Genomic DNA, 72,089 nt, shown 5'->3' with positions numbered 1-72,089 from the left:
CCTTTCATATAAGTTCATATAAGAAGGAACCACACTTTCTTTCTTTTCACAAATTCCTACAACTTGACCACATAACATTTTGCTTAGAGTTTTTCTGTAATTCAGGGAAAGATTCAATATGTGGTTGGTGCCCATTTTAATTTGTATTTCCCTAATTACTAGTAATTCAGACAATGTCTTCATATGCTTATTGATCATTTGGGATTCTTCTTGAAAATGACAATTTACATTCTTTTATCCATTTTTAAATAGGATTGCTTGCCTTCTCCTTGTTTATTTGTAGGACTTAGTTACATATTCTGTACAGGCGTCCTTTATCGATCGGTTCAGTATGTTGCAGATTTTGTTGGAAGGCAATGCTCCCTGGATTTCTCAGTGTTCCCTGCACTGTCCAGACCTTTTGGAGTAGCAAATATTGACATGCTATAAACGTACAAATGGTCTCCTTTCTCCCCAAACCCATTGTTCTCTTCATTTTCTAAAGGTGATAAACCCAGAGCCATTTGTTTACATTCCAAATGGTTGTAAAAACCCAGAGAACTTCCTCTCCTCTCCCCAGAGTGGAGTGGTTTAGGTTAGAGAGCAAAGGTCTCTCCCTCTCCCTCCAGAGTGCAAGGGAGGGATAGATATGCCGGCAGCATCTGTACCGGCTCTGAGAGCCATCATTCTCCAGCTCTTCCCTGTGTTACAAGCCCCTGGACCTGCAGGACACATCTGCCCTCACTGTGTTGCCTGATGGGAATTGGCAGTAAGACTGATAATGTCAGCAAATCATTGGTCTCTTCTCTGTCCAGAAACCTCATGCTTCCAGTCAGGATACTAAATGAATAAAAGATGTAAAAACTTAACTGGTATCCTCTTCTGGTCTGAAGCTTATCTTTTCCCTTTGTTTATGTCTTTTTTTTTTCATTGTAGTAAAATATACATACATAAAATTCACCACTTTAACCATTTTTTAGTGTAGGTTTCATTGGCATCAATAAAGTCACAATGTTATGCAACTGTCAACCCTATGTATTTCTAGAAATGTTTCATCTTCCAAAACTGAAACTCTGTACCCACTGAACACCAACTCCCTCCCCATCCCTCCTCCCCAAGCCCCCCTTCTACTTTCTGTCTCCATGAATTTGGCTACTCTGGGACCTCATATAAGTGGAATCATACAGTATTTGTCCTTCTGTGACTGGCTTATTTCACTCAGCATAATGTCTTCAAGGTTCACCCATGTTGAGGCATATGTCAGAATCTCCTTCCTTTCTTTTTTTAAAATTGTGGTAAAATACACATAATAGGGAATTTACCATCTTAACCCTTTTAAAGTGTATAATTGAATGAAACTAAGTAGATTCACATTGTTGCATAACTATCACCACCATCCATCCCAGAACTCTTCATTTTGCAAAACTGAAACTCTGTATATCCATTAAACAATAACTCCTCATTCCTCCCTTTTAAGGCTGAATAATATTATACCCATAGTATGTACACAACACATTTTGTTTATCCATGTATCTGTCAGTGGACACTGGGGTTGTTTCCACATTTTCCCTATTGTGAATAATACTGCTATGAACATGGGTGTACAAGTATCTGAGTCCCTGCTTTGTTTATGCTTTTGATGAAAAAAATTATTTTTTTTATTTTTTTAAGATTTTTTGTTTGTTTGTTTATTTTGATGTGGACCATTTTAAAAGCCTTTATTGAATTTGTTACAATATGGCTCCTGTTTTATGGCTACAAGGCATGTGGGATCTTAGCTCCCCAACCAGGGATCAAACCTACACCCCCTGCATTAGAAGGCAAAGTCTTAACCACTGGACCGCCAAGGAAGTCCCTTAAGTTTCAACTCATTCACTTTTTTCACCCTTTCCTTTATGGTCTGAGGGTTTTGTTGTTGTTGTTGTTGTTTTGTTTTTTATATCCCATGAAACATCATTTTTTGAGTATATTATGCTTGCTACAGCAGCCTGCCTGTTTCTGGTTCCTGTTGCCCTGAAATCAGAATGCTGAGGCTGTTCATCCCCAACCCAGGCTCTAGGCCAACGCTGCCCAAATCAAAGTAGACAGAGCTTGCTGTCTGGTTTCACACAAACCCGATTCCCTGGACCTACTCATCGGGCTCTTCTGTCTGCTCTCCTTACGCCCAACCCCAGGCTCGGGGCTCCAGCCTCACGTCTGGCTCCTCTTGGCTGAGTCCTGTCCACTCTCATTGGTTCTTTTAATGAATAATCTTGTGCCTGAACTTAATCCCGGAGTCTGGGGCCTTGTTGTGTCCTGTGCCTGGTCCCCCAAACTCCCCCCGAGATCATCTGGTTGCCTGAGTTCCACTCTGCTGCTTGCTCCGGAGATCTTTCGTAACCCTCACCCCAGGCCAGGGAAGTCTTAGACGGCCAGGGTCTTGGGTCACTGCCTTTCCTCCCTCGCTGTTTAGACTACAACCAGAGATACTTAACATTCTTCATGAAACCACACTGACCATTATTCATTCTGCCTTTTTTTAATGTGAAAATTAAATTAATACAAGGAAAGCTCACTAAAATGGACTCGGGAGGCCAGAAGGGGGTGGTCGTCTCACTACCGTACCACCCTGCATCATTACAGATCCCAACGGGAAGAAACTTCCCCCCCCCTTTTTTTTTTTTTTTTAACCATGCTGCATGGCTTGCGGGCTCTTAGTTCCCCCACCAGGGATTAGGGATCGAACACGGGCCCCAGCAGTGAAAGTGCTGAGTCCTAACCACTGGACTTTGACGGAATTCTCCGGAAGAGACTTACCTTGCATCTCCGGCAGGAAGCGACACTTCTTTACTACCCAGCAGGAAGAGGAAAGATTTCTCCTCGCCTGGCAACAGCCCAGCCAATGAGAGACTGCCACAACTCAGCCAATGGAAAGCCACTATACTTCGAACTCCCAGTTTCTTCCAGAACTGGAGGGCTCCTCATTACAGCGTCCAGCTCTGTTACCTCCAGGGCACTGATGGTGTGGTCTGGTCCAGGAGCCCCTCATCTCCACATGGACCTCCTGGAATCTCTCCATTGTACGCCTTGGCAGAGCTGCTGTGGCCATTCCCACTGTCAAGAACTCACTCAACAGAAACTTTTTTTTTTTTTTTTTGCGGTACGCGGGCCTCTCACTGCTGTGGCCTCTCCCGTTGTGGAGCACAGGCTCCGGACGCACAGGCTCAGCGGCCATGGCTCACGGGCCCAGCCGCTCCGCGGCATGTGGGATCTTCCCGGACCAGGTCCCGAACCCATGTCCCCTGCATCGGCAGGCAGACTCTCAACCACCGCACCACCAGGGAAGCCCAAGAAACATTTTTTTAGGGTTTTTTGTTGTTGTTGTTGTTGTTGTTTGGCCGGGCCATGCGGCTTTTAAGATATAAGTTCCCTGACCAGGGATCAAACCCGTACCCGCTGCAGTGGAAGCACGGAGCCCTAACCACTGGACCGCCAGGGAATTTCCCTTCAACAAGATTTTAAACAAGTATTTATTGAGGCACTAACAGGTGGCCAGTCCTGAAGATGCAAAAGTAAATAAACAAAATAATTGAAATCAAGTGCTCAAAGGGTTCTTTGTTCACCTATGTTCACAGCAGCACTGTTCACAAAAGCCAAAAGGTGGAAGTAATCCAAGTGTCCATCAATGGATGAATGGATAAACAAAATGTGGTCTATACACACAACGGGAAATTATTCGGCCTTAAAAAGGAAAATCTTGCATATTTTGCAAAATGGATGAACTGGAAGAAAGTATGCCAAGTGAAATACGCCAGTCACAAAAGGACAAATACTATATAATTCCGCTTAAGTGAGGTGTCTCAAATTCATCGAGACAGAGGTAGAATGGTGGTTGTCAGGGATTGTGGAGAGGGAGGATGCAGATTTAGTGTCTGATGGGGACAGGGGTTCGGTTTGGGGAGATGGATGGTGGTGATGGTTGTACAGCAACGTGAATGCACTTAATGCCACTGACCTGTGAGAACTGCAAATACTCTCCACGTGAGACTCCATTCAAACCCCTCACTAAGCGACCCGACCAAACTCTAGTACGGCTTCTGGCAGCCTCAGCCCCCATCCCTGGAAAGCCCGCACGCCTCCCACGTCAGTGTTCTTCTCTGGAAAAACACAAAGCTGCCAAAAGAAATTTACCATTTGTTCCAGCCAACCCCTTACTGATAGGCCCCTGACCTCCCTTTCTTGGAGCGTTTGCTGAAAAAAAAAAACCCCAAAACTTTACAATTGTAAATCTTTCCTCTGTCCTTTTGAGATGTGTGTGTTTCTGCTACAACCCAGGACGATTTTTCTCAAAGACCTCAAAGCCATTCCTTTCTTTCTTTTTTTAAAAATTTTATTTATTTTTTTTATATAGCAGGTTCAAAGCCATTCCTTTTAAGTGTCATCATCAAGAAGGACAGGGCCACTGGCTCCCATTTGCTGTAGGAGGGCAGAAGCCTCACTGAGAAATGCCGATTAGTGGACACAGCTGGCCTAATGGTGTTTACACTGACTCACCCTCTCTTTTTTTTTTTTTTTTTTTTTGCGGTACGCGGGCCTCTCACTGTTGCGGCCTCTCCTGCTGCGGAGCACAGGCTCCGGACGCGCAGGCTCAGCGGCCACGGCTCACGGGCCCAGCCGCTCTGCGGCACGTGGGATCTTCCCGGACCGGGGCACGAACCCGTGTCCCCTGCATCGGCAGGCGGACTCTCAACCACGGCGCCACCAGGGAAGCCCTCACCAGCTTTTTGTAACGTTTCGCTGCCCTGACTCTGCTTGAGCCCAGCCTGCCGCTCCTCCCCACTCCCGTTCTCCCTTGACAAGGCCCGGTCATCCCTGGCAGGTCGAAAGGAGCTCAGCTGTTTCCCCTTGATGTGGGAAAGCGTTCAACCAGATACGCTGTCTAGTGAGAGAAGCCAGGCGCAGAGCTGCGGAATACCATCATTTGTCTAAAGGGGGGAGGGTCAGGTTTTATATACATATTTGCCTGTGTGCACAAAATCTGTGAAAGTCACACAGGAAGGTACTATTGCTTTTAAAGTTTACGTTTGGAGAGAGGAATTGAGTAGCTGGGGGGATGAGGGGGAGTGAGATATCCTTTCAGGTCTTTTGAATCTTGAAACATGTGACTAATCATACTATTTCCAGGGGGGAAAAGTTTAAATAGAAACAAAACAAAATGAGTAAGGCCGAAATTGAGAAGTGAAGTCACAGAAATGCAAAATTCTTTTATCTTTTTAATTGAGATATAACTCACATATCTTGAAATTCACCATTTTAAAGTGTACAATTCAGTGACTTTTAGTACACACAGAAAGTTGTGCAACCATCACCACTGTCTAATTCTGGAACTTTTTCATCACTCCAGAGGGAAACCCCTTATCTGTTAGCAGTCACTCCCCATGTCCCCTCCCCCGAGTCCTTGGTAACCGTTAACCTGCTTTCTGTCTCTTTGGATCTGCCACCTATGGACATGTCAGGTAAATGGGATCATTCGATATGTGGTTCTTTTCGACTGGCTTCTTTTAACTCAGCAAAATGTCTTCAAGGTTCATCCATGTGGTAGCATGTGTCAGAATTTCATTCCTTTTTATTGCTGAAAAATATTCCATGGTACGGACATACCTATTTTGTTTACCCGCTGATGGACAGCTGGGTTGTTTCCACTTTGGGGCTATCATGAATAATGCTGCAGAAATGCAAAATCTGATCCATACTAAGTCCAAGATTTCCTAATACTCGATATAAAAGCTGGGCAGCGTGTCCAGCTACAAAGTAGATGTTTTCTGTACGCATTTTAATACACATTTAAAATACATTCTGGTGCAACTGTGAAAAGGTCAAAATTTCATTTAAGTCAAATCTTCCCTTTCCCGTCCCTTGCATTCTCACCCACCTGCCTTGTTTCTTCCGTCCTTTCCTTCCCTCCTCTGTCTTCTGTTACCCTCTCTCTCTCTCTCCGAATTCCCAGTCCCACACTGTTCTCCCTCCCAAATAACTAACCTTTCTTCCTTTACCGGGCATTTTTTCATTCCCCCTCTTTGCCAACATGTACAATCATCGTTTACCAAATTAATTCAACCTGGAAAAACAATCTAAAAGCTGGCACCCGGGAGCTTTCTTTGAATAGTCACATTTGCAATTAGCTCTTTACCTGCAGGCCAAGAGGTTTGCTGAAACCCACCCTGATCCCACAAGTGTGAACTGTGGTCTTTTTAAGCCCAGGTTTACTGAGCCCCAGAGACTGTCTTAACAGAGATTAGGATCAGTGGCAACTGGACAGTGTTTAGCTGCAGATAAGATCTGGAGAAGCAGGAGGGAGCGCACACACACACACACACACACACACACACACACACACACACACGCAGGAGGGAGCGCGCGCACACACACACACACACACACACACACACACACACACACACACACACACACACACACACACACACACACACACACACACACACACACACACACACACACACACACACACACACACACACACACCCTCCAGAGCAACCTCTGTGCCTGGAGTCTTGCCTGGGAGTCAGAGTAAACAGCAAAGATAAGGGCTCAGACTCTTCTGCCACCATCTCTGTCCCTCCGGCCTCCAGAAAGAATTCCTAGGAAGACAGGCCTTGTTTACCAGAGAGGCGTCCTTGGGGGTCAAAGATCAGAGCTTCAGGTCAATCCTTGCTCAGAAGCTTAGGTCCTTCTGGTACAGCCTGGATAAAACTTGTTTGGATTTTTAAATTATGTCATTGTCCCCTCAGTGGCTAAAATGCTCTTTAGGGGAACACAGACACATATCTCTTTAAACTGTATCCTTGCCTCTGTATTCGCCCTGTGGCAGCGGCCAGCATCCTAGCCCCCGGACTCCTGTCACAGTGCTCACTGCTCTCTGCTCCCTCCCCTCGCCCTGTCCCCTCATCCCACACAGCGACCCAGGCTGACCTCTGCCCCACATCTCCCTGTCAGTTCCCCTCCCCGCCCCCCCCCCCACCCCGACTCTAAACCGTTCCGTGTCTCCCTGGTACGAGCAGGACAACATCGGATCCTCAGCCTGATGCACGGACATGTAGGACGTGCCCCAGGGGGGTCCGCATCTGCCCACCACTGTTCTCTCCCCCAACGCCCTCTACCCCAGCCAGGCAGGTTGACTCTCTCTCTCCTCTGAGCACCCCAAGCGCTTTTCAGTCTCTGCTCAGGCCACACTCTACTCTCTGTCCACAATGCTCTTTATTTCCTCATTCAACAAATATTTACAAAGTCCCCACGATGTGCCACGGTGGGATGTCACGGTGACACAGCCAGTGAGGGTGGCAGCCAAGGATGCAGGCTGTTGCAAACGCAGTGTGAGCCGGGGTTTGGGTGGGGGACGACAGGGAAGAACATCAGGCACACGTAACTTCGTGCTTTCAACAGCTGTTAGGGAGACAGGGTTACACCCGTTCCAGAGCAGAGGAGGGCGAGGGCTAGCTCACAGCAGAGGCCACTCTGCTGTATCTCGCTCCCAGGCCGTCTTCTCCAGCAGCCTCTCCAGGACAGACAGACCTAACAACAGAAGCTCCTACCTTCTGCCTTTCGTTTTGACAGCAATGGCCTAAGCCTTATCTTGGCAGCGTTTTAAAACTTGGTGCGTATGGCACATCACGTCTCCCCGGCTGGCTGTGTCCCTGCGGGCAGGGCCGAGTTTCATATACACGATTATGTACAGAGTAGGCAGCTAATAAATATCTGCTGAATGAATAAGTGAGTGAATGTACTCCTAGCACCTGATTATCTATCCAAAATCATCTGTCCAAAAAAATAGCTCCACAAAACGGAGAGGATTGCTCTTCCCTACTTTACAGGGAGTGCTGAATAGATTAATTCCTTTGTGTCCCTAATGAGGCCTGAAATCTTCAGATCAAAAATACTAAATCTTTAGCAGACTCACAGATATAGAACACAAACTGGTGATTACAAGTGGGGAGAAGGAAGGGGGGAGGGGCAAGATAGGGGTAGGAGTGTAAGAGGTACAAACTATTAGGTATAAAATAAGCTACAAGGATATATTGTACAACATGGGGAATATAGCCAATAGTTTATAATAACTATAAATCTATAAATCCTTAAAACTGTGAAGCACTAAAAAAATTGTGAATCACTATATTCTACACCTGTAACTTATATAATATTGTACAGCAACTGTACTTCAATAAATATATATATATATATATATATATGATTAAGAAACGCCCCCCCCCCACTAAATCTTGGTGGCTGAAAAAAAAGCTTAAAAAATAAAATATATTTTATCTCCTAATAGGGGTCCTTGATTACCCTTCATTAATAACCATAAAGAACCATTTAAACTGAAAGCTCAAAGAGCGGAGAGCATAGGATATGGGGAAAAAATGTATTTTTTCCCTTTAAGTGTCATTTCTCTTTTTCGCAGTGTCTAGAATGATTACTGAGCCCTGGGCGTATCCTGCCAAAATCAGAAGCAATGTACACGGCAATGCACTGCTCAGAGCTAGCCTCTTCCCAGAGGCTGGAAAGCCCAGTTCCTTTAAAGCCAGGACACCAAAGCTTTGCAGGAGCTTCTCACTCAGCAAAAGGCTGAGGGAGCTCCACCCAGACCCCAAGCATCTGCCAGCTTTTGTCTCTGGGAGAAAACGCTGCTGAGTCCTGACAGAATCTGCAAGGAGATTAAAAGTAATTGAGGGAGATCCCCAGCTCTTCCCTTCCCCTCTGGGCACGTGGCCACCCGCTCCCAGGGGGCCTCGGGGGAGAGCGGGGCTCGGCTGAACACACCCTTCTTCTTCCAGGCTGTCCTCATCTGCTTGGGGGACACTTAACCCTTCATCTTCCTCCCGTCCCCCTGGTTGCTCCTGTTTGCCACGGTTCCTGAGTCCTCCACCTTCTTCCACCCCACGTGCACTGTCCTGCCTGCCTTCAATGTTGAAAGCAATGTTCTCTTCCCGCGTCTGCCCCTCACACCCACTTATTCCTATCATGTCAAACCCTCCTCTTCGCCCCTCCCCCAAGTGGCAGCTCCCACATCACCGCATCGACTTACGCACTTGCAAACTCATTATTCCCCCGAGGTATCGTGTTCCGTCTCCCCAAACCTGATCGTGTCCTGATTACCCACCTCGGTGGCTTGTACCGCTGTCTCCCCTGGCGCCACCAGGGCCGCAAACCTGGGAGTCAGTGAGTTGCTCTCCTCCCGTCCCTACGGCTGCTTCTTCACGGGCTGTCAAGTCGAATCCTCGCCAGCCCGAGGACCACTGCCTCTGAAAGGCCGACTTTCTCGTTAGCCTCCAAAGTGGCTTTTCTGTCTCCAGTCTCTTGCCCAGTCCAACTTCCACATTGCGGCCAAAGGGATATTTCTAAAATGCCAATCTGTTATGTTCTCTTTCTCCTTAACATTCCTTCAGGGGGACTGCACTGCCTAGAGCAATGGTTTCTAAACCTGGTTAATAGACCTGAGAGCTTTTTTAAAAATGGAGACTCAGAGGACCCAAGAAAGGCCAAGTCAGGATCTCCAATGAGTGGTAAGAGGGTAGCCCTGCCATGGACCTGATTTTGAAATCCACTTGCCTAAAAAATCAATTTAAATCCTTTTGAAGCACCTTGGCCCCCAAACTCACCCTACTCTTCAGCATCCTTAATGATTTCATTTCCCACCAGGACACCCCTTCTCTGTCCGAGCTAGTCTACTATCTGGACACCCTCTCCAGCCGAAGGCCTCCTGTGCCCCCAGGCAAAATCAATACCATCCTTCTCTGGGCCTCCTATGGACTGTGTAGTTGGGAAAACCCCTACTATATCACGTTTCACATGGTACCTCTAGTGCATTTTTTAAGAAGACGTCTCTCTCTCCAGCTGGACTCCAGACTAACTCCCTGAGACAAGTCTTAAATAGCCTTGCATCCCTCAAGTCCCAGCACAGGGCTGGCACACAATTTGTTCTCAATAAATATGTATTAAATGCATGACTAAATGGAGAAGAATATGAGGAAACACATTCTTTCCACGTTCAGAATTTTATAGAGATGAAATAATATGAAGAACCGCCAACAATTTTTAGTTTCTGAAGTTTTAAAATTTCTGAAAGCCCAGAAACTTGCCATTTTCTGCCTGAAGTCTCAAATCTCCACATCATCACTACAAGTCTCTTTTCCCAGGATCCTCAACCAGAACCTCCAAGCAGTGGTGTCCTAGGAGAGGGAGACATTATTGAGGGTACAGACAATAAGGGATGGGTTTGCCTGCAAAGAATTTAACGACAATAATAGCCAATTAAAACTCCCTCTGCTTTTTATTACCACCATGTGCTGGCAATTCTAAGCAATGTGACTGATAAAATTCTGCTGGTCTTTTGCCCACCAAGTAACCCTGTCCTCTTGTGATCCTTTTTTTCCATTGTCATAAGTGAAAATATGTATGATCTTTAAAGTTTTATCAATTAAAAAGAGAGAGAGAGACCTGAAATCTGTCCATAATGAATTAATACTACCTCTCCTTGACCTTCCTTGGCCTGCTTTGAAAAGATCCTTAAGATAAAATAGAGATAAAAGAATTATGCATTCATCGAAATGTAATTGTGTGTGTGTGTTGGGGGGGGTACGCGGGCCTCTCACTGCTGTGGCCTCTCCCGTTGCGGAGCACAGGATCCAGACGCGCAGGCTCAGCATTCATGGCTCACGGGCCCAGCCGCTCCGCGGCATATGGGATCCTCCCAGACCGGGGCACGAACCCGTATCCCCTGCATCGGCAGGCGGACTCTCAACCACTGCGCCACCAGGGAGGCCCCCGAAATGTAATTTTTTATTTCCTTTTCTAGTAGGGTCTCACACCAAAGAAAAAAAAGATCTCCAGGCCATCTCTGCTGTTTGTATATCCTTCATTAAGCAAACAGTTCTGTTAGAATCTGAGATGCAGTTCTGGGTAAAGATACATGATGAGCACACACAACTCATTTCATTCCTCCTGAAGTGCTAAAAACCAAAGAAACAAAACCGGCACATGGCCAGGGAGAATGAGAGAGGAGACAAAATAAAACCTTGGAAGCTGGAAAACAGATGGACAGTGGTAAGTGACTTTGCTGACCTGAAAAGACTGAGTAATCAACGGGGGAAGCTGAGAACAGCTTGACTTACAGCCCAGGATCCTTAAACGATGCGGGGAATGGCAGTACCGGGGGTCCCAGGAACCAGCAGTAAAGGAGGTGTGACTTTCCTCCTCGGGAGGGGGAGGATGAAAGCTGTTTAAGAAGCAGTTAGATCCACGGATCCCCTCCCCCACTCCACGACTGCACCTCCCCCATGGCAACAGCGGGGAGGTCTATTGCCAGGGGAAGCTGAAGGAGAGGCTCTCTGGACCGGGGGACACCAGGCACAGTTAGGGGTCAGGAGACTGTACTGAGGGCAGAGGATGGCTTGAACGTTCACACACTGAGGGGTGAAGCGATCAAAGCTCCCCGCTTGCGCGAGGCTTCCGGATGCTGGCAGCCAGTGTGTGTGTTTTATTCCATAAGAAAGCAGTAACATTAAGGGCAGTAGCTATAGTATACATCTTGTATATCTCTCAATAGCATATTATCAGTAGGTTTAGAATAATATTCAATTCAGAAAAAAAAAAGAGGGAGAGAGAGAATGAACTACATGGTTAGTGTTGATTTTCACTGACTTTCTATTTATTTGCAGGGAGATTCGTTTGATGGGGGCATGGATGTCAGAAAGAGAATCCAAGGTATGCAAATCTCTGTTTATTGTAAAAATGTATTGCCCGCTGTCAAACCTCTGTTGGGACCTCAGACTGGACTTTGTGTGGTCAAGGCCTCCCCAAGAATGGAGCTTGAAAGATCGTAAACCAGAGCAAGGAGGGCTCTGGATGGTGTTTCATTCAGCTGTTTACATTTCCTACTTCAAAAACCCAACCACCACACAACCCAGAACAGACGCACAGATGCCTAAGAGGCCTGTGAGCAGCTGCGTGGCCTGCGGAGGCTGGGAAGTAGCCCCAGAGCAGCCCAGACACTCATGTGGGAGGGACAGTCAAGCTGCCGCAGCCGGACTGTCGTCCTCAGAACCAGAGCAGGGCTGACCGTCACATCCAGAACTTTCCTCCTTCCTCTGGTCTTCTTGGAATTGTGTGTGGCAGAGAGCATCTAAAACCCCTCCAAGAAAGATCCTTACGGGCCATGGGAAAGTGGATCCTGTTTCTACATCCAGGTTACAGAGTCTATGACAGCCCCGCCGCCCGGAGCTGGGGATGACAAAATGGGCCTCCGCCAGGAGGGGCCTCAAAGCTCTTCCCACTGCCTGGTCCCCCTCATCTTTCTTGCCTGCTTCAAGGAGATGGTCTGAAGGAGGGGAGCTCCACCACGAAGAGCAGCCGGAGAGGACAGACAACCAAATCCCAGACGGCCTGATCCTCACCCACCTCCATCCACCTAGCCGGCAACCCTAGCTATGTCGGGCTGGCTTCTGTCTGCAGGTTCTGCTACTGGGAACGTCCACAGACACTGGCCTCGCACATTCCTAAAAGGCCAGATGGATCCTGCGCCACCCCCGTCCACGAGCACTGGGTGACCTTCTTCATTGTCCTCTATCTTCTGGGGACACATGGGTTTCCATCACGTGCAGGCAATGCTCACGCTGCCTCAATGTGATGCAGCTCTGGCCAGCATCCAGCTCCAGTGGCCTCAGGCAGCCTCACCCACACCCAGCCTCGAACAGCTGTATCCAAAGCACCCCTACTGTGTCTACTCGGATTCTTCTCCCCCTCAATCCTCATGGTCTGGACAACAGACTCCTCTGCATGCTGGGATGCTGATACTGGCTGGCAACGTGCCTAGCATAAGGTGGTTGGACCAGGACAGCCCACTGAGGCTGGGTGGGGCCTCCCTTGGGCTTGAAGGTAGAAGCAGCTGAAATTTCATACCCCAAATACAACCATCCGGAGATCTCTTCTGTTACTTGCCTTCTTGTAGGGACTTGCCCTTTCTTTGTTACAAAAATGTTTTCCCATTGTTAAGATCTTTGAAGGATTGTTTTCTTTTTTTCCTGGACTCCTAACAAGCCCATTCAAGTCAAGAGAGCTAGATTTCCGTCTCTGTGACACCTTGAGAAACTGCCTCATCCTGGAGAACTGTCCCCAGAGAACCTGCTCTCTGTTTCCTGAGCCCAGACTCCAGAGGCAGGAGGATTTCAGCCCCCTCTGGGTCATCCCAGGGCCTCAGAACCATGCCCCGAGGTCAAAGGTATTTCAGAGAGATGCTGGGAGAGTGAATCCAGCTAATGGCCAAGACTGCTCACTGCTTTTCTGGCGAGCACAGGCTAAAAGCAGCAAACAAAGCAGACTCGTTCATAAACTGGGGAAGAAGCAGCAAAGCTCCTGCAGGAGGGGACAGAGAAATCCTAACCAGAGTGGGCTTCCGGGTGAAAGCAAGGGCCACCGGCTTTCCACTTTCCACTAAGTGGGGTAACTAGATGCTCCATAGGCTGCCATGAAGCTACAACCAACCAAACCAAACAAAAAGCAGCCAAAAAGCAAAACCAGAAAAACGACCATCCCCCAAATCAACCCACGGCTCTACGGCAGAAAATCCTAATTACAACATGGCCAGCCTGCCCAGAGACACTCGGGTCCCAGGGGGCGGGGAGTCCAGCGCTCAGCTGATCTCACAGCCTCAGCCCCAGCCCTGCCCCTGGGGTGAGCACGCACCCCTTCACCTAGCTGGGAAGGCCGGCCTCTCCTGCTCAGGTGCTAGGGTGGGTGCCAAACCAGCACCACCTGAGCCTCCCAAGCATCAGGCAGAGATCCCAGGCCCCAAAACAGGGAGCGGTTTTCTACCAGGATGAGGCCGACTCCGCCCACCCTTTTAAGCTAGGGCGGGGGCTGGCACAAGTGAAACTGCCCAGTCTGGGAGTTTGGCTTTCGGACTCCTCCACCCTCCCCTTTCTACCCATCTCTGCACTTCCCACCTCACCCCTCCGGCAGTCCCCTGCCCTCTGCCCCGTTGAGGCTCCTTCCATGGAAATCCACCATGTACGTTTGGTCCTCATCTGCTCCTTGTCCAGTAATTTGCTTCTAACTAGATTCCCCTCCCGCATCCCCCGCCCTCTGGCTGGCCAGGGATCGAACCCGTGCCCCCTGCAGTGAAGGGCGGAGTCCTAACCACTGGACCACCAGGGAATGCCCACCCCTCATCTGCTCCTAAAACCCTATTCCAGAAGCAACCTGTTGGTGGTGAAGGTCATTTTCTCCTCACTTCTCCAAGGGCTGTCCATGGACTTAGACCACTCGCTCTGGAATTCTCCGTTCTTAAGTTCCCAGTTACCCTGTTGGTAAAATAAAACGTATTCCTTCTGGAAGAGAGAAACGGAGCAAGAAAGTGACACTGCGAGGGAACCTGCCTTAGCATTTCCTCGAATTCTTAGGGGAAACCAATATTAATTGAGTACCAGGCTCGTTTCAGATGAAGGAGCGAGTTCAGAAAGTTTGGTTTGACCAAGTTTGTCCAGCTAGCAAATAGTGGAGGTGGAATTTGAAACTAGGCTGACTTCAAATGCCAACAGGTGGAATGTGAAGTCAGGCTGTCTGGCCAGTTCAGTGCTTAGGCCTTAGCAGTCACCCTCGTTAAGGAGATGAGACACAAGGGCTTATGTCAAATGACTTTTCCATGCCCAGCACACGAGGAAATTCAGCCAGGCAACAAGTGTATCAGCCTATAGGTTGTTGCTGTATTCACGTCTCCCTTCCTCCAAACGGCTTTGTTCATTTTAGCGATAGTATTGAATATGCTGTTTACTAAAGACCATTTACCAGTTCTTCATAGACAGGGTTAAGTTATAAATAAAAAGGAGTAGCAGATCCTGGACTAAATTTCAGGATTTCTTCATTCAAATCTGGGACTTTCTCAGTTAGGACACACGGGCTCCTACTAACACCTGCACACATATGAACAAAACTGTAAATGAAACCGGTATCCCACTGGTATAATGGCAGTCCTGATACAATGTTATAACTTGATGTGAGCCATCCCAGTACAGTCAGCATTCTCTAAGAAAAAGTCTTTAGCCTCTGTCCTTCATTTTATGTGGAACGGCCCCTATTAGGAACCAAAGGAGAATAATAGCCAATACTTATATTTTAGAAACATTTAGTGTGTGCTAAATGACCTGTCTGCATTAAATCTCATTTAATCCTTACTGCAATATAATGGACACTGTTATTCTGCAATTTACAAGCAAGAATCCTGCTACACTATCCTCACTAGCAACTGACTTTAAAATAAAATATGATTATGATGGTCCTGATGTGGACCAAGGAAACCTCGGGTTATACGTGAGGCACCACTTCTTAGAGCATCGATATTACTTGATGATAATTTAAAACTTTTCCCCAAAGTTCTTAACAGAAATTTATGATGAATGCAAAACTCACATGGATTTTGTCTTTTAAGCTAAAATCTCTTAAGCTTTAAGACATTCAAAAAAAAAGGCCTGCCTGGAAGTGGAGTGGAAGGCATCCTGGGGCCATGTTCTTCTGTCTCGGTGAATCCCTCTCGGTAGGAAAGTTTGAGGAGCAAACCAACAAGCGCACAAAATTCTGTGGGGAAAAAACAAGTATTTAACGTCTCCTTTTAAAAATTAATTAATTAATTAATTAAATTTTGGCTGTGTTGTGTCTTCGTTGCTGCGCACGGGCTTTCTCTAGTTGCGGCGAGTGGGGGCTGCTCTTTGATGTGGTGCACGGGCTTCTCGTTGCAGTGGCTTCTCTTGTTGTGGAGCACGGGCTCTAGGCACATGGGCTTCAGTAGTTGTGGCGCGGGCTCAGTAGCTGTGGCTCGCAGCCTCTAGAGCTCAGGCTCCATAGTTGTGGCGCACGGGCTTAGTTGCTCCGTGGCCATGTGGGATCTTCCCGGACCAGGGCTCAAACCCGTGTCCCCTGCATTGGCAGGTGGATTCTTAACCACTGCACCACCAGGGAAGTCCTAATGTCTCCTTTTACTTGTTTATTTTTAAAAAGACCTATTGTCCCTCATACACCGTATATACGATCTGTATTTAAGCCAATTAGAATGGCAATTTTGCCCTCAGAAATATATTTTTGAATGTGAAATATTAAAACTCTCTTGTAGAAGATGGGTTGAGATAGATTCTGGGGAAAATCTTGCTCATTCCTTCCTTTGTATGTTGCTCTGTCCTATACACCACATATTCACATGTCATTTAAAATTGTCTACCCCACAAGAAAAGTAAACATAGGTGAAATTAATTCTAATTTACTTTATTTGACCCAATACATGCAGAATATTATTATTCCAACAAGAAATCAATATGAAAAAATTACAAAGTTACTTTATATATATATATATTATTTTCATACTAAGTCTTCAAAATCCGGTGTGTATTTTACACTCTCAGTCCAGACTAGCACCATTGCAAAAACTTGACTGTCACATGTGGCCCGTGGATACCATGTGGAGAGTGCAGCTCAAGAACGATCACAGGCTTCATCTCCCCAATGTCATCGTTTCACAGATGAGGAAACTGAGGCCCAGAAAGATGAAGTGAGCGTCACAAGTTAATAACAGATCAAATTTCCAGTCTAAGGCTTTTCAGGAGTCTTTTTGTGTGTGGTTGATATTCTTTGCTTCAAGTATGTGTCTAATTTCAAAGTAAAACGAACAACTCCTGATTAAATGAATTACAACTTCTAGGAAATGTTATTGAGGAGCTTTTTCTTCAGGAGCTCTTGCAAAGGATTAATTTAAACATCAACCACCAAACATGCACCTGCTGTCATAAGGATCCATTCATTTAATCCTTTAAGGAGAAGGTAAAGACATGAACTTGACTAGTCTTATGCCTCCTGTGCAATCAATAGTCCACGGGCCATTCCTGCAGCTCACAGGACATTAATGATAAGAACTTAGGCAAATATCTCCCTCCAGAGGAGCAAAGATTATTGCAGGACAATGAACAGAATTCCCATCATTAAATTCAAATGGCACACGGTAAAAAAAAAAAAATTGCCTTATGAGACTATGATACAGGTGAAAAGCAAACCTGGCCTGTGGGATATAATTGGCACCTTAAACCCACTTATTGTATTTTAATAAACAAACTGTTTTAAGAGATGTAATTCTAACCTGGTCCTTTGGCCGCTGAAGGGCCTTTTCTAAATCATTGATATGCTTTTTTTTTTCACTCTGTCAGTTGCTTTATTAATTTTATATAAAGCCAGAAATCATAATCAGAAATAGATAACACACAGTGTGCAGTATCCATGAGAAAAACATGAAACTTCTTTGAGCACGAAATTTGAGGCCTTTGGTCATCCATAAAACTACAGCACTTTGTTTAGCAATATCCAGGACTCCTGTAAAACACAATTTCTTTTCTTTTCTTTTTAACAATCAATGGCTGTTATTTATTTGCCCTCACACGTGCTTTATTTTTCATTCTGTATTCCTCTTCAAGCCTTCATCTGAGACCCCTTTCCTTCTCTCTGAAAATGTTTTTTTTTTCGTTTTTTCATGCCACGCCTCGCAGCTTGCGGGATGTCAGTTCCCCGACCAGGGATTAAACCCAGGCTCTGGCAGAGAAAGCGCCAAGTCCCAACCACAGGATGGCCAGGGAAGTCCCAAAAATACCTACTGGCAACTCCTTTCAATAAGAGTCATCTGTGCTACACTTTTTTTTAAAATTTATTATTTTTTATATTTATTTTTGGCTGCATTGGGTCTTCGTTGCTGCGTGTGGGCTTTTCTCTAGTTGTGGTGAGCGGGGGCTACTCTTCGTTGCGGTGCGCGGGCTTCTCATTGCAGTGGCTTCTCCCGTTGCGGAGCATGGGCTCCAGGCACACAGGCTTCAGTAGTTGTGGCATACAGGCTCAGTAGTTGTGGCTCGCAGGCTCCAGAGCACAGGCTCAGCAGTTGTGGCGCACGGGCTTAGTTGCTCCGCGGCATGTGGGATCCTCCCGGACCAGGGCTCGAACCCGTGTCTCCTGCATTGGCAGGCGGATTCTTAACCACTGAGCCACCAGGGAAGTCCATGCTACATGTTTAAAGATAATAGAATTGTAAAGGAGGAATTTGATGGCTATCTGGTCCAATTCCCGCAATCCACAGACGAGAAATCTTCCCCCAACGGAAAGTGCCTTATCCATTCCTGCAACTTGCCCCGGCTAGCCTTGACCACATTCACATGCCCAGCAGCAGGAGGGAGGCTCCCAACATCACCGCCAATATTGGTATCATTTACTGAAAAACCATGTTGGGCCAGACCAGGCACCTACTGACAATCATGCCCACCCCTGGGGCTGGGGTCCTGTTTTATGCCCTGTTGACGGTGCTTCACTGTGGGAGTTGGTCAGCTTCTCAAGGAAGCAGAGGCCTAGTTCAAACTCAGAACCATCCCTTGAGGAGGTCAAGATGGCAGAGTAGGAAGTGGAGCCCACCTCCCCCCACAAATACATCAAAAATACATCTGTATCTGGAACAGTTCTCACAGACCACCACCAGAACCATCTCTTAAGATCAACTTATTTTCAAAACTTTCAGTCCATATTTGGGAAGAGTTGGCAAAATGTGTGACTATAAGCCTAGGCTTATATCAGGTCTCCCATTCTCCTACATTATGGTGATTTGGGATTGAATAACTCATCAGTCGATCCATTGTTGCCCAAGCACTTTGGATAACAGTCAAATGGTCTCACGTGGTCAAAGTCAAAACAACAATCCAGTTTAAAATGCACCTGTTCCATTGGCTGGAGAGCTGTGCTGATGCCGAGGGTCTGAGGACAGAAGACTGTGCAGTGGCAGCGCTGTAGTCCCCAGGCGTAGGTCAGTCACCTTACAGTGGGCACCCCTGGTCACTGAAGGGAAGGCTAGAGGGCACAAGTCAATGCACATCAACCCCTAGTCTTCATATTTATCATCATGGGGGGGTGGTGGGGTGTGTATCCAATTGATGTCACAGCTCCACCTTTAAGAAACACAACGTATTATTCCCTTAAATATTTATTGAGCATTTACGGTATTTTAGACACAATTCTAGGTGCTGGGATACAAAACTGAACAAAGATAAAAATCCCTGCCCCTGTGGAGCTTACATTCTAGGAAGAGGTTGGGAGGTGAGGGAAGACACACAATACGTATGAGAAAATTCAGCATGTAAGTACAGGCAGAGCTCGGACATACTGTGGGCTCGGCTACAGACCACCAAATAAAGCGAGTAGCGCAATAAAGCAAGTCACGTGGATTTTTTGGTTTCCCAGTGCATAAAAAAGTGATGTTTATACTAGACTGTAGTCTGTAAGTGTGCAATAGCATTGTGTCTAAAACAAGTGATTAAAAAAGCCCTTATTGCTAAAAAAAGTTAACCATCATCTGAGTTGTCAGCGAGATGTAATCTTTCTGCTGGTAGAGGGTTTCAAAGATTCTGAGAACTATCAAAATATGTAACAGAGTCACAAAGTGAGCAAATGCTGTTGGAAAAATGGCACAGACAGACGTGCTCAACAGAGGGTTGCCACAAACCTTCAATCTGTAAAAACCGCAATTATCTGTGAAGTGCAATAAAACGAGGTCTACCTGTAAGTTAGTTAGAGGAGCTTTAGAAAAACGATGCAGAGCAAAGGTAATAAGGTGTGTAGGGGCCTTAGTTAAGGGGGCAGACTGCAAATCCAGACAGAGTGGTTAGGACAGGTCACCGAGAAGGTGACATATGTTAAAACAAGGGTCAGGCTTGGCAGCACTAAAACTTCTGTCAGCATTTGTTCAATATACAAGCTCTCGAACTGCCTACAAAAGGCATTTCAAGTGACATTGCCGAGCTGGGCCAGTACCAGAAGCCATCACAGTTCTACCTAGAGCTACTTCTTTGGCCCAGATGATTAAACCTTGATGCCTGGGCAAAAAAAGTTTCTTAAGAATAACGAGTAGGGCTTCCCGGGTGGCGCAGTGGTTGAGAGACCGCCTGCCGATGCAGGGGACACGGGTTCGTGCCCCGGTCCGGGAAGATCCCACATGCCGCCGAGCGGCTGGGCCTGTGAGCCATGGCCGCTGAGCCTGCGCATCCGGAGCCTGTGCTCCGCATCGGGAGAGGCCACAACAGTGAGAGGGCCGCGTACCGCAAAAACAAACAAACAAACAAAAGAATAACGAATAAAATAAAAATATAGATACTTGCGTAACACAGTCCTACTATGTGACAAGCCCTGTTTTAAATACTTAATATATTTACTTCGACTCAGTAAAAAAAAACACCCTTTTTTCTTACAGAAATTGTTACAGAGAGAGAAGAGTAAAATAAATCCCTACATACCCATTACTCTGCTTTAGCAACTACTGACCTCCTGCTATTTCTGCTTCATCCACCACTTTCCTTTAGGAGTCGGTCAAGGATGGAGAATTTTGAAACAATCGCAGGCATTCTATCCATCTCACCCATAAAGACTTCAGTCCACACTCTGAGAGAACCATTTTTAAAAATACCACTATCACACCCAGTAAAATTAACAATCCCTTACTATCATCTAACACCTCCTCCATTTTTAGTTTTCCCTATTTGTCTAAAAAGAAACCCCCAAACAGTCCATCGTTTTACAGTTGGTTTGATCTAATCAGGATCCAAGTGAAATCCACAGCATTGGGAAATGTCTCCTGGACCTCTTTATCATAGCTCTCCCTCTTCTTCCCCCGCCCGCCACCTTATTCTGAATTCGGTTGACTGTATCCTCCCAGCATCATTTATCCTGTTCCTGTGAGCTGTATACTTTGTAAACTGCTGATTACAGCTGGCGGCTACATGGGTTGAGGTTCACCATTTCTGGGGGGAGGCAAGATACTTTCTAGGTTCTGTGAACCTCTTCTCACATCACTGCAGGAACACCAAGGGGTCGGACTGCTCCATCTTGAATGACTGAGTCCAGGTTCACCAGCCTGATCCAGCCCTTGCCAAGCTCCCTGTGGCTCTCCTGTGTCCTTCACAAGAAGTCCATGAGGCAGGCACTACTCTTTATCTCCATGTGCTTGTGACATCTGCCTCCTTAATGGGGTCAGGTCCTCAGACCCAGAAGCATCCAACCCCACAACGGGGCTTTTCCTACTCTTCTCCATCCCAAAACACTCCCCGCAGTGCCGTCGGGAACCCAGGTGGGGTCAGACACCAGCAAAAAGCCTCGTATCCTCAGCGTCTCCTCTGAGGGTTCCCCTCTCCTTGCCCCATTTAAACCCTGGCTCTCTGGAGGGCACTGACGTCATCCGACACCACTCACCTCCCCCCAACATTACAGGCGTCCACGTCACCCCTCTCCCAGCCCACTGAAGATTCAGGCATGTCACTCACTGACACTCTAAAACTAGGCCCTGTCCCAACACAGATGGTCCTTCCAAAACCCTGGCCTCAGTTCCTTGACCTAAGCCTCTGATGCTCCCCTATGCAGCCACTCACGCCCACGGCTGTAGCACAGATGCTACCCTCAAGGGCAACCCCCATGCGTACTTTCAACAGCCCATCCTCTGCCTGCCCGCCTCTCCAGCTGCTGCACTTGGACCCCAAGGACCCACCACTTTTTCACTGACAAGTTTATGACTCCAAGACAGCTATGCAGAAAATGTGTAAAGGTTAAAGTTTCACCCCGAGATGATTAAGTTGCTCGGCCTTAAAGTTATTCAGGTGCATTGATAAGAGGGTAGAAAGCTCTCAGAGAGCTAGAAATAGCTGCGCTCACACACGGATGATGCCCTTGCCATTCTGGGAAAGAAGGAGAGAGAAAGGATTTTGTGGGTGTGTGGCTATTCCAGGCGGTACGAGGGCCACCTCCTCACGACCGCGGCCTGCCAGCAGTCAAAGCAGGATGTGGAGTGACACAGAAAATGAAGGAAAGCCGAAAACCAAAAATTCCACGAGTTCAAGTCTTCATTCTCCAAGTTCAAGCCCAGAGCTTCCCACAGCACTACCAACTGCGACTAAGATCTCTGGAGAACACAGACGCAAGAAAGGTATCTTTTCCTTCGGAAACTAGCTTAAATGATTTCAGACACAACACTATAATTTCCCTGGAGCACTAAAATAAAAGCCCTGATGTCCAAGGTAACACAAACCCAAAGGATATGGAAGTTAAAAACTCCAACCAAAATGGATTAGGAATGTAATAACCTAATCCAATTCAAGAGACAGAACACGGAGAGCTCTTGTTTTACGATCACCAAAGGTTGAAAATCTTAGCCATTTGATGTGGTCACAGGAAATCTTCACAGGAGACCACACCTTGACCATACCAGCAGACCATACCTGCTGATTCATGCGACCCTTTCATCATCAAAAAGTAAACCCCAGAAGTCAAATCAAGCTCTGAATGAATGTTCCTGGTCTTTATTTATATGTGTATAAACAACTAAAAATTAGAAAATCTGTCAAGCTCTTGAAAACCAAAAGGATTTTTAGAAATGTCAACATTCAGAGCCCATGACATTTGAGATGTCCTTCAAGTGAATTTTTACCAGCTTCTAGAAGAACTTCTTCATCTCTTCATTTTGAGCCAAAAGGTTAATGAAATCAGCCACAAAACAGGATAGGCCTGCAACCAAGAAACAAGCTGCTTGCACAGAAGTCAGCAGAAACCCATGAAAAGGAGAGTTCTTCTCCAAGTCTTAGTACCAAACTACAAAGTTCTTCGACCGATTGAGTCCATCTTCATCAAGGAGTAGAGAAAGCTGAAGAAAAAGTGATGTCAGCCCCAAACATGGACTCGCGTTTGATCAGACCTAGGCAGCCAGCTGCCACTGTGCCCACTTCTTCACTCCAAGGCCAGGCTCAAATGCTGGAGCTCCTGGGCCAGGCAAAGTTCTGTTCCTAAACTGCTTCATCGAAGGAAGATTAAGTAGAGCCGCAGAGGAAATGGCTGTGATTTCGTGCTTCAACGAAGTCATCCAGATTCCTCACAGTAAACTTTTAGAAACACCTGCATTTTTGAAGGGATTAGAAAATCAACAAAATGGGACAGAAAACCAGATACATCAACAGCTGACAAAATCGTGTCCCAGCCTTTGGATCAAGAGACCCCAAAGCTCATCTCTCCCAATGGAAAGTCACTGCGCAACCAATAATCTAGGGACACTAAAACCTGTCAAGTGCTCAAAATTCTATTGCAGTCAAAGCCAGAAAGTAGCCCTGTTAAGTTTGCCTACAAAGAGGCTGCTTCTTTCAGACCTCCTGGCAAGAAACAAACAAGGGAAAGGGTTTCAGACTAGTTTGGCAAGAATGCTACCAGTGGTTCCCACGCAGCCACAGCTACAGCCCAGAATCCAGACGGGGCAACAGCCACATCAGCAAGCTGTCAGGAAAAGGCTCCTCCAATCAGAATCCCCTACAGTCCCAAATCCTGGCACGTCACAAGCCACTTCCTCCTGGCAGCAGGTCATGAGTGTCCATCCTGCCGACACCACTTTTGCCCAGTGAAACTGAATCCAAGCCTAGTGATTTCATTCGATTCACCAAAGATGGCACTGCGGAGCCCGACCACCTGATTCAAACATGCCTGGCTGGAGGTAAGACCCAACCCATGAGAGAATTGGGGGGTCCTGAAGATGAATCCCTCAAGGTGTACTGGATTGCTCAGCCTCCTTTTTTGTTTTCTCTTTGGTTGTGTTAACTGTAGAATATTTTAGAGGACATACAATTGTGTTTCGCTGAAATTATACTTCATATTTTGAACTTTGTTCAAGTCAGGAAGAGAGGCTATTATGAACGTAATAAATTTGACTTAAAAGCTCAATTGACCCTGCCCCTCCTTCAATAACAAGCAGGTGCAAGCTTCAGTTTAAGGGAAACTAGGTTTATCTATGGAAATTGCCTTTGATTCAAGGACTAAAATCGGCATTTCTCATGGCACATCCAGTTCACCGTGCCTGCTTTACCTAGAATCCAACCGCTTCTCTCCATGTCCACTGCTACCATCCTGGACCGAGCCTCCGTCTTCTGTAGCGTGGGTTACCACGGTACATACCCAGCCGCCTGTCCACCCCCACCCATCTCCTAGTCCATTCTCCCTGGAAGCCCCAGGGATCACGACCCTTTCAAAACAGAAGTCAGATTACACCATTCCTCTGCTCAAAACCTTCCAGGAACATACCACCACCTGATCTAAGCTGCTACTTCCTGCTGTGGTTATGATGCTCTAGCTCCCTGTTTCTGGAACATTTCAGACACACTTCTGCCTCAGGGCCTTTGCACTTGCTGTTTGCTTTGCCTGGAATGCTCTTCTCTCCCGACATGCACATGACTCACATCCTTCAAGTATTTGCCCAAATATGGCCTCTCAGCGTGGCCTGTTTTAAACCTGCACTCTCCCACCGCCCCAGGCATTCTCTTCTCTACATTATTTCTTCCCCTCCCCCGGAATATATTGCCTGCTGATAGACTGCTTTGTACTTGTTTAATGCCTTGTCTTCCTATTAAAACGCAAACCAGCTAAAGGTAGTAACTTCTGTCTGCTTTATCCAGTAGACCCGCCCCTCCCTCAATAACCCACTGACTTTCAAACAAGCAGGTACAAGCTTCGGTTTAAGGGAAACTAGGTTTATCTATGGAAATTGCTTTGGATTTACTGCTGTATCCTCACACCTAAAATACTCAAATATTTGATGAATGAATGAACAGGTCTCATAGTTGAACATGAAATAGCTTATAAACTAGGAGGTCCTAGCTCAAAAAAGAATATGAAAGATGAAGACTAACTTATTGTAAACAATCATCAATACACATAGAACAAAGTTGCGATGAACGATTATATCAACAACTGAATTCTCTAAATCAGTGAAACCCCCTTTTATAGAAACTGTGGCCTTATAATCAAATGATTTCAGATGGGTCTTTGACACGTACAAAGCAAAAACAATTTGCCCAAGTTTGCCCAAAGTGCCTTTTAAACAGTTATGATGCTTCAAAAACCACACTGCAGGAGAAAATATATACAAAAGTAAAACTGTATAAAGTTCTTCATTAAAATAGTAGCTTAGGGCTTCCCTGGTGGCGCAGTGGTTGAGAGTCCGCCTGCCAATGCAGGGGACACGGGTTCGTGCCCCGGTCCGGGAAGATCCCACATGCCGCAGAGTGGCTGGGCCCGTGAGCCATGGCCGCTGAGCCTGTGCGTCCGGAGCCTGTGCTCTGCAACGGGAGAGGCCACAACAGTGAGAGGCCCGCGTACCGCCAAAAAAAAAAAAAAAAAAAAAGTAGCTTAAACAATCCTCTATCAATACCATAAAGAGCTAAGGACTTAGACCTAAACACTAGAGCTTAGAGCTTTTTACATGATTACATGAAAACACGTGAATCCGTCCACATGGACATTGTGGTAATAACCATTCAGTTAAAATCAATAACCCATCCTCCAGATGCAGCTCAGAGAGCAGGTGATGGGAAATTACTGTACATCATACAGTTCTGGTTCTATCTGCCCCTTTTCGTCTTGGCTGTCTTCTCCTTTCTTTTTTTCACATGTTTAGGAACTTTGTTTTTTCTTTTCTCTCTCTGGGCTTCCTTGACCATCTTTTTTCTTTCCTGTAAAAACAAAAACAAAAAGTAAAAAAATTTGCAAATTTAATTCATTCTGAGTATTCATATTATTACAACTAAATTTTTTAAACAAATTAATTAATTTATTTTTGGCTGTGCTGGGTCTTTGTTGCTGCGTGCGGGCTTTCTCTAGTTGTGGTGAGCGGGGGCTACTCTTCATTGAGGTGTGCGGGCTTCTCACTGCGGTGGCTCCTCTTGTTGCAGAGCACGGGCTCTAGGTGCGTGGGCTCCAGTAGTTGTGGCACATGGACTCTAGAGCGCAGGCTCAGTAGTTGTGGCGCACGGGCTTAGCTGCTCTGAGGCATGTGGGATCTTCGCAGACCGGGGCTCGAACCTGTGTCCCCTGCATTGGCAGGTGGATTCTTAACCACTGCACCACCAGGGAAGCCCCACAACTAAATTTTAAAATATATGTAAAAAGATAAAAAGTGAGCATCACAGAAAAAAAAATTGAAAATGATAATGGTTTGGTGGTAGAATTTGGGATGAAAATTATCTTTAAGATTTCTTAATAGAAATTTGAAGATAGCCAAAGAGAATGTGTGCTAGGGAGTTGGGTATCTCTCAGAATTCTTGGAACCCTCACTCTATAAGGTTTAAAGGATCAGGCTAAGACTAAAGAATAACAGTTAGCCATCATGGTTTGTTTCATCAGGAGCATCTCTTACGTCCACAGCCAGGAGTGGAAGAAACAGAGATTCTGGAAACAGGGAGCTGGGCTGTAACACCCCTGAAATGGTTCTTTGGTATTTCACCATAGGGCAACCCAGCATCATTTGTTCTTCAAGTGTATGACAATCACTTTTCATCAATGCACTGAAACTAGTGTGCCCTCTCTCTGGGCAGTGCCCAAGGAGCCCCTAGTAGAAGCCCAATCTCTAGCTGATGTCACCACCAAAAGCAAAGCTCCCGCTTGGGAACTAAAACTTCAGGTGGAGGGACTTACTGACCAGTGTGTTCAGCAACTGTGATCCAGACACCTGAGCAGAGAGCCCTGAGGGGCTGAGCTGTCGTACTGACAAACAAGGGGAGGTAAGTTTGCGGCGAACCTTTTTATCGACTTCGAGGTCAGCGGCGGGCTTCCGGGAGCAGGCAGTGTCTCCCTGCTCCGCAGAGTCTGTGTCAGAACACTGAGAACTCCTGGCATCTTCTGAATCAGAACAAGTCTTTTCCTTAACTTGACTTTCCAGGAGTGCAGGGACCTTGAAAATATCACAGGACCATGTTATTCTAAACCAGTCAGTTATCCATTGGTATTAAATGTGTTAATGCCAAAAATCAGATATCATCAGCCTTACAGACTTTGAAAAATGACATCTGTATTGAAACATCAAAACAATGGAATCAATGTCAGGGAGGACGCCTGAAGTAGCCGTTCCAGGACGGCTCAAGGACGTACCCAAACACAGGGACTGGGGCTTCACTGGGTGACCTAGATCAACAATAGGACTGTTCTACCTCCTGCAGGAAATCAGGAGGATTGAGCCGGGATTTGGAAAGATACAAAATACGGTGCAGTGGTTGAGAGTCCGCCTGCCGATGCAGGGGACACGGGTTCATGCCCCAGTCTGGGAAGATCCCACATGCCACAGAGCGGCTGGGCCCATGAGCCATGGCCGCTGAGCCTGCGCGTCCGGAGCCTGTGCTCCGCAACGGGAGAGGCCACAACAGTGAGAGGCCCGTGTACCGGGGGAAAAAAAAAAAAAAGTGAAGTTATTTGGATAACTTCACAGTGGATTTCCTACGAATTAAATTTCATTTAACACTTTTTAATCCAATCAAGAGGGAAGACAATATTTAAACAAGAGAAACATTCATTTTTTCCCTGAAATTTAGCAGTTTTAAAAATAATTAATTGATTAATTAAATTTTTGGCTGTGTTGGGTCTTTGTTGTGGTGCACGGGCTTCTTATTGCGGTGGCTTCTCTTGTTGTAGAGCACAGGCTCTATGCGCAGAGGCTTCAGTAGTTGTGGCACACAGGCTCAGTAGTTGTGGCTCACGGGCTCTAGAGCCAGGCTCAGTAGTTGTGGCGCACGGGCTTAGTTGCTCTGCGGCATGTGGGATCTTCGCGGACCAGGGCTCGAACCCATGTCCCCTGCATTGGCAGGTGGACTCTTAACCACTGTGCCACCAGAGAAGTCCAAATTTAGCAGTTTTTAAAGCAGGAGGAAGCATTTTTAAAACCACGAGGTTGGGCCTCCCTGGTGGCGCAGTGGTTGGGAGTCCGCCTGCCAATGCAGGGGATACGGGTTCGTGCCCCGGTCTGGGAGGATCCCATGTGCCGCGGAGCGGCTGGGCCCGTGAGCCATGGCCACTGGGCCTGCGCGTCCGGAGCCTGTGCTCTGCAACGGGAGAGGCCGCAACAGTGAGAGGCCCGCATACCGCAAAAAAAAAAAAAAAAAAAAAAAGAAAAAAAAAAACCACGAGGTTTTCTTTTCATAAGAAAAAAACAGATCTTTAAAAGGCGATTGTACAGAAAGGCTTTCCAGCCAGTTACAGCAGAATCTTCCTGCTCTAGAATTCAAAGCACACCTACCCCATCACACCTGCTGCATAAAACCCAGAATTCTCCTAGTCCAATTCTTCCCACAAAAAAACACCACACTCAATTTTCAGAATGTAAACTGTGATCCTTCATTTTCAAGCCTTTCATTAAGAATATTAAAAGAAGTGGGACTTCCCTGGTGGCCCAGTGATTAAGAATCCACCTTCCAATGCAGGGGACGTGGGTTCAATCCCTGGTCGGGGAACTAAGATCACACATGCCGCGGAGCAACTAAGCCCGTGAGCCACAACTGCTGAGCTCGCGCGCCTCAACTAGAGAGCCCACGTGCCGCAAACTACAGAGCCCACGCTCCCTGGAGCCCACGCCACAACAAAAGATCCCACATGCTGCAACTAAGACCCGACGCGGCCAAATCAATCGATCAATCATTTTTTTTAAAAAAAAAGAATATTAAAAGAAGTAAGAACTACCTTTATTATTGCTTAAATAAGAATCAATCCCTGCCGTTTGAAAATCTAAGACAAAACAAAGTTGCTTTAAGAAAAAAACACTACAGGAATCTGCACTGTGAGACAGCCTGACTAGCCCTTCAACAGCCTGTGCGCTGGGATAAGACCAGATCTCACTGTTGCTTTAAGTTGGTTGTAGAAACATCAACAAGCACATGGTTATTTGTTAGTAACTTCACAAATGAAGAACAGGATACAAAAAGAATCGATGCCTCAGCTACAACAACAGAGCAATTCAGGGGCAGAATGAAGAATAAACCATGCATTTCCACATTTCAGTCTCATGGTTAAGAAGAATGAACATAAAAAGGGCATTTCTGAAAATGCCCATGGACTTTGGAAGCATCTGTACTAGTAACATTACACCACTGTTAATTTAATAATACCTGACATGAAATTTTATATCCTTTGAAAGAGTTTTCAAGTAAATGAACAGAAACACATGTTCTGCATACCTTCTGAACTCCTGACAAATCCTTCTTCAGTCCCGTGACAGTTTGGTATAGAATCTTGAAACCAAAAAGAAAAAAACAAGAATCAACATAAAACTGGACACGGAAGTACACTGCAATACTAAGAAAGAACACTGTGGTCTAAATGATACCTTGTGTGATTAAAAAAAGGTGCCTAACATTTATCTCATGGGACACAGAGAGTGTGTAGCAAGGGTGTGGTTCTCGCCCACAGGCACAGCAGGCATCAGCAGACTCTGGCCCACAGGCCAAATCCGACCTTCGGCCTGGTGGTTTTTAAGGATAAACAGATGCAATCAATTTGATGATAGAAAGCCCTAACTCTGAGTCTCAACTAAATGTAATGTTTTCTCCTCTCCCCCAAATAACTCCATTCTTCTCTCATTAGTAGACCTGTATCATGAAAAGTTGTGTGTTTTCAATTATTATTAAAGTATTTTTAATTTCATCAAAAATTTGGGGGAAGTCTTTTCTCTCTTGTTATATAACCACCCACATAATAGCCTCAATTTTGCTTCTTGGCCTGCGAAGCCTTAAATACTTACTATCTGGCCCTTAAGCAGAAAAAAATTTTCCAGACTCTGAAACATATATGTTAGCGGAGCTAGTATAATAACCATTTATAGCCTAGACTTCTATACAAATCTTCCTTTTCCTGCAATTATAGTCTGTTGGACTCACTCAGGTGTGTCATTTCCTTTCACAAAGACCAGAGGATTGATTCCCTTTACAAGCAATGTGTGCAGAGGGTTTGCTAATGTGAAGGGAATGAGCCATCGCACTAGCTTAGAGGCCAACACTCAAGACGGCAGGTCTGGGCCGGCAGCTTCCGCGGTGAGCTTACTTGCTGAAGACAAACCAGCGACTCACGTTGTCCTGCTGGGCGTTCATGGCCATGTCCTCTTCCTTCAATTTCATCATTATATCCATATCCCTCTCATAATTCTTCACTTCATTCAAGGTTCTAGGAATATAAGCTCGCTTAAACACCTAACAGACGCAGAGGAAAAGTAAAATGGAGACTTATTCACATACTTCTCCCATGCACTCAGCATCCTCACCCCATCAAGTCACAGAGGAATTTATCACCATTGTCACCCTCAGTGCTGATATATGGTTACCCTTAGAATAACACTTCTCTCCCCTCGTCTGTATTCCATAAGCCTTTCTGATGGGAGAGAAAGGAGTTGCTGTGAGCAAACACTGCCTGGCTATGCCTAACAAAGGAAGAGGTTCTTTCATGGGAGCATCATCTACCCTGTGCCACAGCTGATGTATATGGGGTACCTTATATTCACCCATCACACCACACACGATAGCTGTGAGAATTATTATTATTTTTTAAAAGCCTACTATGCATCACCTTCACAAAAAAATATACTGACTCGTAAGATTTTTTAAAAGTCTTCCTTTTTACCAAACATGAGTCTTTAAAATCTACAGTGTTACTGAAAGCAACATTTAAATCACTTAAAAATTCACATTAGCAAACTAAAACAGGCTCTTCCTTCTTGAATCACGTCCTCCAAGGGGTTCTGTAAAAATGTTCTCCACGCAGGACAAGGGGCTAACAGGTCACTGAGTGGAAGGATGTAATGGGATGTAAGTTACACAGCCTCGTGCAGCTGAATCGTGTAACATGTTACGGCTCAAGGAAATATCATCATTAAAAAAACCTGCTTATCTATTAAAATTAAGATCATACCCCAGCAATATAAAAAAAAAAAAGACCTCAAGACACAAGTGTTTCCTAAGTCAGTAAACAGATAATACATCTTACCTCTTCATCCACATGATCTTGGCTGGACCTTTCCTCCTTGGTCCTTTGAGATGCTATTTCCATGGCCTTGGATAGAAAACAAAAATCACTTTCCTTTACATTCAACCCACAGAAGACACATCCATTCCCCAATTTCAGTGGAAAGCTGTTCTCGTCTCTCTGGGTACCACCCCTTCACCCTCCGTGTCCTCCAGGGGTACAGGTTAGCTCTCCACGGTAGAACTCACCAAAAAGGCTGCCATCGAACCCAGAAGTTAACAGTATAAATCAAGCTCGTCTAGCCTCAGGGCATCCCTAGACTCTTCCTCAAGAGCAATACTGCTTTGACTAATTTTTAAACGATTAACAAAAATATTTATTAAAGGAAAACTGACACCGAAAGAATGAAAGAACCATTCCTCGATTCTTGAGCTGTCCACGAAGGGGATCGCAGAGCAGCAGGAGGGCCTCTCACCTTGAGCCCATGGCTCTAACGCTGCCGCACGACAGACCCCCGAAGGAAGCTCTCTGAGCAAATGATGACTGACACTAAGAAGGTGACAAAGATTCCATAGATTCTTTGGGCTTGTAAAACTTAAGATTTGTTCTCTAACCTATTTAGAATACATAGAGGAAAGCAAACAGCAGTGGTACTAGAGTTTTTTAAGTTCACACACTAAAATTAGTGCTAAAGAGTTTAAGAAGGGGGCTTCCCTGGTGGTGCAGTGGTTGAGAATCTGCCTGCCAGTGCAGGGGACACGGGTTCATGCCCCGGTCCGGGAAGATCCCACATGCCGCGGAGCGGCTGGGCCCGTGAGCCATGGCCGCTGAGCCTGTGCGTCTGGAGCCTGTGCTCCGCAACAGGAGAGGCCGCGATAGTGAGAGGTCCGTGCACCGCGATGAAGAGTGGCCCCCTCTTGCCGCAACTAGAGAAGGCCCTCGCACAGAAACAAAGACCCAGCACAGTCAAAAATAAAATAGTAAATAAATAAATTAATTTAAAAAAATTATATAAAAAGAAAATTATGTTTAAAAATAAGTTTAAGAATAAAAGTGATGTGATATTTACTTATTCAATTAACGTGATTATTTCCTCTGTGCCAGGTACTGACTAGCTACCAGTGATACAGAATAAAACTCTTGTCCCTTAAGAGTTCATAGCCTAGCAGAGGGTGACAGAATTAAAAAGAACTTCATGTGATAAGAAGGATACAGTGTGACTACTTCCGTTACAAAGTTAGATAATATAGAAAATATACCTATGGAAACAATGATTTCTGCCTGATTTCTCCTCGAGAGCTTTCTGAATTGAGCTTTGAAGTTCCCTAGGCAGAGCAAGATGAGCAAAGGTAGAAATGGGAAGGCATTCCAGGGAAAGGGGAGAGTGTGAAAAGGTGGGATGCACCTGAACACCTGTTTAGGGGCCATGTGTTCAGTACTCTACGATTGCAAGGCAACAAAAGTAAAAACAGATAAACTGGACATCAAAACTAAAAACCTCTGTGCATCCAAGGGTGTGGTCCAGAGTGAAAAGGCAGTCCATGCAACGGGAGAAAACACTGGCAAATCATGTATCTGACAAGGGGTTAAGGATCTCCTAAATATATAAAGAACTTCTATAATTCAACAACAACAAAATAATCGAATTAAAAAATGGGCAGACCTGAATAGACATTTCTCCAAAGACATACAAATGGCCAACAAGCACATGAAAAGATGCTCAACATCACTAATCATTAGGAAAATGTCCATCAAAATTGCAAGACCCCACCTCCCACCCATCAGCTACTCAAAAAACAAAACAAAAAATAAAACCAGAAAATAACGAGTGTTGGTGAGGATGTAAGAACGTGGAGAAACTGGAACCCATGCAGCCTGCTGGTGACAGTGTAAAATGGTGCAGCCACTAGGGAAAATGGTATGGCGGTTCCTCAAAAACTAAAAGTAGAATGACCATATGATCCAGCAATCCCACTTGCAGGTGTACACCCAGAAGAACTGAAAGCAGGGTCTTGAAGAGATATCTGCACACCCATGTTCACAGCAGCATCATTCACAACAGCCAAAATGTGGACGCAACCCAAGTACACATCAAGGGATGAACAGATAAACAAAATGTGGTCTCTACACACAATGGAAGATTATTCAACCTTCAAAAGGAAGGAAATCCGGCGTCAGGCTACACCATGGATGAACCTTCAGGGCATTATGCTCAGTGAAATAAGTCAGCCAAAAAAAGACAAATACTGTATGATTCCACTTATACGAGGTACCTAGAGTAGGTGTCATACACATAAAGCAGAAGGGGCTTGGGAAAGGGAGGGACTGCAAGTCAGTGTTTAATGGGGACAGAATTCGTTTTACAAGATGCAAAAAGTTCCACGGATGGATGCTGGTAATGGATACACAACAGCGTACTTAATGCCACTGAACCATACACTTAAAAATGGTTAAAATGGTAAGTTTTATGCTGTGTATATTTTACCACAATTTTAAAAGTTCTGTGATGCAGAAAGGCCTCTGAGAAACAACAGAAAGGAATTAATGACCAAAAGCTAACAGGTTTCTTACTATACATTCAGAAATTTGACAGCCTGTGTATCTTGCTGATGGTTAAAGTCAAGAAACCTGGCTTTACCATCAGCTTTTTACTACAGCTTGATTCCCCATCTCTGAATTCAGGAGACAGTCTCTGGAAGCTGTCACAATGAACAAAAGTCACGCCGAGCCCTGAGTCCCTCAGAAGTGCAATCACTACCGCTGTTGTTTGTTACTCCCGTCCTGGCCCCACCTCACCTTTGCCAGATACGCGTCCACGTTCTCGTGTGTAACTGACGGATCCGTGATGAATTCAAAGAGTTCTCGCACAGTCATCACGGCGACCCCGTGCTTCAGAAAGAAATCTGTCACAGGAAGACATTCGTGAGAGCTTTGCGAGGGAAGAGGTTGTTAATCCAACCCCTTTATAGAGAAACAAAGAGATAAAAATACCCCACGACCTACACTGGTGTCAGTATCACTGCATCAAACGATTTCGCCCCAAGATTCTCTATCAACGGTTTAACAGAGTGAGAAAACAAGTTGGGGGACAACCCCAGTGTCCACTCACCGTTGACGTTGACGCAGTCCTTCCTCAAGAACTCCAAGGCATGCGGGTGGTCGTGCTCCACAGACTGAGAAACATCAATGATGCACACACCTCCGCCCTGGTACCTGCGGGCCAGGCGCGCCGGGGGTGAGCTGCACGCTGCCTCCAGGCTGGCATGAGGGCTGGGCACGCGGGGCTAGGGCAAACCACGGTTCGCCCACACTCTTGTTTAAACATTTCTACTTTAGTAGCAATGGAAATAACTAATAAAATGAATGAGGTGGGTAAGGAGAAGAGCCGCTTTGACTAACAAGAGATGAAAACAGAAAATTTCTGAAGTCCTTTAGCTCTGCTAATGATCAGAGTGGTCAATTCTGTGACTAAGGCTACCAAAGGCAGGGAACACATCCTATCCTGTGACCTTGTGGAAGCCAACTCCACAACTGGGGAATTTAGCAGGACTTCTTGGACGGGGATTTAGTTCATTTCCCCAAAGGACACGAGGTGACGGCTGGGAGGTGCGCGTGGGCCACATACTCACAGCATGTTGAATTCACTGAGATCCGCGTGCACGAGCCTGGCGTCCTGGTACATTCTCCTCATGTACTCGATCACCTGCGCATACAACTCTCGAGCCTTGGATTCTGATAACTGGACGTTTTTCAAGAGCGGCGCTGGTCTTGAACAAAAATAAAGTGAACAATTCAGATAAACGGACCCAGAACAAGTCTCCTTGCTTCCTAATTCCCATTCTTTTCTTCTACCAATCATCACTGAACAATGTGCTTCACTCCAGAGATACGGTTCTATCAATAAAAAGCTGTCCATAAACAGATGCTTTCCCAGCTGATTGTATGAGACATTCCCCAAAAAACAAGGTGAGCTTTGTTATTCTGAAGCATTTTGGGACTTAAAAACAGTTGAACAAATTAGAAACTCTATGCACTAATACAGTGGGAAAGATTCATTAAAAATATTACAAGACGCAAGGAGCTATTTAAATGGGAAATATTCACATGTTGGATAATTCAAAGCACTTAAAAATACAGTTCTGGGCGTGTAATTATTAGGCCTCCTACACACTCACATGTCGTCTTTGCCAATGAAACTCATGACGAGAACATGACTTCGCAGCAGGATAGGTTCTGGGCACGGGATCTCTGCTGTGTTTAGCCTGTGATATGAAAACAGATAAACGGACAAATGAAAAGCTGAAACAAATCATCTAAAGCACCTTATCTAAAATAACTTACAATAGCTGCAGTGCACAAGACTAGCAGTGCTGTGAGGAAACAGCAGCCAGGCCTCTCGACTGTATTATTTTAGTTCATAAACTCTGAGGCACCCGTGATTTTAAGCGGCACCGTTACACGTCACCAAGAATGGCAAAACGCCAGCAATTCGACTATGACATCCAATAGCCTCCATGGCATAGTTCAATGCCAGAGATGTCAAACTGTGAAGAAATGGGCGCCTTAGAACCGATGACATACAGCAGATATGTTTGCAATTATCTTTTGAGTTGATCAGTGTCAACAATAATGAATAAAAATAGTGGACTCATAGCCAGCGGCTAACTGAGCATAAGAAGATTTCAGAAGGACTTTCAAAACAAGGGAACCGGGCCTCCCTGGTGGCGCAAGTGGTTGAGGGTCCGCCTGCCGATGCGGGGGATACGGGTTCGTGCCCCGGTCTGGGAGGATCCCATATGCCGCGGAGCGGCTGGGCCTGTGAGCCATGGCCGCTGAGCCTGCGCGTCCAGAGCCTGTGCTCCGCAACGGGGGAGGCCACAGCAGTGAGAGGCCCGCATACCGCAAAAAAAAAAAAAAAAACAACAACAAGGGAACCTTGCTGAATACTACTAAAGTATCCAACGTATAGCACCTATGTATAGCATATAAAAAGTTAAAAGATATTTGAAAGGGAGAAAAAACCTTCCAATTTAAAACTTCAATTGAGGAAACTTGATCTCAGATGCCTTTACTTGATACAAAGGTGCCAATGTAAACAAAGAATATATAAATGTGTCCAAAATGGGACTGAAGAAGAGGAAACTACGATAAAGAGCTTAGGGCCTAACAAAATTGTCTAAAACCCCAACACCTATAAAAAAAATGACACATTATTCTCACCACCTGATTGTGTCACTTCCCTGCTTCAAATCCCGTAACGGCTCTTTATCATCCTCAGTATAAATTCTAAACCTTTTCACATGGCTCCCAAAGCTTTTCACATGACCCAGCCTTGCAGAATAAATGTGAGTTGGGGCAAAATTCTCCTGTAATGGGTTTGTAAAACAGGAGAGAGAAGGTAGCTCCTATTTGCTTGGAAATGTGTTTCCTCTGCTCACCTCTGCAGATCTAATGGAGCTCTACGAGACCCTATCTTTGGACAGAACCACACCAGGACCTACTGAGAGGAAAGCTCTGAGGCTGACATGCAGACACAGCACAGACAGCCCCCCCCGAGACAGTCACCTGATTAAGTTCCTCATTTCCTTTTCTGCCCACGTTTTCACCATTTTTCTGGGGTTGCCTTTACAGTAGCCATGGCGAAACCTTGAATGAGAAAAATATTTGCTATTTCAATCATTCCATTATTCTAGTTTTTATTTTTAGGATATAGAAATCAAGTCACCTGGGGAAAAAAAAAAAAAAACCTGAGCTCACCTGAATTCCCCACTGACATACTTATCCCGGTCTTTGAACAGCAAAATAGAAGTTTTATAAATTTTGATTGCCCTGCTCTCTCCATTTGCTGTGCGAGCATGATAGACATTAGCCTGTTTTAAGTCAAAAACAAAGAAAATTAAGTTGGTGTGAAATAACTATACGTAGTATTTTACTTTTGCAATCTATTTGAGTCTATCCTCAAAGGTTAAAAAAAAAGTCAAGTGAACTGAAATTCTGTGCATAAGGAACACTATCCTCTTTTGAATATGTGAATTAAAATATAAAACATCACTCCAAAAGGCACAGTAAGTATACCTCCAACTTACATGTATAGTAAAGGCCAATTTAAACACACGTGAGACAGACACAGAAAACAAACTTACGGTTACCAAAGGGGAAAGGTGAGGAAGAGGGGGATAAATTAGGAATTTGGGATTAACAGATACACACGACTATATATAAAACAGATAACCAACAAGGACCTACTGTAGGGCACAAGGAACTCTACGCTATATTTTTAATACCCTATATGGGAAAAGAAACTGAAAAAGTATATATATAAAAATATATATAAATATATGTGTGTGTGTATATATAAAATGGAATCACTCTGCTGTGCACCTGAAACTAGGACAACATTGAAAATCAACTATACTTCAAAAAAAAATAAATAAATTGAAAAAATAGGTTTTTAAATTAAATAAATAAATATACACATACATACATACATACACGTGAGAAGTGGTTTCAAACATTTTTGTATTTCAAGTATGTGGAAAATATCTGAAGACATTCTTACATCTCATGATTTATAAAGTGAATTTTACTGAGAACTGCTTCCCACAGAATGAGTTGCTAATAGAAAAGCAGCATGCCATATATAAAGAAAACAATGAGAAGGACATTTGTTGGCTAACAGAAACTAGACCATGACCCCCTGTCCCAGCAGTAACCGTCTGACCACCTGAACTCACTGCTGGGCACACCTGGATGGACTCCATGACCCAGGACCAAAGTCCTTACACGCACAACTTCCTACCCGGCCATAAACATTAATAAAGCCATTTAAAAAATTTTTTTATTAGAGTACAGTTGATTTACCATGTTGTGTTAGTTTCTACTGTACAGCAAATTGATTTAGTTATACATATACACATATCCACTCTTTTTTAGATTATTTTCCCATATAGGCCATTACTGAGTATTGAGTAGAGTTCCCTGTGCTCTACAGCAGGTCCTTATTAGTTATCTATTTTATATAGCATGTAATAAAGACATTTTTAAGAAATGGCACTGATTAAACTATCCTGGCTTGTATATGGGGTTTTTGTTTTTTCTTTTCTTTTTAAAGGCACAATTTATTTACTAAGTGCCTTAGTTTCATCTGGTATCTGAAATCAGAAAACTAACATGGAAGCATCAGGCATCCCAAGAATCGCTCACTTCTTTTCCTGTGCTAATGCAGCCATTGATCTCTGATATGATTCCTCTCGTCAACATCTTGAACAATATCATTCGTGTTCTGGGATCCAACACCTAAAAAGAAATGCAAGAAGTACAAAGTTCAGAGAGCACCAAATATTTCTCACTGAAGCGTTAGACAAACTGAAGAGCAAAGGCACTATGCAATCCTGCTCGACTACAGAAGAGTCACTACTGTGGTGCTTTTGTTCACTCTCACTTTTAGTGAATAAAATGTGAGGTGAGGGCTTCCCTGGTGGCGCAGTGGTTGAGAGTCCGCCTGCCGATGCAGGGGACACGGGTTCATGCCCCGGTCCGGGAAGATCCCACATGCCGCGGAGCGGCTGGGCCCGTGAGCCATGGCCGCTGAGCCTGCGCGTCCGGAGCCTGTGCTCCGCAGCGGGAGAGGCCACAACAGTGAGAGGCCCACGTACCGCAAAAAAATAAAAAAAAATGTGAGGTGAGACCAAAGGAACCAAAGAGACAAGAAACCAGCAAGTTCATTCAGTCGTGCAATCAAAGGCTACCAAGTCCAAGAGAATCTGCAACTGAGTCTAGACCAATGTTAGCTAACAGAAATACAATCAAACCAGAGGAAACTGTCTTTTCCAGTCATCGGTCAACAGGTGAAATTAATCTGAATAGATTTTATGTAACCCAATACATCTAAAACATTATCATTTCAATATGTAATCAATATAAAAAGTTATTAGGGAGAGATTTAACACTCTGTTTTTTACACGAACCCTTCAAAACCTGGTGTGTGTGTGCATTTCTAGCACGTTGCAAGTCATGCTAGCTGCACCACATAAGCTCCGTGGTGGCTGCACTGGATAAGAAGCTTTAAAGTGGCAACCAGCATCCTACAGTTCACAAGTCATATCAGCCACAGCCTGTTTTTCTATAGCCTGAAAGCTGAAAATGGTTTTTAATTTTAAAAATATTTATTAAAGGGACTTCCCTGGTGGCACAGTGGTTAAGAATCCGCTTACCAATGCAGGGGACACGGTTCAAGCCCTGGTCTGGGAAGATCCCACATCTAAGCCCGGGAGCCACAACTACTGAGCCCGCGTGCCACAGCTACTGAAGCCCTGGCGCCTGGAGCCAGTGCTCCACAACAAAGAGAAGTCCCTGCAATGAAGAGTGGCCCCTGCTCGCCACAACTAGAGAAAGCCCACGCGCAGCAACGAAGACCCAATGCAGCCAAAAATAAATAAGTAAAAAAAAAAAAAAAAAATTGATTAAAAAAAATTGTAGCCCACAATGCCTAAAGTATTTATTACTTAGCCCTTTAAAGAAAGAGTTCGCAGAGCCCTGCTAGAGATGAGTAGATCAGGGAAAGGCGTTCCTTCAAAGTCAGAGCAGTCAACCTTGAGCACAAAGGACCCTCAAATTCTCTTTAACAAACAGGAGGCAATGAATTTAAAGCCTGAGGCTGTTCACACGTGAAACTGAGGCCGCTGCACGTTTACATGCAATTCCCAGGGCCAGCGCCAGCACTCCTTGGGCACAGGCAGCCCTCCAGCTCCAGGCAGGGGACAGTGAAAGTGGCCAGAACTAACTATAGTTCAGGGCCTACCCTTCTACGAGGTGGCTGTCGTCGCACAAGAAACCTAAGGTTAACAGAAACAAAACAGCCTTGTAAGACCGGAGGACTAAAAGCAAACGACAACCACGGCAACTAGAGCAGAAAGCAAGGCAAGTGAGTAAAGAGGCAGTAACTGCTGCTCCTTCTCTGCGCGCAGGTAAACAGAGGGCAAGTAAGCTGGGTGAGTAGGAATCTGCGTAGAGACCTAGGCTTCTGCAAGATCGCTGGGGAGCCAAGTGAGAGGCCCAGGAAGGAGCAATGGGCCCAAATAGCTGAAAACAAAATAGGGGAAGAGAAATAGGAGAGGCAGGTCAACTTACAAACACATATTTTTAAAAGACAGTTTAAGTCTCAAGATATACACTCTTGTTCAAAATTAGTTTCCCAAGAGAAAAAGGATTTCAGGTCTTTGAAAATGAAAGCTGCCTCATCTCTGTGAGTTGGACCACACTTTGTTCTCAGTCACAAAAGAGAATACACAAAATAAATAAATTAGAGGATGACAAAGACACAGATCCCAGACCTGACCTGCTCCCGCCAGACTGAAGGTGGAATTCTTCATTTGCACAAATGGGTTGGAGCTCAGGTTGGGTGTGACTCCCTTGGGATGGAGGTGGATAGAGTGCGTGCTTGTGTCTTAAACCAAGAACCTGTAGGGCGAAGAGGCTACTATTCGAAACGTGTTTGTGTGTATATGTACGGGTCGGGGAGGGTGGTAGGCAGCAGAAGCAACGTTCTGAACTGTTTTATCACTCTCTTCACGGCAAAAATTTGGGCCAATCCTAATACCCAATTACAACCCTCTACATGTGGGAAAATCAGGGGCTGATTTTTCCCCATTCTTGAATAAAGAATAAAACAAGCATGACTTCTAAACCAAGTAAGGGATTCTAATTGAAAATGTGAAGGCATTATCTGTCTACCCCTCTCTCTCTCTCACACACACACACTTTGTGGGTGATACCTGACTCACCACCTGGGAAGGCTCACAAAATCCCTGCAGACCTTGTTTAAGACAAAAGAAAAGATTTCTGGTCTTACAGTCAATTCTGCTTCCCCCTAGAAGATGAAAGCATTGCGTGGTGGCTTCACAGGGCCACAGGAAGGGGGGCATGATTCCAATTTATCTATTAATAGTCCTATTAGCAATAAAGCAAAAGGTAGCTCTCTAAACTCAAAGAAGGAGCAATTTTACATAGAAGCAGATCTAGGTGACATGAGCATTAAGCAAGAAGGATGAAAGCAAATTACAACTCAAAGACGGAAGAAATGCTACTTTAAAATAAGGGCTTGCAACACATTTCAACCGTACCTGTTCTACAGTTGCTCGGTCCGACTTATCTTTGATGCGATACCTAAGGCAGAACCAAAAAAACAGAAGTGACATTCAAAATTCAGAGAAGCCAAAATCAAAAGTTTCTAAATGTACATCGTTCCATGAAATTCCTAAGCAGGTAGTTCCTTTAATAACACGCTTCACGACCTCATCATAGTTTCATCACTTTGTGAAACTTCATTTCCCCTTAATAAGCAATTCAGTGCCCTAGGGCAAAAGGAGCATATCTGCAGTAAGAAAAAAAAAAAAATGCCATCCATGTTTCAGAAGCATTAAATAAGTAGAGCAGTGGGATAAAGTGAACTATGTCTGAAAAAAGAAAACATCAAGTCTGTAACTACTGTCCTTAGACCTTTAATGATTATATTAGTATAGAATTAAAGTCCTATACAAGGCTTTCTCTTCAGAGTCCTTTTCTACAAAGACACAAGTTTTTATCATTTCAAGACAGTTACTGCATTAAAACGCAGGCTCTGATGGCTTTGGCTCACACTAAGTGACTCAATTCACAGACTAACCTTAACTATTAACAAAGATACAAACAGACACTTAAATGAAATAAGAAATGCTGTTTCTCAAAAAGCTGGTATCCCTTGGGCATAACAATAAACTAGAAGAAAACTGGTTTTTAAGTTCAGTTCTAACACTGCCATTTATATGATCTTAGAGTCACTTTCTATAATATATTGTTAATGCCTTAGAGCCATTAACAATAGGAGGTTAGCCAGATCTTAAACATTTGGCTTTGAGAACAGAGTTGTAAATGAAAACTGTTCTCTGTTGTATCACTATTTAGTTTTAAATCTGCCCTTAAATTTTTAAAAATATTCCATGGAAGGGAACAATTCTTAATAAGTTCTAAAAAGGGAACATTTTTATACTCTAACATTCTAGTTCAAACTGTAATGTACACACACTGTTCCCCTCCTGAGAGCACATTCGTGAATTTCACAAGATTATAGTTTTAGCACAGATTTCTTAAGAAAACTCATCTAATATTTTCAACCTACAAAGGCATAGGATACCCTCATTTAAACTTAAAAAAATTTTTAAAAAAGAATTGGTTCAGGTACACAAAGGAACATCCTTTGCAAAAGAATTATGACAAAGATGCTACTAATTTGTCTAGAATTAGTTCCTACCAGTCAGGTTTTGTTTTATTTATTTATTTTATATACTTGAAATATTACTTACATATCTGCTTCCTTTTGTCTAAACTTTCCCGTGACTTTGTTTATGACACAATCAGTAACGTTCAGTTTTTCTAAAAAAAACAAAAAAAACCCACAACATAAACAACATGTAAGACAAAAGTTTCTGACTAGCATACTTTCTGCCTTCTCCATTTTCTAAATACTTTATTATACATAGTATCTATCGTAGTAATGAAAAGTGTTTAATGTTTTTAAGGGCAAGCGCTAAGTTGTGCTTCCTTACTCACAAGGATTGTCACTTTCATCATGACAGCCGTCATTTCTGAGCCATAAAAATCTAGATCCAGAAATCTCTCAAAACTACTTTACCTATGTTTTAGGTATGTTGAATTTCAGACTTTTAAAATATTTTGTACGACTAACATAGATAATATAACTGCCTGTATTCCAAGTTAATTCTAAAAATGTCAGTTTCATTTCAAATTATGGGCCTGTGATAGGCAATGATGAGATATGAGAGATGCTGTACCAGGTCCGTAACGGTCAGCGTCTACGAGAGAAGGATGACACTGCATTTCCCAAGTGGCTTCAAATCCACATTCTGATTCCTTGCTTTCAATAGCTCACTAAATGATTAATGCCACACAAAAAGTTTCTAGTAAAACAAAACGTAATTATACTCAATAGCCTAGTGTTTTCAACATTCTACTACGAGATAATCCTATTACAAAATCTAATACAAAACAGACAATAACTTGAATGGGTATGTGTAACTTCGTATTTCTACAACAGGAGAGAAAACACAACTAAAAAAGTATAAGCTAAAGTCTTTCCTTGAAGCCATGTTTTTAAATGACTAAGTTTTTAATTTTCTCTAAGCATTAGTATTTAGTCAGTAACACAGAATATATCCACTGCTTAATCTAATAAAATTTTATAACACTTTGTGGTTTTTGAATTTCTCACAGCCCAGTAAGGAAATGTATCTTAAAAACTCACCTAGATTAATTTTATTCTCAAATTTCCTTAAGACCTTGTCTGATGGAGTAGACATTTTGGCTGAATTGAAGCTGGGAGTCTGTCGATTTGCCTGGAAGAAATGAGTTCCAGAGACTAAAGCTCTAATTATAAATACAAGCCTAAGGTTCATAACGTTTTCTCCCTTAGTATTAATTAATTAATTTATGGCTGCGTTGGGTCTTTGTTGCTGCATGGCGGCTTTCTCTAGTTGCAGTGAGCAGGGCTACTCTTCGTTGTTGTGCGTGACTCATTGTGGTGGCTTCTCTTGTTGCGGAGCACAGGCTCTAGGCACGCAGGCTTCAGTAGTTGTGGCATGCGAGCTCAGTAGTTGTGGCTTGCGGGCTCTAGAGCGCAGGCTCAGTAGTTGTGGTGCATGGGCATGTGGGATTGCTCTGAGGCATGTGGGATCTTCCCTGACCAGGGATCGAACCCAGATCCCCTGCATTGGCAGATGGATTCCTAACCACTGCACCACCAAGGAAGTCCCATAGTTAACTATTAAAGTATCAAAACTTAGGGGAGTACCCTAAGGGAAGGGAAGGATCAATCAAATTTGCCCAAGAAGTTTTTTAAAAAGGCATTTGTGGGCTTCCCTGGTGGCGCAGTGGTTAAGAATCCACCTGCCAATGCAGGAGAGACAAGGGTTTGAGCCCTGGTCCAGGAAGATCCCACATGCCGCAGAGCAACTCAGCCCGTGTGCCACAACTACTGAGCCTGCGATCTAGAGCCCACGAGCCACAACTACTGAAGTCCGTGCGCCTAGAGTCCATGCTCTGCAATGAGAAGCCACAGAAATAAGCCCGCACACCACAACGAAGAGTAGCCCCCGCTCGCCGCAACTAGAGAAAAGACTGCGTGCAGCAACGAAGACCCAATGCAGCCAAAAATAAATAAAATTAAAAAAAAATTATTTTTTTAAAAAAGGCATTTGAAATAGGACAAAGTCACTGGCTAAAATAAAGTCTATATAATCTGCATTTTTGCTTTTGTTTCTAACCTCTCTACATACCTCTAACATATTCATTATTATAAATAACAAATTAAAATTAAACACATTTTTCTAATTTGACTGGTTTCTAGATTTAAAATGTGAGAACGTTCATGTACCCCCAAGTGTATAATAAAGAGCTAAGACCAACGTTAAACTGGTTCCAGGAATTTCACTTTGGGCTTAGTGTCTCAAGAGAGGGAAAGATTAAGTACAAGGCTTAGCACTTAGACTGGTGCAATGCACAAACTGAAGTAATGGGGAAAAAAAAGGGAAGAGAGGGGAGACAATATCCAGAACCTATAAATAAGAGAACAGAGATTAAAAGGGCCTGTCACAAGGACTGATTCAGTCCTGGTATCTAAGTGTGAACTTGGAGGCTGAGTAGTTTCTTATTTACAGGGAACTTAAAAATTGTTTTCTATTAAATATAACTTAAAATAATACATGTTCACAGTAGAAACCACAGGTAAAATTTTAATTACCTGTAAGCCCAGCGCCCAAAGATTAACAGTTAACATTTAAGCATATATATTTCCCCCCTTAGCTTTATTAAAAGAAATCCCACCTTTCAGTTACTCAATTCTAGAACCACAAAAAGTCCTTTTCAAAAAGAAGACATGGGCCTCCCTGGTGGCGCAGTGGTTGAGAGTCCGTCTGCCGATGCAGGGGATACGGGTTCGTGCCCCGGTCTGGGAGGATCCCATATGCCGCGGAGCGGCTGGGCCCGTGAGCCATGGCCGCTGGGCCTGCGCGTCCGGAGCCTGTGCTCCGCAACGGGAGAGGCCGCAACAGTGAGAGGCCCACATAACGCAAAAAAAAGGAAAAAAAAAAAAAAAAAAAAAAAAAGAAATGCCACCTTTCAGTTACTCAATTCTAGAACCACAAAAAGTCCTTTTCAAAAAGAAGACATGGGCTTCCCTGGTGGCGCAGTGGTTGAGAGTCCGCCTGCCGATGCAGGGGACACGGGTTCGTGCCCTGGTCCAGGAAGATCCCACATGCCGCGGAGCGGCTGGGCCTGTGAGCCATGGCCACTGAGCCTGCGCGCCAGGAGCCTGTGCTCCGCAACGGGAGAGGCCACAACAGTGAGAAGCCCGCGTACCACCAAAAAAAAAAAAGAAGAAGACATAAGCAGACAATGCAAAGATGTACAGGGTCGTCATCAGGTACCTGCAGGTTACTCCCTCCACCTGAGGCTGAACACCTGGTCAGTTTACCAAATCCATCGTCCCAGTCCCAGTCATCATCGTCGTCATAATCTTCCTCCTCCTCCCTTTCTATCTCACCTTCACCCATCTTCTCATTCACGTTATTCTGAAGGTCTTCAAACAGAATATCACCTTCCTCTTTGACAGTCTTCAAGTCAATGTTTTCACTGGAAATAACAATGTTTTGGCATGTTTACACATACTCTAATTGGATTTGCATATGTATTTATTTATGATATAGTAGGCTACATCTATACCAATAAATCTAAAAGGTTCCCTTACAACATCTCCCAATAACCTCAAACTTAACACCAAGTTCTCCTGTTTCTCAGGTTTCTGTTCCAGCTGTTCACTTATTCTCCAGGTTCTACCATGGAAGAAGTACATAAGGTTGTTAAATCCACCCCTGCCTTAATGAAGTTAGAATTTATATTACCATCTTCTCTGCTGAATGAACTAACTCTGATGAGTACACCAGACCTGAACTTCAAGAAAACCATTCACAGAGCTGCTTTAAGAAGGGGTGGGGGAAGCCTTCTGACCAAACTTGGGAATAAGTCTAAAGCCTTATTTCAAGCCTTACCTTGAACTCAATTATCATTCTGCAACAAAAGGAGCCGTATCAAGACTTGTGTTACACAAAGAACTTCAAATCACCCTTGCTCAAGTAGGGAAGGACGGTGAAGAGAAGCAGCACAAATGGGAGAAGGAGGCTGGGTATAAGTAAAGAGGAGAAGCGGAGACTGTCAAACCCAGAGAACTGGCCCAGAGTAAAGGGAGCACAACTAACAGGGTCTTTTTATGCCACGTGGGAATTCAGACGCGTGTTACTGTATCTTCTTAGTTTTTCAAGAGAAGCCAGAACTCTGGGTTTTTGTGTAAAACCTCCCGCATACCTGGTATATTCAACTTGAACAAACCACTGTGCACACCAAACACAACATGTCTGCAGGTCAGATTCCAGAGGCAGTACTACCAGTTTTGAGCCTTCAGGTGGAGAACAAGTACAGAAACCACATAAAACACATGATGATATGCCCTACCAGATTAAACACAGTCAGACAGTGGTTTAAGTAAATTCAGATTATCGATCCTGTCTGCCTGCTGATGCAGGGGACATGGGTTCATGCCCCGGTCTGGGAGGATCCCACATGCTGCGGAGCCGCTGGGCCCGCGAGCCATGGCCGCTGAGTCTGCGCGTCCAGAGCCTGTGCTCCGCAACGGGACAGGCCACAACAGTGAGAGGACCGTGTACTGAAAAAAAAAAAAAAAAAAAAAAAAAAGATTATCGATCCTGACTCATTAACTAGCCATGGCTTAGAGGGCTCCAAATCTCCACGGATATGGGTGGGAAGAGAACAAATAATCAGTAAACCCCTGTTGTTGACTAGGATTTCATAAACACAATCCGTAAGTCTATCCTTCAATTGCCAATAACCTAGAGTGGCATGATAAAGCTATACCTTCATTTGTACCACGGCCTCCCCACCTCGGCTGGACAATTCCCTGTTGAGGGCGGTTGTCCTGTGCCTCAAGGATGTTCAGGAGCATCTCTGGTCCCTGCCTTCCAGACGCCACCAGCGCACCTCCCCCCCCCCGCTATGACAAACAAAAATGTCTCTAAAGTCCCAGGAGTGGGCAAAATCTGCCGTGTTTCTATCTTCATAATGCCTAGTGTACACTCATGACCGTTAACTACTCACCAGCCACACTGGCTGTGTTTCTTCTTCCCACTTAACTTAGTCCTTAAGGCCTTCTGTACGCTCATCTGAAAACGTAGTTCTGGATGCCCTTCTCATTTCTCTGGCTAAATCCTATGTATCCTTCCAGTATTGGCCTACTATCTTTGCTCAGGAAAGTCTGTCCTGTTCTTTACCCACTTCTCCTTTGTACTACTTACCCAAATCTAATACAAATAATTTGTCTAATTATTCGATATGCTTCCCCTGGCAGAGTGCAAGCTCTGTGTCATTCAGGGGAGTATTTACCAACGTATCACGATCAACTAACAAGAGATCTGACGCACAGAAAGTGATCAACCTATATTTACTGAAATTAATAAAATCTATGTGTAGTGAATCCTTACTATAAAGTAAAAACCATTTTCTTGGAATTCCAAAATGAACTCTATGTTTCATTTTGCTTTCAAGTAGGAGTTATCCTTAATTCCTTTTGCCTCTCACTTCACATCTAACCTACCGTTACACCCTGTCCCTTCGCCCTCCAAAACACCCCTAGCTTGATCCCGTCATCTTTGAACTCAATTACCTGAGTACTTTTGAACTGTGTCCACCTTTGCCCTCCAAAATCATCTCCTCTAGAGCAGAATGAGTCCTTTAAATCATACATCAGGTGATGTCACTGCCCTGCAAAAAGTCCTCCTGTGGCTTTCTATAAGACCTAGAATAATATCTCAAAACCTTACCATCACTTGTAACGCTCTTCATGCTCTGGCCCCTTCTCACTTCTGTATCATTACCAACCAATCTCCTCAACTACCTGCACTGTGCTCTCTAGGCACAATGGCTTCTAGATCTTCCGTTCACATCCAAAAGGGATCCCACCGTAGGGCCTCTGCACCTGCTGTCCCCTGTCCTGAATTGCTGTTCCCGCTGCTCTTCCTGAGTCCTTTAGATCTGGACTATTTATTTATTCATTCATTCATTTTGGCTGCGCCGGGTCTCGGTTGCTGCACGAGGGATCTTTGTTGCCGCGCGCAGGATCGTTAGTTGCAGCATGCAGGATCTAGTTCCCTGACCACGGATCCAACCCAGGTCCCCTGCATTGCGAGCTCGGAGTCTTAACCGCTGGACCACCAATTAAGTCCCCAGATTTGGACTTAACCCTTCCCTTACAACTAAGCCACTACTTAGGTCTATCAACTGATTTTAATTGTTTACATAGTAAATATGTCATCTGGGTTTAAAAAATATATATCTCTATGTACCTAATGTTGTGCCCTCCTTCCCAAGCAGAAGGCAGAACTCAATGGCAGCAGAGCCTTGGTTTGTCTTGATCATCACTATCTTTAGCGCCGAGGACATAAACAGGCACACGATAGATAGGTGCTCCAATATTTTTTGAACGCTAAATGTAGGTAAAGCTCAAACACCTGTTACCCAATCGCTCTCTCCAACTCTGTCTCTCAGCGATGCTAACAATGTGGGAAGCCCGGACTCTCCGGACAGACAAGCGGCTTTCATTAACTCTGCCGGCAACTGAACAGAAAGACCTGGCTGGGATGAAGAAAGCAGCAAAAGGCTGTGAAAAGAGGCCCCGAGTGATGAATTATCAGTCTCCCTCCAAACCACAAACAAGCGTCAACTCCCCAAAGGGACCGTGGCGGCGGAAGAGAGAGCACCGTGCGCACCGCGTCGGTGTACTCACGGCTGCCTACCTGTCCGAGGAGTCGGCGTCGTCAAACTGCCCCGGGACCACCCGACTCATCAGCAGCCGCCGGTAGTCCATGACGGAAGCGCGCCAAGCCTCAGCGCCACCGGCGGCCGCTCGCCCTGCGCCGGGGCAGAAACGGCACAGGGACGGTTCTACCCGCCGATCCAACGGCCTCTGCGCGTGACGTACGCCTAGCAAACCGCTCAAAAGCCCCCGCGCCCAAAGCGCACGCCACGTGCGGGGGATGGGGCTCCAAACCTACCACCCGAGCCACCCGGACAGGAAGCCCCGCCCAGAACGGAATTCGTCTTCCCACCGGAAGCCCCGCCCCCGCGCCGGGCTGAGCGCCGGAAGCTCGCGTGCCGCAGGGCGCGAGAGGGACCCGAGGCTTGTGGGCCGTTCGTGTTCCCGTCGTTCCCCGCCGAGGCTGGGCCGACTGTTCTAACGGGGCTTTTCGAGTCGGCTATACGCTTTCTCGTCACCTAGCCCGGGGCTGCTGGACGTGGGGTCTCACACCGGGTAACCTCCCAACTCTGTGTATGGAAACTTCGAGAGGGTCAGAGGGCGCGGGAGCGGGGCGGGCGCCGTTGCGGCCGCGAGGGGCGGGCCCGGCCGGGCCGACGTCACAGTGGGACGTTCCAGCGCTGCCGCATCCCCAATACGAGGTGTGAAGAGCCATGCGTGGGCAAGGTTGAAAGCGTTCTTCCCCCTTCCTTGTTACCCAGTGCGGAGGGAGGGAGGCAGCCCGAAATCCTTACTGTGGAGCCGAGCAACTATGGACCCTGGAAGTGAGCACACTTGTGCGACCTGAAAAGTTTGTTGCGTTGTTGTGAGGTGAAAATAAGACAATTGCTTTTCAGAAGTTTAAAATTTGACATACGACTGAAAATTTAAGGAAAAAAAACCACTTGAGAATTTTTGCCAGTAGCCCCAGTGACACCTCTTTTAACACCCATCCTAAAACAGCTTAGGAGTGTCTCTGGAATATCTGTCATTTGAACAAGTTTTTTTTGTTGTTGTTGTTTTTAAGTCTAGCATAAATCGGGTAAGGACAGAATGAAAGATGAAAAAAGGAAGCCTAACTAAAAAAAAAAAGAAATTGGTAGATTATGCCATACGAACAAAGTTGTAAAAGTGTTATAATTGGGAGTTCTAGGTTCGCGAACAAAAAATTTTGAAGGAATAAGGCCTTGGCGGTTTTTTACATTTGGAAAACAAAAGAAGGATGTTTCAGACCCCCTTCACCACAGCCCAGGCAGTATTTATGTATCTGGAAGACAGAGGAAAAGGCGATTATAAAGTCTGGCCTCTCACCAATCCTGCCCAGCCGGCTTGGCTTCCTGGCTTTTTTTTATATTGATCCTTAACCAAATGATGACAGGTTTGAAAAAAAAATTAAACCTCGGCGAATTACTTATTAATTTGATAATTCAATAAAATACCCCAGGGGAGTGGTTAAGTGGCTGCAGATTGAAAAGTTTTAATAGAAATAAGTCATTTAAGTGCAGGATTGATTCTATATATTCTCTGAACAACACTGGTTGGTTTGCTGTAGGGGATATTGAAAAAACGTTAATGGGCTCCTCCTGAGGTCTGTATAGTATGTGAGTGCAGACACTAACACCCTTGAAAGAATGGTGAAGACTAAAACAGTCAATGAATAAGTGCTGACTTGTGAGATGGAAGTTTAGACTAAAGACGTTGTAGGAATTAAAAAACTGGGTGAATGGGTAGATAGGAAGGTTTTAGGAGGGAGGAGCACTTAACAGGGCAGACTACTGAGATGGTAAGGAGCGTGATCGATTTGCAGGGAAGGAAGCCTGATCTGACTTGAGCAGAGGAGGACTGGGTGGGTAATGTGGGTTCAGGCTATGGAAGACCTAGGAAGTCAAGCAGAAGAATTTGGACTCTGTGTTTGGACCTGTTTTCTGCTCCCATCCCCTGACGGACCTGAGGAGGTCATGAGAATACGGACCAGTATGATGCCGTAGGGAGGGAAAGAAAGCATGGGTTATGAAGAACATTTTTAAAGGACTTGGTAACTGAGTAGCCCATGGGTGATGAGGTAGAAGGATGCCAAAGGTGTCTCCTGGTTTTCAAACCCAAGTGCCTGAGAGAATAAGTGTGTCATAGGGAAGGGAGGAAAAACTGATGTTCAGTGTTGGATTTGACTTGATAATGAGGTATTAGAATAGAAAGTATCAGGTAAGTAGAAATACAGTGTTTTGTGGACCCTAATAGGTCTCTGATAATATTTTGTAAATATCTTTTTTTTTTTTTTTTTCTTTTTGTGGTATGCGGGCCTCTCACTGTTGTGGCCTCCCCCGTTGCGGAGCACAGGCTCCGGATGCGCAGGCTCCGGATGCGCAGGCCCAGCGGCCACGGCTCACGGGCCCAGCCGCTCCGCGGCATATGGGATCCTCCCAGACCGGGGCACGAACCCGTATCCCCTGCATCGGCAGGCGGACTCTCAACCACTGCGCCACCAGGGAGGCCCTGTAAATATCTTTTGATTAAGTAATTGAGAGATCCCTTCACCTTCTGGGTCCCAAACCTTTTAGGGAATCACTGGATGGTAGCCACACATACTGACTTGTTTTTGTCCAAATTAGTATTTACTACCATACAAAGTTACCGTGACTTTGTAACATACTCAGACTAATTTTATGTTTTTCCAATGACTTCACAAATGATATTTTAAAATTTAGGGTAGTGAACTTTGTTGCCTTCTTAATATGAGGAGGGAAGTGGAAAACAGCTTTTTGTTTGTATATACGAATAGACATTAAAATTATGTTTTTCTTTTCTGTTTTTTTTTTTTTTTTTGGCTGCGTTGGGTCTTTGTTGCTGTGCGCGGGCTTTCTCTAGTTGCGGCGAGCGGGGGCTACTCTTCGTTGCGGTGCGCATGCTTCTCATTGCAGTGGCTTCTCTTGTTGCGGAGCATGGGCTTTAGGCACGGGCTTAGTAGTTGTGGCACAACTACTGTTGTAGTTGCTGTTAAGATTGCTAGTACAATGTTAAATGACTCGAATAAAAACTACCTTAAAGTTGTTTAGACCAGATTTAATAAACATCAAAGAATTATCAGTAAGGGATATATATGTTATCATATATTTGAATGTTTATAGTAACATGATTTGATTTACCAGAAAAACCCAAAAGATTGAAATAGCAAGATACTTACTTAATTGCGATTTAATATTGTAACTCTATTAGTATGGTTTAATTAGAAGGGAGTTCAGATATACAGTGGGGAAAGATACCAGAAAGCACATTCTACCCTTGCAACAAAAAATACTAAAAGAAAAATTATATAGCAATGTACATACACCTTTAGAAGAAGCTTATGAAGTTAGAAGTATTAATATTAATGCCTTTTTGTTATTAATACAGAATGAAATAAAGTATATAAAAAGGAAAAATGAGTCTAAACTCACACTTTCCGAAGAAATCTGTAGCACACTAGGCAATTTGTTAGGTGGTGAGTATCTCTTTGTCGGCAATATGCAAACAGAGAAACTAAAATTCTGTGTGTGTGTCCTGTTATAATAATAGTCAGGTGCTATGCTAAGCACTTTATGTACATTATCACGTGTTTTTTTTTTTTTTTTTTTCGGTACGCGGGCCTCTCACTGCTGTGGCCTCTCCCGTTGCGGAGCACAGGCTCCGGACGCACAGGCTCAGCGGCCATGGCTCACGGGCCCAGCCGCTCCGCGGCATGTGGGATCTTCCCGGACCGGGGCACGAACCTGCATCCCCTGCATCGGCGGGCGGACTCTCAACCACTGCGCCACCAGGGAAGCCCCATTATCACGTTTAATCCACAATTCTATGAAATAGGGCTTTTTTTTTCTTTTTAAGTAGGGATGTTTTTACTTTCATTTTACAGATGAGAAAAGTGAGGCTCAGAGAGTTACACAAGAAATATAAACCATAATCAACACATTTGACTACTTTAAAATGAAAAACATTTCTGTATGACCAAATTATAATCAGGAAAGTAAAATAACAAGCCTCAGACTAAGAGAAAATACATGCAATGTATACAATTCACAGAGGATTAATATACAAAATAAAGAACTCCAATAAGAAAAAGACGCATATAATCAATAGAAAATCAGGCAAACTGTATTATTAGTTTGGTAGAGCTGCCATAACAAAATATGCCACAAACTGGGTGCCTCAACAGAAATTTATTTTCTCACAGTTCTGGAGGCTGGAAGTCCAAGATCAAGGTGCCAGCGGAGTTTTCTCCTCAGGCTTCTCAGACAGTTGTCTTCTTATAGCCTCATGTGGCATTTTCTCTGTGCCTCCCTGGTGTCTTTTCTGATGAGAACAACAGTCATATTGCACCAGGGCCCCACACTTATGACCTCATTTAACCTTAATTACCTCTTTGAAGGCCTTATCTCAATACAATCACATTCTAAGCTACTGGGGGTTAAGCCTTCAACATAAGAGTTTTGGGGAGACATAGTATCTAATAGGTCATGAAAAGGAAACCTGCAAGACCATTAAATACCTGAAAGGATGTACACTAAAAACACCACGAAATACCATTTCATATGTGTCAGTCTGACATGGGTTGGAGAGATGTAAAGCAAAGGTAGAAGTGTAAATTGCTACAACCATTTTGGAGAGTAACTTTGCAATACCTAGTAAAGTTGAAGATATATATTTCCTATAATCCAGCAATTCCACTTCTAGGTATATACCCAGAGCCTAGACAAAAATTCTTTTTTTTTTTAATTTAATTTATTTATTTTTGGCTGCATTGGGCCTTCGTTGCTGTGCGCGGGCTTTCTTGTTGCGGTGGCTTCTCGTTGCGGAGCATGGACTCTAGGCAGGTGGGCTTCAGTAGTTGTGGCACGCGGGCTCAGTAGCTGTGGCTCACGGACTCTAGAGTGCAGTCTCAGTAGTTGTGATGCATGGGCTTAGTTGCTTCGCAGCATGTGGGATCTTCTGGACCAGGGCTTGAACCTGTGTCTCCTGCATTGGCAGGCGGATTCTTAACCACTGCGCCACCAGGGAAGCCCCTAAAATTATGTTTTTTTTAAAGAGGCCTTTCATCATTCAACAGTTAGGAACAAGGACTATCAGAAAGTTTGGTCATCACCTTCAGATCCTGTACCTTTTAAAGTGGATGCTTCTCATGAAAAATTAGAAAGCATGTCAGAAGCAGATGCTATGAATTTCAGCAGTCTTTTCTGAGACTTAACTCACTTAGATTCTCCCTTCTTTATGGAAACCAGCAGTACCACTTCAGACTTGCCTCAGATGTGCATTGCTTATAAATTCTGGGAGGTTTAAATGTCTTCATCCTTCACATTGTCTTCTGTATTAAATTTCATTAAAAAATATGAGGAATAATAAAAGAATCTCCAGTGGAGGTGTAGAGGAGGGGAATATAGGGTTTGGTTTTCCCAGTTCCATTAGTGTACAAAGAAAGGTAGAGTCTTACAAATAGAGTGTTGAAACCAGTCCTTTCTAGCATCCTGATGTAGTCCCATGAGTGCAGCCAGGGGACCTGGGCACAACGACTCAGATCACATCATCTGGTCTAGAGCATTTTCCACTATGTCAGCTTGCAAATGATTCATAATGACATTGACTGTGCCCTGTACGTAAGTGACTTCCTTTGTATCTATATGAACATTCCTAGTGCCCTTTCTCACAAAATAAAAGGTTGTAATACCTCAAGGTCTTCATTAATGTTCTAAATGTTCGATAATTGTTATCTTGAGTGTGGGGAAATAGTAGCACTGTATTAGGTTGTGCCATATGAAATTGCCTTTCTATAGTTTGAAAATGGACAAATAGTGACAATTTCATGTGATTCAGGCCATAAATTGGCATAACTTTCTAAAGGGCTGTTTAGTGGTAGGAAATCAAGAGTTTAACTGCACGTTTTACTTTTAATTCTACCTCTAGACAAGTATACAAATGAGATATTTGCATAATTCTCCATAATAACTAAACATTGGAAACAACCTAAATTTTCATCAGTAGGGTCCTAGTTATTGTACAGATGTATAGCCGATATGTAACCCTAAAATTTGATAGTATAGATATATACTTGACATGGAAAAATGGTCACACTGCTTCTCACTGGGTGGTGGGCTTTTGAGTGTTTTTTACTTTCTCTTTTTAGACAGCGTTCAAAATTATTTTTTATAACTATAAAGAAATATTTTCATTTTGAAAAAAATTTTTGTCATAGTATTACAGGGTTAATCGGGGACCAAGACACTATATATTGAATTATAAAGAATGAATGTCTTAAATTATATGAGGAGGTCGTTCCTCATGGGTTTCACTGAGCATTTTATTCTTTATAAAAAAATGCATAGACCAAAGGAACAAAAGAAAGTCGTGTTTTAGTTAAATATAGAATACTAGTGTTAGAAGTGATCTCGAAAATTCAATGTGTAGGAGTTCCAAAAAGTTTGTATAAATATAACATCAGTACATGTCAATAGTGCTATATTTTATTTTAAAAGTATGTTATTCTTGATACTTTTAAAATCTAATTAGAAGGAACGGTCTCAGCAACACGTCTAAAACACAGATTGTTATAAAATATAATTTGGGGGCTTCCCTGGTGGCGCAGTGGTTGAGAGTCTGCCTGCCGATGCAGGGGACGCGGGTTCGTGCCCTGGTCCGGGAAGATCCCACATGCTGCGGAGTGGCTGGGCCCGTGAGCCATGGCCACTGAGCCTGCGCGTCCGGAGCCTGTGCTCTGCAACGGGAGAGGCCACAACAGTGAGAGGCCCGCGTACCGAAAAAAAAAATATATATATATAATTTGGTTTTTTTGTACTTCAAATGCATTCAATAAGTAGAAAAATGCTATAAAAAAGCATTTTTGAATAGAGGTTTGTAACCAGCTGACTTTAATAAGAGATAAGAATTTTTTAAGAGCATGATTTAGGTCCCCATACTTGATACACTATTCATGATTAAACCAATGTTTTCCTCAAACATTTAAAATATTTCTCTTAATATTTAATTTACTTAATAAACCCTTTCATCTTATGTAGAAGTAACATAACTTTGAGAATAAGCTACATGAATTGTTAGGGATTGCTGATTCTTAACTGCTGCGCCACCAGGGAACCCCCCAAAATTCTTAAATTAGTGTACAAGGAAATGTGTATACAGATGTTTACTGCAGTGCTGTTTTTAATAGCAAAATTAGAAACAAATATCTAACAGAAAGGGAATAAAGGGTAATCCTTTAGAATGAACTATATCTACATGTATTTACATGGCGAAGTCTGAAAAGCAAAAATTTAAGTGAAATAGACATTTATATGGATATATATAAAATATGTTATTTATATAAAATTTTAAAACAAAATAATAGTGTATACCCACAGTTTGCTCAGGGTGCTGCAGGATATTTTGAAATTTGAAGAAAACAGTGATACTGGACATCTGTTGGACCCCACAAGCTAGTAGCTTAAGATAGTTCACTATTTCAGTATAAAAACCATACTATAATCCTTTCTATACTGCCTTGTTTGCATAGATGGGTTTTTGGAGGTTGCTGTGATAAAAAGCAAGTACTTCCTGAAAATCAGTGTGAAGTCGGAAGTGAGGGTTGGCTTCCAGCTTGATTCCAAGGTTTGAGACATTGTGCTGTGCTTAGTCATGTACCCAACTAGCAGGCAAGTTTGGTTCTTTAAGAATGAAAAAAAATATTTTTCTCTTTCAGTTTATGTGTATTTTTAAACAGCTACTAAGTTGTTAGGAAAAATAGTTGTTTGAGCTTAACTACTTAATAAATGGAACTGTTAAGTTTTTCTTTTGGTCTAGGGGTGCTGTGAAAAAATGACAGACTTTAAGGTGTCACAAAATGAGAAAGTCTGAGAACTTGATATGTGTTATTTAGGGTACTTAAATTAGTAGTAAAATTGGAAAAATATGGATGGGGAGAATTAATACTTACCAGCTTCAGTATAGTAGTTCTCTCTGGGGAGGGGAAAAGAAGGGAATTTAGGTAGAGGGGAAGGGTCATTTATTAATTTTGTAACACTTTACTTCTTTCCATTTTGTCTTTATTTGCTTCTGATTTTTTAAAATGTATTAAATCTGGGTAATTTGTCATATTGAGAAACAGTATAGCATAGCATTTAGAAATAGTATTCTGGAATCCCAGATGCACTGCTTACCAGCTCTGTGACCTTAGGCAAGTGACTTAACATCTCTTATGTTTCAGTTTTCTTATCTGTAAAACAGGGGTAATAACAGTACCTAGCTCATGAGATTGTTGTGAGATTAAATGAGTTTATGTGTGTTTGCTATTGTACTGTGTGCTGTGTGTTTGTATTGTTTTGAAACATTTTAAAATTACAGTACAACGAAAGAATTTTGAAGATGTCTTGGAATTTGTTGCAATGGTATTTGACAAGAATGATAGATAACAAGCTTTTTTGTAGCAGTCCCTTGATGACTTTTTCCTCCACGTAAAAAAGTTTTGTTGTGTCTGCTAGTACAAATACACTCAATGAAAAAGGTTGAAATATATGTAATTCATAAAAGCCTCCTACAGTTGATTTCATAAATGTAAATATAACTGTTAAGTCATAAATTTCAGGTCAGCTAATTCTTATTTCCATCTTTCTCTTTCTAATGAGATGTCAACATTGGAAATTACTCACAGAATGTACTAACTCAGCCAGTTGACACCAGCATTTCTTCCTTCAGACAATTTGAACCCCTTTGCAAATTTCATCAGACAGAAGCATTTAATAATGAAATGGAAACATTTCAAAATCTGACAGAAGGCTTATCTTATACAGAGGAGCCAGAATTGCAATGTCATGTATTTAATTATGCAGAAGACACCAATATACAGGAAGATTCATTTAAGGAAGAAAATCCAAAGGGAACTAGCACTTCCACAAATAAAGATCAACTTGTTCTTAAGTGTGTCAGACAACCTCCTAGAAGGCCACCTCTAATCCACTGTAGTGGAGAGATGCTGAAATTCATGGAAATGTCACCGGCTAATAGTACTGCCATGGAATCTGCCCTCAACCGTAGTCAACCTCAAGGCTTCTTGTGTGAGGAAAATTTACCCAGTGATGTTGAACAAGCACTTTATAAGGAGAATAGCTTTAACCTGCTTCATCTGAGAGCTAATTATAAAACAGAGGAGGTAAGATTTTTAATGGTTAGTACAGCCTGTAGGGTATTAAAGAATGTGTTTTTAAAAAACAAACAAAAAACACTGTATGTAATCTGAGACTTTTGTAAGTAGTGCTAAATCATCTGATCAGCATGAGGGACATTGCTTCTCCGGGGAAAATGCCTTCTGAGATCTTACTCAATTTAGAAACAATTTTTTTCTCATAAAATCAAGTCCATACTTGGGGATTAGTTCTACCAAATGATAATTTCTTTGAGGGTCAGGGCTCTGTCTTACTTATTCTTTTATGCACCCTAGCATCTGCATGATGCCTTGAATATACTAAGCTTTTATATTTGGTGAATCATATTGATTGGAACTCAGAGTTTACAGTAGGAAAAGGTTAGAAGAGGAAGAAGTACAGAGGTATTAATTATTTGACAAGAAAAGTTTATGGTTTTTCTATCATGTGGGATTACTGCTGACAAGCAAAAAATGTTTATCTTTCTACCAAAGTGAAAACATTAATTTGTCTTTGAATTGTTGATTCTGGGTATGTAGTATCCTAAGAGCACTGAAGATGCCAACAGTATAAAGTCTATGTCCTCTCTGAATAAAAAAATAAAAAATTTAAGAATTTGTGTGGGCAAATAGATAACAATCCAAGAATAGCATAAACAATGCCTTATCATTGTGAGTTTGGTGAGAAAGCTATGGCTGTTATGTATCATTTACAAGTATAAGCAGGTTTTTTGTTCATTTATTTGGAAGGAGCATTTACAAGAGAACTTTATTTACCTGTTTTGAGTTCTGGAAAATAACATTTTAAAAAGCTGTTTAATTAGGGTTTCTCAAGATTGTTCCTTCCTATTTCCCATTGCATTTAGCCATTCAGTCAGTCAATAAAAACTTTCAGGCATCTATCATGTCCTAGGCCCTGTGATAAGTGTTGGTTATAAAATGGCTGAAAAAGAAAACCAAAACCAAAAAGATGTGGGTTTTGTCCTCATGAAAAGAACACCCTAGTAGAGGAGATAGACTTAAATAATCACATAAGTAAATGTAAACTTTCAACTGTGGTAAGTTCTGTGAATAAAAGTTACATATAAATTGTATATAATGTTATGTAAAATTACATATAAACTTGCAACTATGACAGGTGCTGTGACTAAAAGTAAGATGGGAGTCTTCCTGTCCTGGTCGGGGAGTTTGGGTAAGGCTTCCCTGAAGTGTAGTAGTAATTGAGCTCAGCTCTGAAGGATGAGTGGGAGTAGTTAGATAACAGTGGGTGGGAGAGCATTCCATGCACAAGTAACAACAAGTGCAAAAACCCTGTGGCTGCAGGGAGCATGGTACCTTCATTCATGGATCTGAAGGAAGCTTAATGTTGCTAGGTTGGAGGGAGAAGAGGGATGTTGTTGATGAGGATGGAAAGGTAGCATGGATTAGCTATCAAGGTCAATATCAGGACTTTGTAGGCCTCAGTAAGGATAGTTGTCTTTATCTCAGAACAATGAAAAAAACACTAAATATAAGGATCCAGTATCCCTAAATTCTAGAAAGTTATTTAGCCCACCCCTTAAGAGACCTTTTACTGGGTTGTTATGTCATGTTCATTTTAGTGTTTTCTTACTACAACTTACTGTCCTTTTTTAACCGCCCCCCGCAAACTGTATTGTAGGCAGAAAGTCAATCATGAGGTATGTTCGTCTGACTTTCTAATGTTCACAGGAGTCATAGCATAGTAAGGTAATGGTTTAATGAGGAATAAAAAAGTCTTTATTCAAAAGAGGCCTCACAAGAGAGTGTCGTCCACATCATGGTGGATTGAGCCCTTCAATCTACAACTAGTAAAACATCCACAACTCAACAAACGTGCATCTGCTGAACATACCAGGGTGCTGGAGAATTCCATGCAGCTGTACATCTAAAGGAGGGTGGACTGGAATGCATAGAGGAGGCAGAACTGGGGGAACAGTGGAGATGGTGCCTGCAATCCTGGTCCCCCAGCCATGGCGGCTGAGCCCACGGCCTACTGCTACCCAGTAGCAGCAGGAGAGGCGGTACACGTGACTCAAGCCTCCTGGCCACAGTAGCACTAGCCAACCGTAGGTGACTAGGCAGCAGTGGCAGTGGGGCCCACTACCTCACCTCTCCAGCTGCAGAGGAACCCATAACTCTGCCCCCCCCAAATCCAGCCCACAGTGGCAGCATCCACGAACTTGACACCACCAGGCACAACAGGGTGCGCATGATCCCCACTCTCTTCCCCTTCCCCCATGTTGGCAGAGCCTGCGACTCAGGGGATCTTGGACGTGGCAGAAGTGCCCACCACCATCCCAGTGCCCCAGCAGCACCAGCAGCAACAAGGCACCAACCACCCTAGAGGCACAAGCAGCAATAGCAAGGGCACCTTTCAGAGGCCATGGAGGGTGGAAGGTGCCAGCTCTCAAATGTAACCAGAGGTAGCACAGGTAAGAGAAACCAAAAACTTGTGCTACGTATGCCACCTGCTGGAAAACAGAAGAAAGACCTCTAATTTCTAACCTATTGAATCATTAGAATCAAGAGAGGGGAAAAAAAATCTTTATCTAAAGAAGAAAGGTGTTTGCTACTTCAAATGCACTGGCAGAGGAACAACTCATCAAGCACCAAGGAAGAGAAGAGCCACAGTAACACTGTATCACAAAAAGAAAATGATAATTCTCCAGAAACCAAACTTAAAGTCATGGAATATTGAGATCTAATTGATAGAGAATTCAAAATAACTGTCATAAAGAAACCCAAGGAGCTATGAGAAAATCAGGCAGTTCAGTGAGCTAAGGAATCAAATTAATTAACAGAAGGAATATTTTACCAAAATATTGAAACTCTAAAAAAGAACCAAACAAATTCTGGAGCTGAAGGACTCAATAAACAAGATGAAGAATGCATTAGAAAGCCTTGGAAATAGAGCAGACCCTATGGAAGAGAGGATTAGCGAGCTTGAGGATAGAAATCTAGAAATGATACAGGTAGAAAAAGAGAGTTAGTCTTTAAAAAATAAGGAAATTCTATGAGAGCTATACAACTGTTTTAGGAGGGATATCAGTAGGGTAATGGGTTACCCCAGAAGAAGAAGGGAGCAGACAGTTTATCTAAAGAAATAATAGCTGAGGGACTTCCCTGATGGCTCAGTGGTTAAGACTCCGACCTTCCACTGCAGGGGGCACGGGTTTGATCCCTGCTCAGGGAACTAAGATCCCACATGCCATGCAGGGCAGTCAAAAAATAAATTTTAAAAAAATGTATACCCGTGGGCCTTTTCCTTTTGGGAAAAGGCACAGGGGGAGAAATGTTTTACTTCTTATCCTGGATGGTGGCTACATGGGTACTTACTTTATTACTATTCTTTAAAGTAAACTCCAGTGTTTTGTGCCTGCTTCTCTATATAAGGTATATGTCACAATAAAAGAAAAATATTTAAGTGGAAAAAAATAAGATTATGTCTTCAAGTGAATAGGAAGTTCATAGAACACTTCAGGTTAATTTTCTTTACCTGGCTTAATTTTCTTGGAGATCAAATTAAGATTTTTCAGTTTTCAAAATATTAATCATAGCCGAATTGTGATGACAACAGAGATTTATAATTGGAGCGTGACTCTTTGAATTTTTGCTCATTTTAATCCTGAAATTAACTGCTAGAAAGAGCCCTGTTGGAATAAAGGTTTTTTCAGAAAAAAATAAAAATAAAGATTACTGAAACCAACAGCATATCAGGGATGTAAAAAGATTAAGGTTTAAAAAATAATAATAATAGCTGAGAATTTTCCAAGCCTGAGGAAGGAACTGTACATACAAATCCATGAAGCCAAGAGAACATCTAATCACCTCATCACAAAAAGGTCTTCTCTAAGACATTATATTAAAACTGTCAAAAGTCAATGACAAAGAGGTACTAAATACAATGTGATACCCTGGATTGGATCTTGGAACAGAAGAAGGACATTAGTGGGAAAACTGGTAAAATCTAGAGTTTAGTTAATAGCAATGCATTTGTGTTGTTTTGTTTTAATTTTAACAAATGTGCCATGGTATATAAGATGTTAACATTAAGGAAAACTAATAAAAATTTTACTAAAAATACAAAAAAAAGTCAATGGCAAAGAATTTTAAAGGCAACTAGGGAAAAAAGGATTGTTACCTACAAAGGAACCCCCATTAGGCTATCAGCAGATTTTTTAGCTGAAACTCTATAGGCCAGGAGGGAGTGGAATAACATTCTCAAAATACTGAAAGATTAAAAACTGTCAACCAAAAACACTTTATCCAGCAAAATTATTCACATATGAAGGAGAAATAAAGGCTTTCTCAGGCGAAAGCTGAAGGAGTTCATCAACACTAGACGTGCTTTACAAGAGATGTTGAAAGGAGCTCTTATGCCAAAAACAAAAAGGCAAAATACACAAAACTTCAAGTAAGGTGATAAATAGAATCAGAAAATTGCAACTCTATGTCAGAATAGATTGTTAACACTGTAATATAGCAGAAATATCAAGGGAGAAAAAGAGAAAAAATAACGATATCTACTTCAATTTGGTAACAGACTCACCGCATAAATAGGGATAATTTGAGACAACAAAAACAAGAGGGGAAGAGGAAAAGGACAGAACCTGTATAGGCAAATGAAGATAAGATGCTATCAGCAGAAAAAAGACTGTCTTATCTATGAGATGTTTTATACAAACCTCATGGTAACCACAAAACATAAATCTAGAGCAAATACGTGAAACATAAAAAAGAGAAACATCATAGAAAACCACCCCCCCAAAAAATAGCAGACAGAAACACAAAAAAGAAACAGTGGAGATAGAGAGCAATCAGAAAACAAAAGATTAAATGGCAGTACCAAGTCCTCATCTGTCAATAATCATCCTAAAAATAAATGGATTTAATTCACCAATCAAAAGACACAGAGTGGTTGGATGGATTAAAAGACAAGACCCTCCCCCCACCAAAAATATATATGAAAAACAAGACCCAACTATATACTCTCTCCAGGAGACTCACCTCAGCTTTAAAGATAAACATAGGCTCAAAATGAAGGGATGGAAGATGATACCCCAAGCAAATGGGGGCTAAAAGAAAGTGTATCTATATTCACATCTGACAAAATAGACTCCAAGCCAAAAAAGGTAACAAGAGACAAAGATGGACATATAAAAATAATAAAGGGGACAATTCATGAAGAAGTAACATTTATTAATAGGTATGCACCTAACATAGCACCAAAATATATAAAGCAATTATTAATGGACCTAAGGGAGAAATTGACAGCAACACAATAATAGTAGGGGAATTTAACACCCACTTACACCAATGGATAGATCATACAGTCAACAAAGAAACATCAGCCTTAAATGAAACATTAGACCATATGTATTTGTTAAATTTGTACAGAACATGCTATCCAAATGCAACAAAGTACACATTCTCAAGTGCACATGCAATTTTCTCAAGGATACACCATATGTTGGGACAAAAAAAGTCTCAATAAATGGAAGAAGATTGAAATCATATCGAGCACAATGGTATAAAACTAGGAATCAACTAGGAGAAGAAAGCTGGAAAAATCACAGATAATGTTCATGACTGAACAACATGCTACTGAACAACTATTGGGTCAATGAAGAAATCAATGGAGAAATAAAAAGTTACCTGAAGACAAATGAAGATAAAAATACTACATATAGGGATGCAGCTCTTAAAAGAAGTTTATAGCAATGCAGGCATACCTCAAGACAAAAGGAAAATCTCAGGGAATTCCCTGGCGGTCCAGTGTTTAGGACTCCGTGCTTCCACTGCAGAGGGCATGGGTTCGATCTCGGGTTCGATCTCTGGTTCAGGAACTAAGATCCCACAAGCTGCATGGTGCAGCCAAAAAAAGAAAGAAATAAAAACCCCTCAAACAATCCAAACTTACACGTAAAGGAACAAGAAAAAGAAGAACAAACAAAGCCCAAAGTCAGTAGAAGGAAAAAAATAATAAAGATCAGAGTGGAAATAAATGAAATAGACTAAAAAGACAATGGAAAAGGTCAATGAAACTACGAGCTGGTTCTTTGAAAAGATAAAATCGACAAACCTTTAGCTAGACTCACTAAGAAAAAAAGAGAGCACTCGGCTAAATAAAATCAGAAACAAAAGAGACTATTAATAGCAGATATCACAGAAATGCAAACGATTATAAGAGAATACTAAGAACAGCTATATATCAACAACCTAGGAGACATGGAAAAATTCTTAGAATCATACAACCTTCGAAGATGAATCAAGAAGAAATGGACTTCCCTGGTGGTGCAGTGGTTGGGAGTCCACTTGTCAATGCAGGGGACATGGGTTTGATCCCTGGTCTGGGAGGGTCCCACATGCTGTGGAGCATCTAAGCCTATGAGCCACAAGTGCTGAGCCTGCACTCTGGAGCCCACGAGCCACAGCTGCTGAGCCCGCATGCCACAACTACTGAAGCCTGCACACCTAGAGCCCAAGCTTCGCAACAGGAGAAGCCACTGCAGTGAAGGGCCCGCACACCGCAGCAAAGAGTGGCCCCTGCTCGCCGCCCCTAGAGAAAGCCTGTGTGCAGCAACAAAGACCCAATGCAGCCAAAAAATAAACTAATAAAAATAAATAAATTTTTAAAAAGGAACTAGAAAATCTTAATAGACAAATCACTAGTAAAGATTGAAACAGTAATCAAAAACCTCAAAAAAAAAAAGTTCAGAACCAGGTGGCTTCATTGATATATTCTATTAAACATTCAAAAAAGATTTAATACCTATTCTCAAACTCTTTGAAAAACTTGAAGAGGAGAGAACATTTCCTAACTCAATCTATGAGGCCAACATTACTCTGATAACAAAGTCAGACAAAGACAACACACAGAAAAAGAAATTGCAAGCCAATATTTTTGATGAACATAGATACAAAAATCCTCAACAAAATATTAGCAAACCAAATACAACAATACAGGAAAAGAATCATACACCATGATCAAGTGGGATTTATTCCAGGGATGCAAGGATGGTCCAACATCTGCAAATCAATCAACGTGATACATCACATTAGCAAAATGGAGGATAAAAACTGTATGATCATCTCAATAGATGCAGAAAAGCATTTAACAAGATTCAACCCCCATTTATGACAAAAACTCTCAATAAAATTACTATAGAAGGAACATACCTCAACATAATAAAAGCTATATAAACCCACAGCTAACATCATACTCAAATTTGAAAACCTGAAAGCTATCCCCCTAAAATCAGGAACAAGATGAGAATGCCCACTCTTGCCACTCTTATTCAACATAGTATTGGAAATCCTAGCCAGAGCAATTAGGCAAGAAAAAGAAACGAAAAGCATTCAAATTGGAAAGGAAGAAGTAAAACTCTCACTATTTGCAGGTTACATGATTTTATAGATAGAAAATTCTAAAGGCTTCACAAAAAAAACTGTCAGAAATAATAAAGGAACAGTTGCAGGGTACAAAACCAACATACAAAAATCTGTGGTGTTCCTATATATGCTAACAATGAGCTAGCAGAAAGGGAAATTAAGAAAATCTCATTTACAATTGCAACAAAAAGATTAACTACCTAGGAATAAATTTAACCAAGGAGGTGAAAGATCTGTACACTGAAAACTATGACATTGTTGAAAGAGACTGAAGAAGACACAAATGGAAAGATACTCCATGCTAATAGATTAGAAAAATTAACATTTACCTAGAACAATCTACATACTCAATGCATATTATTCAGTCTCTATCAAATATTCAGTCCCTATTAAATCCCAAGGATATTTTTACAGAAGTAGATCAAACAATTCTAAAATTTATATGGAATCACAAAAGACACCAAAGAACCAAAGCAATCCTAAGAAAAAACAAAGGTAGAGGTATCACACTCCCAGATTTCAAACTTTATTACAAAGCTATAGTAATCAAAACAGCATGATATGGCAGAAAAACAGTTACATAGATCAATGGAACAGAGTCCAGAGCCCAGAAATAAACCCACACATATATGGACAATTAATTTATAACACAGGAGCAAAGAATGTACAATAGAGAAACAATAGTCTCTTCAATAAACGGTGGAAAAATTGAACAGCCACATGCAAAAAAAAAAAGAAAGAAAAGAAACGACTATGTCACACCATACACAAAACTCAAAATGGATTAAAGACTTGAATGTTAGACCTGAAACCATAAAACTTGTAGAACAAATCATAGGCAGTATACTCCTTGACATTGGCCTTAGCAATATCTTTCTGGATACGTGTCCTCAGGCAAGGGAAACAAAAGCAAAAACAAACAAATGGGACCTCATCAAACTAAAAAGCTTTTGCACGGTGAAGGAAACTATCCACAAAATACAAAGACAGGGCTTCCCTGGTGGCGCAGTGGTTGAGAGTCCGCCTGCCGATGCAGGGGACACGGGTTCGTGCCCCGGTCCGAGAAGATCCCACATGCTGCAGAGCGGCTGGGCCCGTGAGCCATGGCCACTGAGCCTGTGCGTCCGGAGCCTGTGCTCCGTGGCGGGAGAGGCCACAGCCGTAAGAGGCCCACGTACCGCAAAAAAAAAAAAAAAAGACAACCTGATGAATGGGAGAAGATATTTGCAAATCATATATCCAATAAGGGGTTAATATGCAAAATATATACAGAGCTCATACAACTCAACAACAAAAAAATCCAATTAAAAAATGGGCAGAGGGCCTCCCTGGTGGCGCAGTGGTTGAGAGTCCGCCTGCCGATGCAGGGGATACGGGTTCGTGCCCCGGTCTGGGAGGATCCCATATGCCGCGGAGCGGCTGGGCCCGTGAGCCATGGCCGCTGGGCCTGCGCATCCGGAGCCTGTGCTCCGCAACGGGAGAGGCCACAACAGTGAGAGGCCCACATACCGCAAAAAGAAAAAAAAAAAACAATGGGCAGAGAAGCTGAATAGACATTTTTCCAAAGAAGATGTACAGGTGGCCAACAGGCACATGAAAAGATGCTCAACATTGCTAATTGTTAGAGAAATGCAAATCAAAACCACAAGGTTATCACCTCACACCGGTCAGAATGGCCATCATCAAAAAGTCTACAAATAATAAATGCTGGAGAGATATGGCCCAGCAATCCCACTACTGGGCATATATCCAGAGAAAACCATAATTCAAAAAGACACATGCACCCCAATGGTTATTGCAGCACTACAATAGCAAGGTCATGGAAGCAACCTAAATGCCCATTGACAGACGAATGGATAAAGAAGATGTGGTACATATATACAGTGGAATATTACTCAGCCATAAAAAGGAATGAAACTGGGTCATTTGTAGAGACGTGGATGGATCTAGAGACTGTCATACAGAGTGAACTAAGTCAGAAAGAGAAAAACAAATATCGTATATTAACACACATGTGGAACCTAGAAAAATGGTACAGATGAACTGGTTTGCAGGGCAGAAATAGAGACACAGATGTAGAGAGCAAACATATGGACACCAAGGGGGAAAGCAGTGGGAGTGGGGGTGGTGGGATGAACTGGGCATTTGGGATTGACATGTATACACTGATGTGCATAAAATGGATGACTAATAAGAACATGCTGTATAAAAAAATAAAGTTCAAAAATGCAAAAAAAAAATGCTGGAGAGGATGTGGAGAAAAGGTAACCCTCTTATACTGTTGGTGGGAATGTAAATTGGTGCAGCCACTATGGAAAACAGTATGAAGACTCCTCAAAAATAAAGAATAAAACTACCATATGGTCCAGCTGTTCCACTTCTGGGTATTTACCCAAAGAATACGAAAACACTAATTTGAAAAGATATATGCACCCCTATGTTCATCACAGCATTATTTACAATAACCAAGATATGGAAGCAACCTAAATGCCTGTGAATGAATGAATGGATAAAGAGAATGTTTTATATGTTTACAATAGAATACTACTGTCATATAAACAAGATGAAATCTTGCCATGTGCAGCAACATGGATGGGTGGATCTTGAGGGTGTTATGCTAAGTGAAGTAAGTCAGATGGGGAAAGACAAATATATGATTTCACTCATACATGGAAAAAACTCAAATGAACAGAATAAGTGAAGTGGGTAAAGGGGATGAACTGTATGGTGATGAATGGAAACTAAATATTTGGTGGTGAGTACACTGTAGGGTATACAGAAGTAGAAATATAATGTTTTACACATGAAACTTACATAATGTTATAAACCAGTGTTACCTCAATAGAAAATAAACTTTTAAAAAAGGCTTTGCAGACTAAGGTGATGGACAAATCTGTTTTAATTCATTTGAAGTCAAAGGAAGTTATATGTATTCAGAAAAGTTTGTGTCATAGAAAATGGTGAGAGTATCAAAGTTTAATTTTTCCTCTGTAAAAGTAAGTGTAATACATATCTCTATCATATACCTAGTGTTTGTGCTCTGCTGTGCTATTAGGTGCTGTACATACATTCAGCAATTAATACTTAAGTATTTTTGTTAATTAGACATCAGTATTGGAAGTAGATGTTGTCATTGTTATTTCAGAACAGAGAATACCAAACTAGGGATCTTGGATTCAAGGCCAGACCTCAAAGCTCATGATCTTTCGACTCTTTCATACTTATTTTATTTACTATAATTTACAGATTGCAGGTTCTTCAAAAGGAATACAGAATTCTACAGATATTCCTGAGATGTCAGTCAGACACCAAAAGGAAGTCGCAGTGGAGGGGAGGGAGAGTCCAGAGATTATCTCAACTTGGTCTCCGACAGGCATTTCTTGGAGTGGTGGAGCATCTTGGGAGGACTGCATGACACCCGACAGAGAGCAGAGCTTGGAAAGCGCACAACCTCTGGAAGAGGACATGGCTTTAAACGAAGTCCTACGAAAATTAAAACATACTAACAAAGAACAGCAAACTCTGATCCAAGACCTACAGCGTCGTAACATGTATTTAGAGAAGAAGATTGAAGAACTGCAGGTGAAGACAACTAAACAGCACGTGTTTGTGGACATGATCAATAAGCTAAAGGAGAATGTTGAAGAATTAATTGAAGACAAATACAGAGTAATGCTAGAGAAGAATGATACACAGAAGACATTGCAGGATTTGCATGAGATTTTAGTTAACACCCAAAAACATCTTCAGGAATCCAGGAATGAAAAGGAAACCTTACAGCTAGAGTTTAAGAAGATCAAGGGCAATTATGTTAGTCTACAGGAAAGGTACATGACTGAAATGCAACAAAAAAATAAAGCTGCAAATCAGTGCATGGAGATGGACAGAGCCTTAAGCAAGAAAGAAAAGAGGTAGAGAGGCTGCAGCAACTCAAAGGAGAACTGGAAAAGGCCACCACTTCTGCTCTGGACTTGTTGAAAAAGGAAAAAGAGACCCGAGAACAAGAGTTCCTGTCTTTACAGGAGGAATTTCAGAAACGTGAAAAGGAAAACCTGGGTGAAAGACAGAAACTGAAATCTAGACTTGAGAAATTGGTTACTCAAGTTCAAAATTTGCAGCTCATATCCGACAACGAAAAGGCTAAGAATACAGAACTCCAGCAGCAGATCAACAAAGTAAAAAATGAAAACTCAAAACTTCAGCAGCAGGTTGCAAGGAGTGAGGAGCAAAATTATGTCCCTCAATGTGAGACAGCTCACCTCAAGGAGAACTTAGAGGAAGGAACAGAGCCAGATACGGCAAAGGTATTATCACAAATTCAGAATCTCTAATGCAGAATTTCAGGAGTTTCTAGTAGTCTTCTGATGCATATTTGGGCATGGTCCATACACAAATTTGTTGGCAGAGAGTCATTAACAAAAAAGAAAGGAAAATGCACTACAGGTTTGGAGAAGTTTCTTTGGTTCTTGGGTACTCACATTAAAGAACAGCCGTTCCTAGCCTCTTGTGATTATTTTGGTAGTGGTGAAAATTAATGTGGGAATTTTGTGGGTTCCTATGACCAATCATCCGGAGCATCCTTTGAGAAAGGATTTTCTAAGTGGGGATCGCAATCTTTTCATACCACATCTACCCATTCAACAAACTAAATAATACAATTGTGTATTTGGTTTACAAGGTAAAACAAACCTATATTGTATCACATAGTAATTTTGTAAAGTTATAAACATTTTTATTGAGATGTAGTTGACATATAACATTATATTAGTTTCAGGTATACAACATAAAGATTTGATATTTGTATATATTGCAAAATGATCATCATAATATATCTACTTAACATTCATTAAAAACAACATGAGAGCCTCATATCAATGTGTTCGGAAAGGCTGTAATTTTGTATTTGCAGTTCAAATGGCTTCTTTGGCAGACAACCTGTGATCATGTCCTGGTAGTGATAATCTTCACAAGCCAGAGCATATCTGTTCTATTTCAGTTTTGTAGGCCTGCCTTAAAGTATTTATAGTATACAATCTTATTAACTCTGACTACTTAGAAAGAAGGCTAATCTAAACTACAAAAATGTATAAGTTTATATTTGTCGTAATAACTTAGGCTGAGCTGATCTGTTGCTTGAAGATGTCCTTAGAGGACTCTCCTTCATGAATCTGTAATCAGTATAAGTATTGCTTGCAAGTAAATAATTCTATTATTTTTAATGACTCAGAAAAATATTGTTCTCTTATTAAAAAATTCTCTCTGTGATCTTTTCTCCAGAAAGAAGGAAGGGCTGTCTAAGCCATTGTGGTTCTCAAACTTGAACATTCATCAGCATCAGCTGTGAAAATGCAGATTGCTGGGGCCCACCCAGATTTTCTGATTGAGTAGGTGTGCAGCAGGGCCTGAGAATGTACATTTCTAAGAAGATCCTGGATCTCACTGATGCTTCTGGTCCAGGGATCACACTTTGAGAACCACTAGCCTAAACAAAGATGACCTTAAGTTTAGCTGTTAGCCAAATCATGGCAAGTTTTGAATTAGCAAACACTGAGTAAATTAGTGTAACTGTGCAGAAGTTTATCCACTATACAATTTTTTTCTTGAGCTTTCTTCTTTAAAAAGCAATGAAGTTTCTTGTTCTATCTTGACTAATCAATTTCTTTACTCTGCTTTTAGTTTTGCTTTTCATTACCTTTAGGTCCATTTTCCCAAAGTGTGTTCCGGGAGTATCTTTGAGGTCAGAAGCATTTTCATGGTAATAAATATGAAGACATTAATGCCTTTTTCACTCTCATTCTTTCACAAGTGTACAGTGGAGTTTTCCAGAAGCTATGTGACATGTGGTGGTGTAATTGCTTTTCATGGCTGATGGAATGTGGGAAGCACATATGAGAATCCAGCTATCTTCTATTAAGCCAGCATTAAAAATATTTGCAAAAAGTGTAAACACTGCCACTCTTTTCACTAATTTTTCATTTTGGAAAATGTGCTAACTTTGTATTAAATTGTTACTTACATTGACACATAATAGATTTATTGCTATTTGAATTAGTAAATATTTTTGAATGTTCTCAGTTGTAATTTCAATACAATAAATATTGATATAACTGATAAATATAAATATTGTAATTTCTAATACAATAAATATTGATAGGTATAACCTAGTAAACAAAAAGTGTTTGGGATCCTCAATAATTTTTAAGAGTATGAAGGCATCCTGAGAATCAAAAAGTTTGAGAGCCACTGCTCTGAGGTTTTAAGAGTGGTATTTTATTCAGCATTTTACCTAAAAAGTAATCCAGATTCTTTGTCTTTATTGTGACAAATCTGAATTGTGTACATGTAGGATGCAAAGATGATACATTCTAATTTGTTCCTGAATCACTCACCTTGTGAAGGAGAGAGCCCGAATCCCCCAGAAGTGAAAAGAGCTTCGCAGCTGACCTCCAAAATTCGCAATCTTCTGGCTCTGATGGTACGACTTCTCATGTGCCAGCTAATTATAAAAAATCATATTTTTTACTGGGAGAAGAAATATCAAGGTTGGACAATTAAGTTTTGAAAAAAAAAATGGAAGTAAAAATACAGATCCTTAAACCAACCAATCAGCCCTTCTTTCTTCTCACTGCTTCTTTCTTTCTTCAACACCTAATTCCCACAAATCTATAGTAAGATAATATAATAAGATTAAAAAAATAAAAACTTCAGGCAAAACCCTTCCCTCTGTGCTTTCCACATTTCAGGAAAACTCCCTCAGAGTAATAGTCTTGTGCTTCAGGGCAGCCTGTG

General features: G+C 42.8%; 2 protein-coding genes across 5 annotated transcripts; one reads left to right on the top strand and one right to left on the bottom strand.

Annotated features, from left to right (window-relative positions):
* Nucleotides 1-19,002: 19,002 nt before the first annotated feature.
* Nucleotides 19,003-49,028, bottom strand: RIOK1 (RIO kinase 1). 4 transcript variants are annotated; one of them, XM_060109272.1, is made up of 18 exons: nt 48,738-49,028; nt 45,303-45,507; nt 43,124-43,214; nt 42,165-42,234; nt 40,947-40,989; nt 38,029-38,121; nt 36,583-36,695; nt 36,391-36,471; nt 35,001-35,087; nt 34,455-34,592; nt 33,935-34,038; nt 33,622-33,728; nt 30,847-30,912; nt 29,937-30,056; nt 29,049-29,102; nt 26,627-26,779; nt 25,442-25,562; nt 19,003-22,965 (listed from the first exon to the last, which is right to left on the bottom strand). In XM_060109272.1, exons 1-17 carry the CDS (start codon nt 48,806-48,808, stop codon nt 25,452-25,454), a joined length of 1,707 nt encoding a protein of 568 aa, XP_059965255.1. In that variant the 5' UTR covers nt 48,809-49,028; the 3' UTR covers nt 19,003-22,965; nt 25,442-25,451. The 4 variants fall into 4 exon arrangements, with proteins under 4 accessions (XP_059965255.1, XP_059965257.1, XP_059965254.1 ...); XM_060109274.1 differs by adding an exon at nt 45,924-46,053 and having other exon boundaries at nt 19,003-25,562; nt 45,419-45,507; nt 48,738-48,806; XM_060109271.1 differs by having other exon boundaries at nt 19,003-25,562.
* On the top strand, nt 48,978-69,881 carry CAGE1 (cancer antigen 1). Its single transcript, XM_060110553.1, is given in 5 exon segments — nt 48,978-49,124; nt 49,220-49,521; nt 57,443-57,896; nt 68,547-69,204; nt 69,207-69,881. Coding segments are annotated over 5 exon segments (1,986 nt in total). The 3' UTR covers nt 69,632-69,881.
* Nucleotides 69,882-72,089: the final 2,208 nt, after the last annotated feature.

The sequence above is a fragment of the Mesoplodon densirostris genome, chromosome 10 (genome assembly GCF_025265405.1).
Source record: "Mesoplodon densirostris isolate mMesDen1 chromosome 10, mMesDen1 primary haplotype, whole genome shotgun sequence".
NCBI lineage: Eukaryota > Metazoa > Chordata > Mammalia > Artiodactyla > Ziphiidae > Mesoplodon > Mesoplodon densirostris.
The sequence above is the reverse complement of the archived record's forward strand: the minus strand, read 5'-3'. Positions and strand labels throughout refer to the sequence as shown.

Coding starts and splice junctions, on each gene's coding strand:
- RIOK1 (XM_060109271.1), bottom strand. CDS start 48,808: ATGGACTACCGGCGGCTGCTGATGAGTCGGGTGGTCCCGGGGCAGTTT. Junction 34,593..35,000: donor TTCATTGGCAAAGACGACAT/GTGAGTGTGTAG, acceptor TTTTTGTTCAAG/ACCAGCGCCGCTCTTGAAAA. Junction 33,729..33,934: donor GGACTGCGTCAACGTCAACG/GTGAGTGGACAC, acceptor TTCCTGTGACAG/ATTTCTTTCTGAAGCACGGG.